Below are 71,636 nucleotides of genomic sequence, written 5' to 3' on the forward strand. Positions count from 1 at the left end.
CCCCTGAAAAGGCTCCGCTTGCCTTTGTGAACTGCAGCCGCGATTGCCCCGCCTCGGTTCCAGCCCACCCGGCCCGCCTCTCCCTTCTCTCCTCCTCCCGCCTGCGGCTCGGGGCCAGTCCCACGAGCTGCGGACTCCGGCCGGCCGGCCGGCCGGCCGGCCTCTAGGCGCCTCCTTCTCGCCTGCAGCTGTTGCTCTCCTGGCAGCCTCTGCGGGCGGAAAGACGGCGCGGATCCCATGAATGGCTGGCCGAGGCTGGCCGGCGTCTCGCCTGCCTTTGGACAGCTCATATCCAGGCGAAGCTAATTTCGCGCTGGAGTTCCCCGGGCTGCCAAGCTTGCAGACCAAAGGCCTCCCCTCCCAGCATCCAGGAGCAAGGGCTGGTTCAAGAGGCTTCATCCTCAACGCATAGGTGTGCAGGCTTGTTGTAAGTGGGTGGAGGATTGCAACCCTAGCACGGCTTACTCGGGAGTAAATCCCACTGGTAACCATGCACCGGCTTGCAGTTCCAAGGTTTACTCAGCATTAGGTACCAGAGAATTAAATAGGGCTTATTCTACGATAAGAAAGATCAGGGTCCAAGGTCTAGTTGGTCTTTCAGGTGCTATTGGACCCGGAACAACACGGCCACCCGCCTGAAACTATCTACGATAAGCGTGAAACTTACACCTGAATAAATGTAGAAGAGAGCAAGAGTCCAGTAGCACCTATAAGACTAACAACATCTGTGGTAGAGTGTGAGCTTTCGTGACTCACAGCTCACTTCTCCAGATACCCGAGTAAATGTGTTCAGGATCGCCTGCTCGCCGCTCTTTCTTTCTGGGCCACTGGCAGCACCACTCTTTGCGCTCCAAGGAGGCGGGAGGGGCTAGAGCTGACCTGTTTGGATTTACACCGCAATTTTTCACTAGACGGCGCATGGCACAGCAACCCCGTATCTCCAGTCTAGGCACCTTTTCTCGGAAGTAAGACACCACCAGGTGCAAGGGATTTAGGCTGAGATTCTAAACAAACTTCCTAATATCTGATGGAGGGAGGGAGCTATAACTCTCGACAGCTCCCACTTTAGGAGATCTAGTTGGACTGTACGATGCTACCGGATCCTGATCTTGCTCTTCTTACCAGAGAGCAAGTCCCATTGAACTCAATGGGGTTAGCTTCTGAGAATCCCTGCTTAGGATATGGACTATTAGTTCTTCGGACACTCCCTTGGGACTTACTGCTAAGCAAATAGGCCTAGGATCACCTTGTCACGCTTTCCCCGAGATCCAACCCACGAAATTAACCTGCTCATTTTAAGCCGCGGCAACCCGGCTGCCGCCTTAAAGCTTCCATTGGAAGTAAAAGGCGCTGGAATCAGCGGAGGCTTTGATGCCACATCAGTTGAGCTATGATCGAGCTGTCGTCGCTCGCTAAAACGTCACCGTGCCTTTGTCTTTCTGCTAATCTATCTTTTTTGTTGCTGTTATTCTTAATTGTCGTCACCCGCCCGATCTCTTGCAGCACAATACACCGCCCCACCCCCAAGAAGCAACTGGTTTTCCTCTGCCATCCCATTCTGACATCGCCCCCAGTATGTCATATGTATTTCTTTATTATTTATACCACGCTTATTCCCCGTGGAGGACCCAAGGCGGCTTAAAGCACCCCTCTCCGTTCCTCTCTTTTATCTTCATAGCAACAACCCTGTGAGGTAAGCCAGGCTGAGAGGGCGTGACGGCCGAAGGTCCCCCCCGCGAGTTTCCGAGGCAGAGGCAGGATTGGAACTCGGGCCTCGCGGATCCGAACCCGACACTCTGAGCACTACAGAGCCGTTTTCCTTCTCTCCCTCGGTCTCAGGAAGCCCGATGGGATGTCGGTTTCTTTAGGACTCGTTTTGTGTATCTCAGTGCCGCCGCCGCCGCCGCCATTGGGCTTAATGAGTTGTCAGGATTCCCTCGGCGATGGCCAAAGCGCCCAGACGTGCTTTCCTGCTGGAAGGCAGCACCCCCGGCATCCCGGAGGGTAGTTCGGGACAGCAAAGCGGCACCTGGCGCCCCTTCGCAGATGCCCGAGTTTCCGTTCCGGCGGGCGCTTTCTTGGCGCGAGCCCACGAAAGGGGCGGAAAGAACCGGCGAGCCTTCGAAAGGGCCGCCAGACGGCTGGCTGCTCCGAGCGCTGCTGCGTCTCCCTTTCCCGGCCGAGCCCCTCCGGCCTCTCTCTCCCTCCGCTTGCCACGTCCCGTGGGAAGGAGCCAATGGGCGGGCGCGGCCAGGTGTGCCTTACCTGCCCCACGTGGGAGGGCGGGGTGGGCAGGTAGAGCCACTCCCCGAAGGGGCGCGCCGGCCAGAGGTGGAGCCCGCTCGCCCGGGCTCGGCGTTGCAATTAGACTCCCGACCAAAAAGGGCCCCACAAAAGGCCCGACGGGGCATGCGCAGGGCCCGGGGAGCCAGGGCGCGCTTGGGTGGCTGGCGGAGGTGCGGGGCTGGGGCGCGGGGAGGTCTCTGCACGCGAGAGGGCTTGGGGGTGGGTGGCCGCCCGGTGCCTCTGGGCCGAGATCGGTAAAGGTGCTGCCTCCTGCCTCGCCATGACGGCGTCTCCCGACTACCTGGTGATCCTCTTCGGGGCCACGGCGGGGGCCAACGGGGCTAGGCTGGGGTCCGACGAGAGGGAGTTGGTCCAGCTGCTGTGGAAGGTGGTGGATCTGGCTCAGAAGAAGGTACTGGCCCGCTTGGGGAGTCGGGGAGGGGGGGCTCTGGGGACAGGGAGACCCGCGCTTCTGGCATCTCCCCGGCCCCGAAAAGCGCAAAGCGGGGTGAGTTGGCGTGACTTGTAAGGAGCCGCCGCCTAGAGTTCTTCTAAGCGAAACTGGGCGGAGGCGGAGTGGAGTGCGTGTTGGGGCTGCACGTCTGAAGGCCATGGATGGTGGAACCCGGGTGGAACACAGAGCTTGTTGCCTCCCTGTGGTTGCTGTTTCTCCACGGGGCTGAGAAATTTGAATGTTGCAAGGTGCCCCCTGTGGTACCGAAGACTACAGTCCTCTGTATATTTATCTGGGAGTAAGGCCCATTGAAGGTTGTGGGGCTTCCTTCTGAGTAACCAAGCATAGGCCTACACCATAAATAAGGAGAAAGTGCATCTTAAAGTCTCTTGAGTCTACAGGCTGGGTCAAGGGTTCCGCCAGCCTGGTTTGTCTGAATTCAGTTTCTAATCTGTGCTCTTGAGGCGAGTCTGCAGAAGAGAATGTAAAAAAGCCGATCTCTTCTCATTTCCCCCCCTCTGCCCTTATTCTGGAGGTGGGAAACCTTTACGAAGTACTGATCAAACCTGATCTTTTGGAGCTGACGGAGGAATGCCAAGAAGAAACCCAAAACACGTTGGACAGCCTGACCCTGGCCGTGCAGCTGGAGCAAGCTCTGAGACAGGTGAATGCCCCCTCCCCAGTTTGCCATCTCCTTGAGAAATGGCTCTCTTGCCTCTTTTTTTCTGGGCTGGATCTATACAAGCAGACATGAGACCTGAGGTGTTAAGGCACTCCCATTTCTCTTCAGGGATGGGTTGGGTTTACTGTGGGAGAGCGAGTTGACTCACACAGCCAGTTATATGGGAGGAGACAACCTGTTCCTTTTCCAAGGCCCACGTGTGCTTAACTTGGGGAGGTCTCTAAGCCTCCTTTCTCATGAAGCACGTGAACTGCATTACGTTTGCATTATGATTCTTGTTGCTGACCCTAGCGATATGCAGGCCCAGGCTGTGCTTGGTTTACAGGGAAGTATGTCTTGGTGAGCACATGGGATGGACTTCCTGTTAAGCACAGATACACTGAAAAAGTGGAGTGTATGTTTGTCCCAAAGGCTCTCAGTCTTCCCCAATTCAAAATCAAGTGCTCTCCTTGTTTTTTATCTCAGTTCTGCCAGTTCTCAATGTATCTTTAAAGAAAAAAAGGCTTAAAGGCTGATGGAATGTTTATAGGACCCTACACATCCTTTTTTGTTACAGCAGACTAATATGAGCGGCTGACTGAAAAAAGTTAAATTGTAGCAAAAGCAAATTAATAGGGCATCACGTCGAATAACTGCCTTTTTCTATAGGAGAGATTTCTGTTGTTCTATAGAAAATTATGGAAGTATAGATTAAGACAGATATAACGTAAAAGAAATAAGTAGTCACACAACCAAGATCTTAGTCGGCTACATTAGGAGCATCTTGTGTTTATCTCACAGGTGTTTTAGAGACAGCCAGTGTGGTGTAGTGGTTAGAGGGTTGGACTGGCATCTGGGAGACCTGAGTTCAAATCCCTACTCTGCCATGAAATCTTGCTGGGTGACCTTGGGCCAGTTACATACTCTCAGCCTAACCTACCTAACAGGGTTGTTGTGAGGGGAGAATGATGTAAGTCACTTTGAATCTCCTTTGGAGGAAAAAAATAGGATATAAATAAAATAAGGTGCTGTATGAAGCCCACCTAAAGTGTGCTTCTGCTGAAATCTGTAAAGATATTTTGAGAGCTGATTGCGTTCATTTATAGGATCTGGTCCTCCAGAAAGTTTCCTGCCTCTTTCAATGACAGTCTTAATAGTTTTTTAATAATAACTTCCATATGCTGCAAAGTGCTTAAAATAAAGTATCCAAATCTTGCCACAGCTCTCTAAAGCAGGCCAGAATGAACCACATTTGCTAAATATAGGGAGCCCAGACTTTGGCTGTACTGAAAGCATGGAGCCATGGACCTAAGCTTGCTGAAGTACAAGTATTCTTATTTAGGCAAGGAGAGCATTTCACTTGAAAGAATAACAACATTAATAACATTTGATTTATATACTGCCCTTCAGGACAACTTAACACCCACTCAGAGCAGTTTACAAAGTATGTCATTTTTTATCCCCACAACAATAATCACCCTGTGAGGTGGGTGGGGCTGAGAGAGTTCCTAGATGCTGTGACTGACCCAAGGCCACCCAGCTGGCTTCAAGTGGGGGAGCAGGGAATCAAACCCAGTTCTCCAGATAAGAGCCCTTTCCTGTTAACCACTACTCCAAATAATAATGTATCTAGTATTAGAAAATGTGTATTTATGCTGTAAGTAGATTTTTTTGGTCTTGTCTCTTTTAGTTTAACCAGTCTGTGAGCAATGAACTAAATATTGGTGTTGGTACTTCATTCTGTCTCTGCACTGATGGGCAGCTTCATATCAGGCAGGTTCTGCACCCTGAAGCTTCCAAAAAGGTAAGGGGACTGTAATTCCTTGAGTTCTACCGAAGCCCTCTTGGAGAATGGGTTATCTCTGCCTTTACCTTAAGGATACACCTTTTTGCTCAGAAGCTAAAGTATTCATGGTCCTATTGCCTCTTGTCCAGATCTTGGGATCACTTGGATGCGTGAAAGAGTGTATCTTCTAAGCAGCAATAGGTTTTTATTTATTTGCATTCTATCCGACCTCTTGCCCTTGCCTATCACTTTTATTTAACACAACAATGCCTTGCCTACGAATTCTATATATCGATCATAGGAAGTCTCATATTTTCTAGTATTGCCCCTACATTCTAAACTGGTCACTTTGCAAGGTACTCTCCAACGTGGTAGGCAACTCAAGAAGGCAGAATTCTAAATTCTATGGCCCAGTGTGAGGTTTGCTTGTTTAGATGTTAGCTTGGCTTGAAAATTCTGTAAAATTTACGATTCATTAGGAATACTTCCTAAACGATGCTTTCTTCCATATCATTGCTGTAAAAAAACCTTAGATGTGTAGTATCACATTTGCACTTGCCTTGCATGGTTGTAAAGACATTGTCTAAATGCAAGTTTCCAGCACACAGTGGCAGGGAATGGTTACATATGAAGCAGGTTTTTCTTTGGCTCTAGCTGACCAAGCTTGTGATGCATTTAACTATATTTATCATTCATTGTTTCTCTAAGAGCTTTGAACAATATCCCCCACCTTTCAAATCATGATGATAATAGTTGGTGAATGGTATTGTTCCTCACAAGTTCCTCAGTACCGGGAATGTTGAAATCCCTGTTGGTACTGAGTTGTATTTTACTGGTTTTATTTGTTGTAATTTATCTATGATTGTAACCCACCACCCTGCACCTGCTTGTGGGGAGGGCGGGCTAGAAATTCAGTCAATCAATCAAATTTGTCTCTTGCAGCAAATGCAACAGTCCAAGAATGCAATGGTGCATTTTGAATCTGGTTGGGACTTGAGTATATATCGCTTTATAAAATAGTTTATGCAAGGCAAAACATCTCTATGATCTCTAGTTTGGATGGCTTTCTTTCCCTTCATAGGAAGAAAGAATTTGTTCCCTAATGGCTTTATGTACCATTTCTCACAAAGCTGCCGAAGCGGATAATAAAGTACAATGAATTTGTCCTTGTCCATTTCTGAACCGCTCCTTCCTTGTGTGTGCCATTGAACAAAATGTGCACACATTGTTGGAAAATTGGAACCTGAAGCCAAACTTGTCTGGTCAGAGTAGACATTTTATTCCTCAGCACAGAACTCCAGGTTTTTACACATTTCCTACACATTTCCTTTTCAGGAGCAGCCTTCCCTGGTTCTCATGCATTGACCCTCATTATGTTAGCATTTCTTCTTTTGTAGTCAAGATATGATCAAATCCTACTGTCCATCCTAAGAAACATCAGTCTACATTCTAGTTTTGCAGAGGTTCAGCAACAGTACCTAGTCTGGTATTCCAACTATATGCATTGGCTATGGGTAAATTGATCATCCTTGTGTGCTTCTTCAAAGGGCACTTATTTCCAACTATAGTTCATACTAACCTGCTACTAAGTATGCATGGTGATGCTTTCAGCACTGTACTTCATTCTTCGGGCAAGATTAAATACATCATCTACTGTGATGTTATCCATATGATTACGTTTGTCATGTCAACCCTGGCTACATTTTGCCCACAACAGATCAATCTCTTCCAGAAATGCATACATTCCAAACTTCTAAAATAGCTGGAAGCAGATGCTTGTCAGAGGACAGCAAAGCAGAAATCAATCTGCCACAAAAATATGTCTCAGTTATTGCTGCTTCTCCCCTTTCCTGCTCTATCTCCCCCTCCCCCAAATTCATAGTACTTGCCTAAGGTGCACTGTGTTATAGGGGATTGAATGCTACTAGTAATGCACAGAAAGTTTTCTTAAGACAATTGAGGGAGGACATTTCTGAACCATGCCAGTCAGTGTATTCTTTTTCAGAAGTTCACACAGTTCATTTGGTTAGTTGGAAGCGTGGCATTTTAAAGTAAAATTAAGTCTTGAGGCTTTAACATTGTATAGAGTCACAGAGCAAAAAGGAGTTCGCTGGCATTCATTTGGGATGAGCTGCATAACTTGCTTAGTTTCTATGAGTAATTTGGGCAGTTCCATCATTGCATCACTTGATGTTTGAATCTCTTCATCGTTCTGTACCTATTAAGAAATATTTGTTTTATTTTGTCTGGGAACGCACCACTAAAATGGGCTTTACATTTGGCTTTAACCCTTTGTCACAGAGGGGGCTCGAGTTAGAAGTTTGTTATGTATAAGGTATATACAGTGTAGTCCTTAAGCAGAGTTATACTCCAAGTCCATTGATATAAATTGGCTTAGAAGGGTGTAATTTTGATCAGAACTACACTTTTGGAAATGCTTTTCATACTAAAGATGCATACTAGAAAAAGGGAATAGGCTGGTTACTGTATTGGTGAAAAGAGGCGTGTGTCGCTCTTCAAGCACCTATTGAAAATAATCAAAGTTGCATTTCTGGATATCAGAACTAACTTTATTGGATATTCTGTGTTTGTTTCTGAAAAAAGTCTTCTACAAAATCTATGCCTCTTCTGTTGTTCTTTGCCTCTTGTGACATGGGTAGTTAAAATTAGTATGTAGGAGTAATGAGTATTCCCATTGTGATGTAACTGCTAGTTGTGGTTTTATAATCTACAACAGCATGTACTTTCATCTTGAAGTATTCACAAGGGAGAGACTTAACAATGCTTAAGTGGCCAATGAGTGGCTTGCAAAAGGACTTGTAATGTTAGCTGAGCAGGCTTTCAGACTAACTGTTCAGGCTATAAGTGTGAAAACAGAGGACGGGGACGGGGTGGGGGGAGAGATGAATGCTATTGTGGCTTATCAGAAGTAACTTGGTTTCTTGCAGAATATCTTGTTGCCTGAATGTTTCTACTCATTTTTTGATCTCCGAAAAGAATTCAAGAAATGTTGCCCAGGCTCACCTGAAATTGACAAGCTGGATGCTAAAACCATGGCAGAGCGTATCCTTTAAAAACAAAATGAAGGGTTAAGAAATGGTACATCTTTAGAACGAGCTATAGTTGCCTGCCCCCTTGCAGAAATAGAAAATAGAAATACACTTTAGTTCAAAATGTTCCATATGTTTGTATCCTGCTTGGCGCTCTTTATGCTTTGATATATTGAGTAGATGCCTATGCAAACATTTGGATGGATATGTTCATTTGGCGCCCCCTTAAAATCCTCAGTTCATACAAGACATAGCCTTGTGGGGGACAGTAACATGGAACTAGGGGAGAGTTCCTCCCTTCACATTTGGTGGGGCAACTCTTAGCACCTGTTGAGTTAATGGGGGTCGTTAGCCAGCCCAATTCCCTCACTTTTCTGTGGGGGAGGAAGTCATGTGTCCAACCGAACCAAGGTGTCCTATGTTTGTGTGGTGCCCTCAAGTCATAGCTGACTTATGGCAAACCCCCCCCCCCTTTGCGGGGTTTTCATGGCAAGAGACTATCAGAGGTGGTTTGCCATTGCCTGCCTCTGCAACCCTGGTCTTTGCTGGAGGTCTCCCATGCAATTACTAACCAAGGCCATCCTTGCTATTCCTCCTTTTATTTTGGTATTCTGGTGGTAGCATCTTCCTGGCTGTTTGGAGAGGTGTTGATGCAAAGTCCTCCATCACCAAAATCTCCACATGTGCTCCCTGTTCAATAGACTTGGGATGGGCAATGGTGAAACCCCATATCATATATATGATCAGTGTGCCTTTACTGGGGCCTGCATACTCCAGTGGCAGTGTGCCTTGATTAGGTGCAGGGTACATTATCCTCCTGTGTGGCTGGAAGGAATGGGCAGCTGGCTGGGATTCTTCATTGACTTCAATGAGTGTGTTTTTATTTATGCTGTTTCTTCTATGGGCATAAATTTATGGTTCTGTCAGGAGCAATAGCTGCAAGACCAGTATTTCCAATTCTGATCATTTAGAGACGAAGCTATAATTTTCTTCTGTATGGCTACTGTTTATCCATGTTGGTCACCTGGGACATTTTTAAGGTTTTTGTGTATCATATAAAAACATCTTTCATCAAATAAGCAGAATTTATGGATAAATTCTAGAAGATTAACCATGTTCATTGTAGTAAAAATTGACTCTTGTGATAACTTTTAATGTTCAGCAGTTCTTTTGTGGTACAATGATTTGTGGGTGTCTACTTACTCAGAAGATTATTAAGGAAAACCACATCTATTTACTGTACACATTTCTTGATGGGCATCTGTGCAGATCTAGATGCTACCATTTATTCCTTTAAAATATTTATGGATCACCTTTCAAGAGAGACCTGTTAACAAGGTGTGAAAGTAATCCATACAAAACAAAACAATACATATGCAAATAAACTAATGAAACTGTTTTAAAACTGCAAAAAAGGTTCCATAATCCATAATCAAACATGTATTCCTGGTTAGTGGAAATTCCCTCTCCCCTGCCTCAGTCTTTGGACTGTTGAGTGTGAAAATGTGACACACCTATCATTTTTCTCATTTCTTTACATTTGTGTTTTACCCTGTGTGGTTCTGCCAGTTTTTCTTTCAGTCCTGAACACAACAAAATGTAAAGGAGAAAGTCCCACACCAGAGCCAAGACACATGTTGTGTGGCAGATGTATGTAAAAAAAAAACCTCCCAAGTTGAGTTTTTAAATGACCATTAGCTGAAATTAACAACAGAGAGGGGAGGGCTGGCTAGATCCTTTCCCCTTCCGGCTGTTTCCCACTTAGAATTCCCATGATCTGCTTTTCCACCTTCTGGGAAGAGGTGCTGTGATGGGAAAGCAGCAGGGGTGATGGGAAAATGGAAAAAGGCTAACCAGCTCCTCTGCCTGCCATTCCTCTACTCCTGTTTTTAATTTTTAGGGTGGAGGGAGGGAAGGAGATGGCTACATCTAATTTAGTTCCTAGATGTGTGTTTTGGTTTGTCATCTAGTGAGAGCAGGTTGCTGTCATAAGGCAGACTTCATCCCCTGCCTTGGGCAACAGGCATAAAGTGACTCATTTTCAGACGTTTGTAGTAATGGTGCTTTGGACTTCATTTGTACCAACTTTTGGGTTGGACCTGGCCAGCTCTTTCAATTAATTTAATCCCCCTTCTTACTACAGATCCTGCCTCCTCCACCCAGGTCTCATGATCCTCACCATAGCCTTTTTGGTGGACATAGGGGACTCCCTTTGTTCACCAGCAGAAAAGCTAGTTGGACCCAGCCCTTCAGCTTTATCCGTTGTAGATAGTGTTACATATAATTGAATATAGCTCTCTGAAACACTTTGCTGTAACTTCTAAAGCTTTGTCATGCATCTGTATGGTGTACAGGTGGGCTGATGGAGTCACTGACATGTTGAAGCAGGGCTGGGAAGAGTTGGCTTTGCAGCCTCAATGAGGGTCACTTAGTGACCTTGGGGCCAGCCATTCTTTCAACCTAATCTGTTTCACAGGATTGTGATAGATGAGGGGCACCCCAGTGAGTTCCTTGGAGGGTGGGTAGAGTTTTTTAAAAGATACAATCGATGATAGTTGGGTATTCTCTGAAACACTCCCCCCCCCCAGGTTTTGGCATGTAGAACTGAATTCAGCCCTCCAAGTGAAGGTTTACCAGTGTTAATATAATATTCCTAATGCTTGGTCGGAGCGCTCTTATTAACTTGTTTCTTTAGACTATGTCTGTCTAGCTTGAAGTGGCTAGCATCAAGAATAAAAGGATAATCTAATTAAATTAGAAATGAAGTAGTTTGAAAGAAATTCCAGACACGAAACTGGTCAGTAATAAAATCAGCAGCATAAGAAATTTACAAGCAAGGGGTAGGCTGAAAAGAATGAGGTTGAAATACAAAAAATAGAAACCCTGAGTAAAGAGATTTGTTTTCACTCAGTGACTAATAGAGGAAAGAAGCATTCCACAACAGGGGGAACCACTATTGAGAATGGCCTGTCCCTTCTGTGGGTGAGGTCGCTAGCAGCAGGGCTTGCAATAATAATCTCAGTGGGCAGCACAGTATTTGTGGTGGGGGAAGCCATTTCTCAATGATTGGGGGGGGTGTCTCAGTCCATTCAGGGCTCTACTGTGAGCACCTGCACCCTGAATTGCACCCAGTAACAGATGCAGATTATAATCCTATTAGTTTAATAGAAAAATGATGATTAAGTACCTATCAGTAGGGCAGTGCAAAGGGGCTGCTCACAGACAAGGAAAGGGTTTTCTGCAGACATGGGGGGGCTCTCCATGCTTGCAGAAAGTATTGCTTTTATGGCTCCATGGAAACTGAGAATGCCTATTGATCTTAGCTGGTGATGGCAATTGAAAAGGGGGGGGATAGAGTACCCTGGAAGGGGAAAATTTGCATGTGGCTAGGGGGATTTTCCTCATTGTATGTCTCCTCATTCTACAATCCTTCACATGCCCCAACTTTTACAAACTCTTGTACTGCTTCACTGTGCTGCTAGCTTGATCCACTGGAATGCTTCCTTCAATATTTGAAGTATTGCTGTCTCTCATGATGGTGTACTTTTCTGTTTACATTTTATGTATATCCTTGTTGACTTTTTAAAAATTATCTGCACAGCTTTTCAGTTTCAGATCATGTTGATTTTAGTTGGCCCTCTCAAGTTAACATAGGGTTGCCAGCCTCCAGGTAGTGGCTGGAGATCTCCCAGAATTACAACTGGTCTCCAGGCCTCAGAGGTCAGTTCACCTGGAGAAAATGGTGAACTCTATGGAATTATGCCATGCCAAAGTCCTTTGCCTCCCCAAACCCCACTTTCTCCAGGTTTCACCCTCCAGATCTCCAGGAACTTCCCAAGTTGGAGCTGGCAACCCTAAGTTAACATGCCATTTGTTATCAAATGAATTGGAGAATTGGGAATTTGTTCACCTCAACTAAGCTGTAAATACATGTATATTTTAGGGTCTGCCTGCATTCTCTGTACGACATAATTTGCTGCAGTTCTCCACTTGCAAAGCTTGCTCAGCCAGTTCACTGTTCCAAATGCCCCAGGGTGGAGCCAATCAAGCTTGCAGTCATAAATCAAGGGCCTTCAGAGGACACATTCCCCTTCCCCCAGAGATCAAACAAACAGAAGCTACTGCATAGCCAGACCATGAGCAGACTTGGAGTTAGAATAGTTTCTTGACATATTCAGGTTAATGTATTGATCCCCATATTTATATAAATACATTCTGGGGCCCCATTCAGAAGTTCAGTTAAACACTGGAAATGTGTGGTGCTGATCTTTTTTAAAAATTTACACGAGCAACTCTCAAAATGCTATGCCTCTGCCTGCCTCCATTCAACGAGGAGATATCAACGAATAAGGAAGCTGCTGCTTCTCTGTGGTGCAAAGAACCTTCCGATGAAGGGGTGAGATGGAATACAGGTCACACCATGGCCGTTTGAGTTGTGACATTCTAGAATCTACTAGCCTTGGAGGCTTGATCTTGGAGGCCATGTATAAGACAATATAAAACACTTTACTTCACCTTATCATTAAAATGTAGCTAATATGGTTCTCATTGTATTGGTCTGAGGATGGAGTCATCTCTCCATTACCTCCCACAAGCTTGGCAGCCCCCTTTCAAAGTGCAAGATTAGAGGACTTGTGGGGGGGGGAACAAATCTTAAAATATGAGGGTTTCCACATTGATGAAGACCTGAGAACAGCTGAATTAACACTAATGCTGCAGGTGATGCTGTTAATTATTTTAAGGAACTGTGGGGCAAAAGGAAGAGCAAGATGACGGCAGTCTATTTGCAAGTAGAAATCTGGTTATGGGGGTCCTATGGAAAGGAAAAATAAAATACGGAATGCAACGATGATGTGTGAACTAAAGCCCCTTACTAAAATACAGCAGGTTGATGACAGCTATGACTGACAGCCATGACTAACAAGTTGTCTTTTATGGCCTCAAATAATATTTGGGAAGATACTGCTACCAATGATATAAAGGAAAAAAAGGGTTGTCTTGTATTCGTCTGTACATTTTCATAACATGTTGCAATGAATGTGTGGGGACTTTGTTTGAATTTATTTTGTTCTGACATATAGCCGTAAGATTGTATTCCAAAGTTCATCTTATATTTAATAGAATGAAAGCATGGCTCAGATCATCACAGGATCCATGTTGACAGCAGAGATTTCTGTCAGTGGGTGGGACTTTCTTGCTTCCCCCACTCACTGCAGCTCAGGGAGGGGGGATGGAGACCCCCCAGGAACAGCATGAGGGGAATTGGAAGTCTGCTGCAGATGGAGAGAATTGGCGAAAATCGTCCTCCTTCCATCAGTGGACACTTACCCTGAATCCAACACCATGTCTGACTTCATCAAGCTGGCAAATATTCCCCTTGTCAGTTCCTTTTCATAGGGGCATGCTTTCTTGCTCAGGGGGCAAAGATGGGCACTGCACAGCTTTAGCATTAATACTACTGTGAATCAAGAGTAACTTTTGCTTATTAATCCTGAAATGTAATACTTGTATTCAATCTACTGAAATATTGCTTTAAGACTCTTCCCTTAACACCAGTGTCTAGATCTTAATCTTGACGGGAACAATCCAGTGCAGCGTTTTGGTATATCTCAAGTGGAAGATATGGCAAATGTCATCTTAACTCTAATTTCTGAACCATACAGTAAGAAAAATGGAGGCATTCCAAGTGGGACTTGGGGTGGTTACCTCACTGTTCGTGATGTTTCTTTTCTGATTCCTGCCTCCAGTAAATCCCATGTTGCTTTTTGAAAGACTAGTCAAGGGAATGTGTTTACGATTTATTCTGATTTGTATGTCACCTTTCCAGAGACTTGAGGCAGCTAACAATGTAAAAGTAAAAATAAATTGAAAATTGGTAACACCAGCCCCACCAGCAATAAGACTATGCCAGTCTAGCAGCCATAAAATCACCTGCCAATTAAAACAGCATAAAACAATCCTACCAATGAGACAGATATCAAACAAATGGGATATACAAAAGAAAAAGAGCTAAAAAACTAGGATAGAACTTTAATTAAAGTTTGAGTAAAGAGAAATATTTTAGCCTGGCACCTAAGTGCCCGTAGGATAGATGCCAGGTGATCTTGAAGTGATAGAGCATTCCAGAGATGAGGAACCATCACAGAGAGAGTCTTGTTTCTATTTTCCATCCTCCTCAATCCATGGTAGGGGATGCAGAGAGCAGGGCTTAATTCCTGAGGTGGACGGTGCAGGAGGAGGCATTCCTTCTAGGCCACAAGTTGTGAAAGTCTTTAACAGTAAGCACTAGCACTTTTAAGTTTTGCCTTCTAACAAATAGGGTGCCAGTGCAGCTTTTTTAGTACCAGGGTGGTACAATCCCAATAGCCAGTCCTTTACAGCAGCCTAGGCCACAGAACAGTTTTCAGAGGCAGCCCCACCTAATGTGCATTACAGTAATTTAACTGGATGTGATCAGAGCATGGCTCAAGTGGCCAAAGAAAGTTGTACATAAATGTACATGCGCTTCCTGTTCATCCTCACCCATAACTCTCTTATTTAGGTAGTAAATATTGATGAGCCAGTTTCATTGTGTGAGTAAATATTTGTAAAGCTTTGAACATTTTTTTAGAACCTAGAAGGTCAAAAGGGAGCTGTTAAAGTCTGTTTACTAACAGCACACTTGCTGGAATAAAACAGGCAGTTGCAGAATTACTGGATTCAGCATATGGCTGGCCGTCTTCCAGAATGGAAAAAAGCAAGACTTGAGCTGAATGAAATTGTTGTAACATTTTCAGAACTATAGTTCATTTTTGCGATATGTAAAATTCGTTCTCAGTCAGCAGAATATATACATGACAGAGGGAGAGAAACACACTTCTGAACAATTGGGTTGAAAGGCCATGAAATACAGGAGGAATTTCTTCCTCAAAGAGTAATGAGTGAGGGAGAGGCACTGCTGTTTCCATGGGGGTGAGAATAGAGTGTTATGAGTATACCTTGTTTTTCTTCTCTGAAATATTGGAAGGAATGTTATCCTATTTTCAAAAAAAGTTACTTAAAAAGAAATATCTTTTAAATTTTTTTTAGATCACAGATTTTCAGATCCAGAAAGAGTAAACTACAAATTTGAAAGTGGAACCTGGTAAGTATTTGCATTTAAGCATTTCCAAGGTTCGGGGTTTCTCACCTACTGTTAAAATAAATGCTGCTGTGGATTATACTTTCAAGGCTTGTTCAGTCTTAGTCCTGGCTTCCATATTTCCTTGGAATATCACAATACTTGTATAATAATCAAAGGATGTTCCCTGTTCTTCTTTGTCCAGATATTATTTTGTGTGACTCCCTTGCTGTTAAAATACCAAGACACCCATTATTAGCCATACAACATTCTAGCTTTAGTCACAAAAGGTTGTGATGGCCCAGAAGTTTCTTTTGAGGGGAAGCTTCTACCAAACAAAATACAACATCATTCGATTTATATACCGCCCTTCCGGACAACTTAACATCCCCTCAGAGCAGTTCACAAAGTAGGTTATTATCCCCACAGCAATCACCCTGTGAGGTGGGTGGGGCTGAGAGAGCTCCGAGAGCTGTGACTGACCGAAGGGCACCCAGCTGGCTACAAATGGAAGAGTGGGGAATCAAACCCGGGTCTCCAGATTAGAGTCCCACCGCTCTTAACCACTCCACCAAAATCCATGTTTAGATTTTTTTTAAGATCCTTTTTATCTTTTATGTTTTAAGAGCTGATCCTAGAACCTATTTCAAGGCTCTCTTGCTGTAGAGTCCTTTTTGATGATAAAACACTTTCTTGGTAATTACACTATATATCCTTTTATGGAAGCAGAGAATGTTTGCTTCAGTTGTGATCAATGTGTAACCACAGGTTTTATGGGCTGGTGGAAGAACAGTAGATCTCCAGCCCAGGTGAAGATAGTGGTTAGCTGTTAGTACACATCTTACTCCCCTCCCCCCCCCCCCCACAATCTTCTGCTCTCTCCAAAGCTGTTGTTTTCTTTGTGACAGTTCTTGATAATTTGTGTTGAACCTTTCTCAGGAATCAAAATGCTTCCTGCTTCATTTGGTTACCAATGATGAGCTCATAGTGGCTGGGTTGCATCAAAACAAGCCACATGCTCAAGAGAGGGGGACAACTCCTCCTCCTATGGCAGCCCTCCAGATGCTCCCTCATATTACTCTTGAGAAACCCCATCCTCCAGGAGCAACATTTCAGGGGGCATCTGGGGCTGCTTCAGGAGTGGGGAGATGGGAAAGCTGTAGTAGTAGTTAAGAGCGGCAGGACTCTAATCTGGAGAACCGGGTTTGATTCCCCACTCCTCTGCTTGAAGCCAGCTTGGTGACTTTGGGTCAGTCATAGCTCTTTCAGAACTCTCTCAGCCCCACCCACTTCACAGGGTGATTGTTGTGAAGATAATAACAACTCACTTTGTAAACTGCTCAGAGTGAGCATTAAGTTGTCCTGAAGAGCGGTATCTAAATCGAATGTTGTTGTTATATACAGAATTTAGACAAAATCCAACCCAGTGTTTCCAGCACAGCACATGGAACATTACTCTATGGGACTTGCCTCCAGAGGAAATAGTGCTTGTGGTAGTCTCTCAAAAATCTTTTTTAATAAAAAAAAATTAGAAAGCTCCATGGTGGCTATTAGTGGCTTCTAAGCAACAGTACAGAAAAATTACCTCTGACTACCAGATCCTAGGGGTAGATATTGCTGTCCTTCTGCCTTTGAACTGCCTGGCCATGATTAATACACAGAAATTGAATGATTGTTCTAAACCACATGACCCTTCTTGCATTCCTACAGATATTTATCCTACACCAAATATCTGCAGTATACATTTACAGAACTGAAACAGTATTTCTGCAGATGTGCAAACATATGAAACTGCCTTAGAGTTAAACTATGGTCTTTCCGTATTGTCTGTTCCAGGGCTTTTTTTCTGGGAAAAGAGGTGGTGGAACTCAGTGGGTTGCCTTTGGAGAAAATGGTCACATGGCTGGTGGCCCTGCCCCCTGATCTCCAGACAGAGGGGAGTTTAGATTGCCCTCTGCGCTGCTCGGTGGCACGGAGGGCGATCTAAACTCCTCTCTGTCTGGAGATCAGGGGGCGGTGCCACCACCCATATGACCATTTTCAAGAGGTTCCGGAACTCCGTTCCACCACGTTCCAGCTGGAAAAAAGCCCTGGTCTGTTCTGATTGGCAATGACACTCTAGGGTCTCAGGCAGAAAAAGGTCTTTTCTAAAACCTGCCATCTATGTTCCTTTTTAAACTGATGATACTTTTAAATGGGTGATACTCAGATCTGGATCAGGGAGCTTCTGCTAACAAAGCAGGTGCTGTACCATTGGGCCACAGCTCCTCCTCACTGATGCAACTGACTGTAGGAACAGCAAATAAATGAGGCAGAAAAGATTACATGGGAAATAATGGGTGTGTGTGTGTGAAAGTAACCATCTAGGCAAAAAAAGTTAATATCAGTTTAATCAAAAAAGAAATGCACCAAGATGTAGAAAAGGGAGGATTACATCAGAACTAGGATTTGAATGACTAAAATGAGTTGGAATGATGTTCATGGTGGTGTTGGAAAATGCCAGTGAGTCATAGCTAACTTATGGCGACCCCTGCTGGGGTTTTCAAGGGAAGAGACTAAGTTTGCCATTGCCTGCCTCTGCATAGCAACCCTGCTCTTCCAAGGCTGACCCTGCTTAGCTTCCGAGATCTGACGAGATTGGGTTTGCTTGGGCTATCCAGGTTAAGACATGATATACATAGAGGTTATAAATTATTGGAGGACAAATCCATATTTGAAAAGCTATTGAAGGTTTTCTCAGCCATCTGCTTAAAAAGCTGGTGTATCAAATATCTTTTTATCCCACCCTTCTTTCAAGGAACTCATAAAGTGGCATACATGACTCCCCTCTCCCCACCCCAATTTTATCCTTACAGCATCCTTTTGTGGTTAGGCTAAGAGAGAAGGACTGACCCAAAGTTATCAAATAAATAAGTTTCATGGTAAGCAGGGATTTGAACCTGGCTGTCCCCCATCCAACTGCAGGAGTGCACTGGCTATTCTCAATAGCAAGTATCAATTTCAGCCCATGCAAAAGGCCTCAGACTTTTGGTTGCGGTGATGGGCATTTTAAATATATGCCTTCATATTCCACAGCAGCAAGATGGAACTTGTAGATGATAATACCATAATCCGAGCAAGAGGTTTACCATGGCAATCATCTGACCAGGATATTGCTAGATTCTTCAAAGGCTTAAACATTGCCAAGTAAGTACACACCGTAAACCTTATTCTTAAGCTATAATTTTTGATAAAATTCTTAATAGTTTTTAAATCATTTTCTGTTCTTCCTACAAGGGTGGTTAATGGCAAGGAGGAAGGCTGAAAAACACAACTATTGGCTATATTTCTAGGAAGCAATTCTGTGGCTACTGTTTCCAATATTAATTTTATTATGAGCAGTGTAAGAATTATGGGGAAATTTACAATAGAGAACCATCGTGTATAGTGCCATTGAGAATTTGCTTCTTCAGAAGGGGAGAGGAAAGGTTCATATTCTCCACCAAAGTAATTCGGATTTTTCACCGGGTCTAGTGAGTTCTGCCATCTTCAATACTTTTTGCAGAGCCTTGCTAATTTTGCTGTTGTATTTTACTTTCCTTCAATGGGACAAAGAAGCTGCGTTGAACAGCTGGACTCAATGCAGTTTATAGGGTAACTGATATTATTGTTTTAGTATCTTAAAAAAAATAGCAATGCATGTAAAGAAATAGCTTATTGCCAGATGGAATCCCTTTTTAGTTGGATCCAACCATTTTTCCCACTGGTGAAATAGGGAAGAGAGGGTCCACTTTTCTGAGGATCATGGACAAAAGCTCTTTGGGACAAGGAGAATTAGTTGAGATTGAGTGAAAATGCTGGCTGGATCCAAGCCACTGATTATGCTTAGTACTTCATAAAAACATACACGAGGGTTGCTGCATTTCTTCAGTCACCGTCATATCAATTAATCTCCTTTCTCCCCCCACCTCCTTCATCACCCTTAAAAAGCCTTGTTAATATTTTTCCTTTATTATTGTTTGTAACTTTTAAAAATCAACCAGTTATTGATAGTGTTTAAAGCAAAATCTAGTCCATTGGCCCTGATGGAGATATACCGTATTCCTTTCCTGCCTTTTCAGCTTGCCTTAAAAACAGTCCCCAAACTGTAGCCGTTAAACTGTTCGATAAGAATGAATCCAGTTTTTCATATTCCAGTATTCTGATAAATGAATAACACAGAACAGAAAAGTGCTGGGTATTCTTAGTTTTGTTAAAATTATTTTTTAAAAAAATTAAATACAATGAAGTAACTTCAAAGGTGTTCAGCTACTTGTATTTAGGTTGTGGCTGTGCTTCATTGGTTTTCTCATTCCTCCCCTCTTGCATAATGTTAGGCTTTCTTACCACAACATTCCCAGTTATGGACCTGATCCTGAAGCTCTGGCTACAGGAGATCCATCTGAGCCCTTCTCTGTCTCCAGAAATCACATGGCCACCATGCTTCCGAGTTTTGAACCTTGCAGCTGTAAGGATTTCAACATGCTTTGGAAAAGAACTAAAGCTGAAGTTCAGGCTGCTGAACTCTGTTCCCAAGATGGCATTCAGCATTTGCATGGAAGAGAAAGCAATAGATTATTTCTCATTGAAGTGGTCATATGAGCATTTCAGAATTCCACTGGTGTGTGCACACTCACCTTTAAAAAACAAAACCACAAAAGTACAAAATGGAGTTTGCTTTTTTTCTTAGCTTTGAGAATGCTAGCCTGTGTGGCTCACTGCTGCCTCTCTCTCTCTCTCTCTCTCTCTCTCTCTCTCTCTAGAGGAGGGGCTGCACTTTGCCTTAATGCCCAAGGCAGACGCAATGGGGAAGCTCTTGTCAGGTTTGTGAGTGAAGAACACAGAGATCTCGCCCTGCAAAGACACAAGCATCACATGGGGAACCGGTACATTGAGGTATGCTGCTCAATCTCCAAACGCTGCATTTGAGAGAGAAGGTGGCAGGTGTGTCCATCTGTAAGCATTTCTTCCTTCTTCTTTCCTAGGTGTACAAAGCAACAGGTGAAGACTTTCTCAAAATTGCAGGAGGTAATTTTTTTCTCCTACTATAATTTTGGTTAAAATTGAAAATACTTTTTATTTAATGACGATTTTTTAAGTTGATACCATTGAATTTAAATAAAACCGCCTTATTGTAGGTCAGAGTTTTTGATTCAGTGAGCCATTGTGGAGTGGTAGGACAGTGTTGGATTTTCAACTTGTGGTCTTGGGTTCTGCCTTCACTTGCTAACCTCCCTGGAGAACCTGCTGCCAGTTATTCTGTCTTGGCCTACTCTTTCTGTTGTGATAAAAGGTAGGGGGGTCAAGTCTCCCACTATAGCAGCTTCAGCAGGAGGAATTGTGGGGGGAGTGCCATTGCAGCAGTGCCGCAACATCACTTCTGGTTGTGTAACCTGGGTCGAATCCACATTCACCCATTACCCGCATGTTTATCGGATATCTTCCGTTTGCCTCCAATCCGTGATTTTTTCCTCTTCGTTCACATCCCTGCTTCCAATCCGTCTTTCTTGCGCGTCCCTCCGGTCACATGGCCGCTCAAAAACCGCTTTTTTGGGCGGGACCTTTTTTTCCCCGCCCATTTTTTTTAAAAAAAATTTAGCACACTTTTCCGTTATTTCGATCTTACCTTATAAAGAAACATCATTGAAGATAATGATGCCTCTCTTTCCCCCACTGACAGCACTGATGGCTCTCTCACATTTCTTTTTTGGAAATTTGGAAGCATGTGGGAAGCTTTTGTGGGCATTTCCTATGCAGGACAGTTCAGTGCCTGAAGTTTACTGAAGTTACACTTCCTTGGAGTGTCATTATTTCGATATTTCATAATTTCGATATTACAGTAATATAAAATAAAAAAATAAAAAACAGTTAAAAAGGAAGTTTCACGAGTCCGTTCTGAGAATGGATTCACCCCAAAATGATTTTTCAAACTACCAGATTTGATTCAGAAACAGCATAATCAATAAATCCAATGCTATGAAGTCAAAAACAGTCTTTTGCAGACTACGGAGCACTTGCAAGTTGAATCAGCCAATAGGAACTCTCAGAACGGCCGGAGAGACAGGAAGTGGGGGGGGTTTTAAAAAAACGCATAAATTGCGCATTGGCCCGTTCACGGCCACCGTGAAACTCCCGTTGAAAACCTGTGACCACATATTCGGGAGAAATGCGAATGAAATGCGTCTGTTTAATGAGGTAATGTGACCGGCACTCGGGATTGCGTGGGGAATGCGGGGAACATGCGACTTAGAATGAGTAATGTGGATTCGACCCAGAAGTAACTTCACACATTACCTTGCTGCTCTAGATATCTCCCAGATTTCTATTGCTATGAACACATCTTTATTGCGAGAGCATGATAGCAAGGTTTGACATCCCTTCCAGTTATGCAACTGAGAACTATATTACGCTGCTGCTCGATGCTTAGCTCTGCCCCCCAAAGATGCCTGGGATAGTAGGAGATTTGCGTCTGCTACCCTGAAATCGTTGGAAGGAGGACAAGATTTAAAATGTATAACAGTATCATCCAAAGCAGGTCTACTCAATAGAACATATTCCCAAGAAGGGGTCCTTAGAACTGTGCTGCTGGTATCCTAATATTGTTGTCTTTGACTAGTACATAAACACTGAAGCTGCCTTATACTGAATTAGACCATTAATCCATCAAGGTCAGTGTTGTCTCCTCTGGAAATAGCTCTCCAGGGTCTCAGATAGAAGTCTTTTGTATCCCCTACCTAATAGTTCAACTGGAGGTGCTAGGGACTGAACATGCTTTGGTTCTCAGAAGTCTCCAGGAGACACTATGCAAGAGCTTTTAAATGGAATCCTGATCTTGAGGGCAGGCCTGAACTGCAGCTGATATTCACGACAAACCAAGAACCTTAATTGTCATGCCATTCATGAGGGTAAAGGGAAAGATTGTAGGAGTCTGAGGGGCTCCCTCTCCTGTGGTTGCTTCTCATGAGAAACCATGTTTTGTTATGTCTGAATCTCTCTTCAAGATGGTTAGCTGTGTTAGTCTGTCTGTAGTGGGGCAGCTGAGCGGGCAGCCTCCCGTTCAGTTGCTTTGCAGGCCAGGTGCAGCCAGCTGCCAGGGCGGCTAGCTGCGCCTGGCCCGCAGAGCAACTGAACAGGAGGGCTGGAAGGCCCCCCTGTGCACGCACCAGCCTCTGTGTGATGACATCACATGCAGTGACATCATCACGCAGTCTGGTGTGCCCATGCACGCGTGCGCCTCAGGTGCTGGCGACGCAGGAGCCGGCCCTGCCTATAAGACTAACAAAATTTGGGGTAGGGTGTGAGCTTTTGTGAATCTAAAGAAGTGAGCTGTGACTCACGAAAGCTCATATCCTACCACAAATTTTGTTAGTCTTGTAGGTGCTACTACTGTAGACTCTTGCTCTTTTCCACTGAATCTCACTTATCTATGAACAACCAAAACCTCTCAAAGCAGGAGACATGTTGTTAGCGTTTTTGTTTTCCCATAAATCAAAATAGGGACTAAATATAGAGCATACCTGAAGTCATTCTTCCAGCACCCCCTTTTTTTCTTCTGTTGTAAGATTCGGTCTTATTCAGGAACCTAATCTCTCGAAGTACTGTCTGAGAGTAGGCTGTGAACCTGACGAAGCCTACACACTGCCCCAGGAGAGGGTGGACCTCTCCCAAGAACTAGAGGAACTGCATTATTTCACTTGTAAGGGTGTGGTTCACCCTGGTAGTATTTCTGGCTCCTTCACAGAAGCTGAGAAACTTCAGTTCTCTGGGTGTCTGTCTGCTGAAAGGTGTCTGAGTGTCTGCCAAAAGGAATAAAGGCCACAAAGGGAAATAGTTGTGTACTCTTTCCTCAATAACTCTCTGTGAATAGTGATCTCAGCATCTTTATATTTCTGTTGATTCTTTATCTTCTTTTAAATTACATTTTGCAAAAATATAGCACACAACAAGTTGTAAGACAGGAAAAGATAACAATGAGAATAATTTTTTTTAAATCCTGTAACATGTCATTTCTGGTGGCTCTTCTCTAAGGCACATCCAATGAAGTAGCTCAGTTCTTGTCAAAAGAGAACCAAGTGATTGTTCGGATGCGGGGTCTCCCCTTCAACGTAACAACAGAAGAAGTGTTAGCGTTTTTTGGTCAGCATTGTCCTGTGACAGGTGGAAAGGAAGGAGTCCTCTTTGTGACGTACCCTGATAATCGGCCAACGGGGGATGCATTCGTGTTGTTTGCCTGTGAAGAATACGCACAGAATGCATTAAAAAAACACAAGGACTTACTGGGTAAAAGGTACATAGAACTTTTCCGGAGCACAGCAGCTGAGGTTCAACAGGTGAGTGTCACATTGTGAGGTACTTGTCTGAAGACTAATCCTTGGCTCACACATGCAGGGAATGAGATGGAAGACTGGATTTCATCACCTCAGACTGCAGGTGGAGGAACACACTTTGGAATACTTCTTATGTCTGGAACTTCTTGCAAATAGAAAACCAGCACATCAGGTAGCCTTTCTGTGCTGTGTCTTTGCAAGGAGTTTTTATGTGAACAGAAATGGATTCCACCACTCCTGCAGTCAGAATGGACTGCATCATTGCCATCACCTCATGGTTCTGCCACCGAATTCTCTTGCATGTGTGAAACAAGGGAAAGATGGATGTGAGGTTTTTCAGCGGCTCATTTCTGGATCTGTCATGACAAAGATCAGAGCAAAGGCTGAGCATGATTTGTGCTCAGAACTGTACAAGCTGGACTTCAATAATCATACAATTGTCTTTGTCAAGTTACTGCCCTTTCCTAGTTCAGGTACTTTGTACATTGGTAAATGGTAAATGAGAAGGGATATGCGTGTTCTGTGATCATGTTTAGCTATAAAATTGGGATATAGAATTTCACTTGACGAAAATTCTTGCTTTCTTCTTTGAAGTCAGTTGCTGGTCCACGTGGGCTTAAAAAAATGAGGCACTTCCAAGCAATGTCTTAGAAGATGAAAACTGAGCAAGATGACCAAGGAACAGTTTTTGTTCCTTCCCTGTGACTTGTAGTAGAATAAAATATGCAGAAAAACTAATATTTTAAAAATACCTACACGTGCTTCATTTGGTAAGGGTTGCAGGACTCAACTGTATTTTGACTACCTTGATGGAGGCTGTTAATTTTATAGTACAGAATATGCACAGCAGCATGTATCTCTGCTGTGTGACTTTAAGCGTAATGTCTCTTCTGTTGCTTCGGCACCTTGGCTTTCTCCTGTTTTTATAGGCATAATCCCTGTTTTCAGTCTAGATGACCTGTGCATAGCAACAGGCTGTACTCAAGCACCTTCTGCACCTATGTACCAATCACATGGGCTGTGTTTTCTACTTCAGTACTCCCCCCCCCCAAAAAAAAACAATCCTACCAACAGGTTACTGGTGATCTTACAGTATCAGTCATCTGATGAGAACAGTGTCCTTCGGTGGATTAGGGCACATTTGTGCTGCCTGCTGGTGTCTATTTATCTTGCATCTAATAGTGTAGTTTTCCTACCAACCTATTTCTCCAGCAATCTGCTGCAGTGCAGCAAATGAAAACAGATAATGGTAACAATGAAGATTATGCATATATTTTCCATGTATCCCATTTTGAAAATGTATGGTTTCCCCTGCCTGATCAGGTTACTTATGTCATATCTGGTCCTCCTCATAAATGAGGTTTTATGCCCTGATTTAGATATGTAAAAAGTCGAGCTCTTGGAGTATTTGCTTGGTATTTCCAGGGCACAGGGGAAGATCTACTATCCATCCTGCTTACCGGAGCCTCTTTACTTTGTCCTGTGAGAGAACATAAGTAGCAACAGACAAGGGTACATAGCTGAGGGGTGCCAACTGCTCCTCTCCCCATTAAAAAATACAGCTTCCATCCAGTTAGAGGGAAGGAAATAGAAATGGGTGGGATTTACCTGTTTGGTTTGTTTTTCTGGCTAAATGGGAAACCTGTTGTGTTTGATGTGGATTATACTCCCAACATATATGAAACCTCTTGGCTGTTTTTTTTTTTTTGCAGGTGTTGAACAGGTATTCTTCTGCACCTCTGATTCCTCTTCCAACTCCCCCTATCCTTCCTGTACTACCTCAGCAATATGTACCTCCCACCAATGTAAGGGACTGCATACGACTACGCGGTCTTCCCTATGCTGCCACAATAGAGGATATTCTGGGATTTCTGGGGGAGTTTTCTGCTGATATCAGAACTCATGGGGTTCACATGGTATTAAATCACCAGGTAAGTGAAGGCGGGAACAGTCAGTCTTGCTTATTTTCACTTACGTTCTCTTAGCCTTTTCCTGTATGACATTAGAGTATTCCAGTTATTTCATGTGCATCATTGGGATTCTGTACAATCATCCATGTAGCCTTCACACCTGTATTATGAATGGCTTGCACTCTTCAGAATAAACTAGATGTTACAAAGGAGTTCTGTAATCAGGTTTTCTGGCGTATCTTTCAATGTTTTTTTAAAAAGTGAAGATGCTTTGATCTTTGGGTAGGAGCCATGGAATGTGGGGAGGGGTAGAAATTGTCCCATCCCCAACAGCTGTTGGCTCAGTGGGGAGAGACAGACGCGTTCCTAGGTTTGTGCTTCCATCTTGCCACAAAGTGCATTGCAAGACACAGCCTCTGGTTGAATTGCCGTGCTGCTTCGCCCTGGCTACCTGGCCTCTTTATAAAGTGAGTTGTGAGGATGCCCTTTCTCAGGTGCATATAGCAAAGGTTAGGGATGCTTCCTATTTGACTTCATGACATAATTTGAAACTCTAAATACTACTACGAATGCTGTAAGAGAAGTATTGCATTGTTGTAAAACAAAGCTGAGAATCCCCACTTGGTTTTGTGAAGTTCAGTGGATGGCTGCATGTAAGTCTTTGTCTCGCAGACCAGCCTTCCCCGTGAGAGTGCTGTAAAACTAAATGAGAGGTGCCAGGAAGGTGGGAAACATCTCAAGTAGTTTGAGGAGGTTTTCAAAGCTTCTGCTATGATCATACTTGCCTTCCAAAGTATTACTTAGATTTTTGAATATTTTTCTACAGAAAGGGATGCGTGCATAAGTGTGAGGAAAAAAATCAAAGTATTTGTCTTCTAACAAGTGTGCGGTTGCTTGAAAATTGGAGGATAAAAAAAAAATCTTTTCTGAATCTTTCTTGGTTTCTGATACTCTAAATTCTAAGCAAGGTATATTTCCAGGATTTTACAATAGTGGTGTTAATCTGAAGGGTTGTTCTGTTATAATGAAACCTGACAGGCAAGAACACAAAGTCCTATAACTATAGCCTTTAAGTAGCATTGTTGAATGGCTCTCTTTATAACTTTATCACAAGCGAAAGGACAAAATGTCTGTAAAATGTAGAGGGAGCAACATTTGGCCACTGTGGTGTTGTGTCTATTAAAATTGCTGATGAAGGCATGAGTCTCTGAAATGACTACATAACTTGATGTTAGTAATGTTGAATGCTAAAAATGTGCAGTGAAAGAATCATCCACATCTGTGCATCATCTGCTGGGTGTACAACCACAAATTAATTGAAAAAAAGGCAATTCTTATAGTTCTGCTACACCACGGCTACAGGCATAAATGCACTTATTAGGATATAAGCTCTATTAACTTTAAGGAGGCTTATTTCTGAGTTAACACACTTAAAATTGCACTGCAAGATTAATGTAGGCATGCTCCTATATTCAACCAGCTACCAGTCGGAGGATCTCTCGCCCAAGGCTCTCAGGGACTAGTAACTGGGTCTTCCTTGGCGGGTTCCACAGCTAGTTAGACCAGGTCTCCTTTATAGATGAACTGGGATCTCTGCGCAGTAGGCTCAGGGGGGTTAGCTGCCTATTCTGTGTCTCCCTCAAGGACGCGTCTTTGGCTTGAGCCTGCATAAAACCCTCCAGCCAGGGAGGGGTAGCCTCTGTGAAGGCAACCCCTTTTGCTGGCTCATTCAGCAAGAGAAATAAGCAAGACAGGGCCTCCCAGCTGGCTCAGTCCTCCTGCCCCAGGACCACAGCACATTGTCAGTATGGAATGATGGCTACCTGCATCCTTCTGGTGCGGCCGTCTATTTGCACACGGTAGCCTTCGACTCCTGGCCGGAGTCCCAGCTGCAGCAATGGCTCTGGCTTTCAGGTCTTGCCTTTTGTTAGTAGGCCACCCCACAGCAGTCTTGTCCTTTCTCTCTTTCAGTGTCCTCCAGTTTGGGCTGGACATGCAGGCGGGGTTCCTTTGGCTGAGTTATGCATGTGCCCCATGAAGAGAGCTGCAAATTGTTCAAACATCACCAGTTTGATACAGACTGCTTGCTTCAGCCACCTCAGGGCGTTGGCCTTCACCTTCTGTCCAAGGACATGAGGGTGTCACTGGGAAGTCTTTTCCAGTATATTAAGCATGCTGAGAATGATGGATATTTCCTTGGTGTAACTGGCTGCTTTGCTGAGTGTCAGGATATCCAGCAAGTCTTACAAGGGCTCTGAGAGCCAAGCTGTGAAGATGACCAACAGCTGGGCCTGGTCACATCCCACCACAGCTCCTGCTCTCTCAAAATTGTTCAAATACCCCTCAGGATCATCATCTGACCACATTTGAGTGATGTGGGGGTAGGATATGGCCTATCTCCTCCTGTCCTGGCTCCACTTCTGCCAGGCTGTGCCCCTCCCAGCTCTGCCCACTGGGGGTATTCACATCTGGTCAGTCTGTTCCTGTCACAGTTGCTTTGCTTTATGTTGGGCCATCAGGAGCTGCTCAATCTGTGTTTTGTTTTGTCTTTTGTACTAGTTTGCTATTGTATTGCAATTTTATTTTATTTTTTTGCTAATAACCTGCAGCTTGAATCCCACTGAAAAAAATCTGTTCTTGGAAGAATTTCTGTCAGCGAAGCACAACTTTCTTGCTGCCTCCCTCCAAAATGTCAAATAAAATGGTGTTTGTGAGGGATGGGGGGGGAGTATGAGGGAGGATTGGAGGTCTGAAGCAAGGTGTGTGTGTGTGGGGGGGGAATTGGCAGGAATCTTCCATGGGATCCAACCACAGAAAACTAGCATTGTCTGGTATATTTTTTTTTCATATAGCTTCAGAATCTCTGAATGTGGCATCCTACTACCTGAACTGTTTTGGCTCAAGAAGTGTTGTTTTTCATTGGGCTTTTGTCTGCCAGGATTTGATGTGTCCAGCACGGCCACTACTTGCCTTATACATAGACAATGACTGAAGGAAGCCCCCATCTACAGAGGCCGCAAATCTCTGAATTCCAGTACTGGAAGGCAGCAACAGGGGAAGGCCTCGATATCCATTCCTTGTTTGCTTGGCCCTCCAGGGCAACTGGTTGCTGCTGTGTGAAACAATAGACCGCTGGCCTGATCCAGCAGGGCTCTTCTTATGTTCTTATATTAAAGCAGGGCCTATGTCTCCCTTCAAGTACCTAAAACTGGGAAGGAAGCATTTTTCCAATTCAGACTTAGCACTGCTGATAAACCTCTCCTCATCTTAGGCTTTCCAGTGGGCAAATGTTTCTGTAGCAATGGTACAACTCATCCTCTTTTCTTTCATCTTTAGGGACGTCCATCGGGAGATGCTTTCATCCAAATGAAATCTTCAGACCGAGCTCTTATGGCTGCGCAGAAGTGCCATAAGAAAACCATGAAGGACAGATATGTTGAAGTCTTTCAGTGTTCTGCCGAGGAGATGAACTTTGTGTTAATGGGGGGCACTTTAAATCGAAATGGCTTATCCCCGCCACCATGTAAGTTACCATGTAAGTTTTGCTTGGCTCTTGGTGCTGCTCTACGCTGGTAGGTGTTGGAGCTTCCTTTCTGAACTCTCATGCCCCTCTCTTGGAAAAGTTCAGTGTTTGGGGTCTGGGATGCAAAACTTTCCCACCTGAAATCAGTAGTAGTCTCTGAATTGTTCTTCTTTTGGGTGTGGACTATTGTGATTTTGGAGAGGAAGTGGCTTACTTATTCTTGCTTCTCTGCTGACACACTTTTTTTTTCTTGGAGCCTAATTTGCACTGGGCAGGCATTGATTTTTTTTTAAAAAAATGGCTACTTGGCAACCTAGCTCCTTACGAGCATCATAATCGGCTCTCTGTTGCATGGTTGGCCTCTAAAATGATTAGTTGAGTTCGAATAGAATTATGGATGCCTGGGTACGCAGAGGGGAACATGAGAGTGTTTTAATAGACTGTAGATTGGAGGACCACTAAAATCCTTCAGCCCAGGTAAGTGGTATCTAGGTAGCTTGGATGGTCTCTCAAAGAATATGCTATATGTGTCTGGATTTAAGAGAATACCGTGTGTAGAAGCTATAAATCTCTGTAGGAGATTGGTTAGAATTGCTAGGTCTCTTAATGTCTGCAGGTGATAAAGGGCAACTGATTGTAGTTAACGTGGACTGAAATACTGTCTCCCTCCAACTGCTGTCCCTCTGAACTTTTGCATTTGGTTCTGAACTGTTGATCTTGGACATACTTCTCTGTGTACTCTACGCAGAGCGTACTCTGTGTACTCTAAAACCCCAAGTTCTTTGCCAGGTAAATATGTAATTACAATTAATCAAGCAGTGTTGCTTATATTTGCTTGTTTGGCTTGATTTCACATGCTTGCTCTCTACAGAACTAGCATACATTTCTATCGCATTGTTTCAAAGTCTTTAGAATGACTTGATGGGTTTGGGAGTGATAAATAGGTGGGCTTGAAGTCAAAGAAGATAGAAGGCAAGAGAAAGTATTTAAGACTGTACTTTTATTTGTGTGTTAAAACTTTCATCTGCCTTTTCTCCCGAAGCATTTTACAAAAAAGCTAAAACTAGATCGTGACATGCTATGCAGATTGGCAAGCTTATAAACAAGCCATTTGCTAGCAGAGCAAAGTACTGCGCGCACACACAACAAAGATTAGCCACCTAATTTGGTGGTCATAGGAAGTTCTGTTCAGCTTCCTTTCAATTTTTGAAATTCCATCAGGCATTCAGGGGCCAGTATTGAGGGCTGGGCATTTCTGGGCAATTGCTGGAGCTCTAAGAGCTCCAACCCCAACCCCAAGGTGAGAAGGAGAAGGGATGGCAGCTGCTATTCCTAGCTGCTGCTTCTATTCACCCTCCTTTTTTCACTCTCACTTTTTTCGTGGGCAGCAATGGTGCCCAGGAGGAGCTGTCACTGACTTGTTTGTCTGTTTCCTTCTGAGTGCCAATAAGAAGGGTGTAGAGTGCAATTCCTTTCTGTTCCTTTTAAACCTTTTTGACAGAAGGGCAGAAAGAGCGAACACAGATGACAGTGAGATCAGAATAGTAAATAGTCCAGTAGCTCCTTTAAGACTAACCAACTTTATTGTAGCATAAGCTTTCGAGAGCCACAGCTTTCTTCGTCAGATGCATCTGACAAAGAGAGCTGTGGCTCTCAAAAGCTTATGATACAATAAAGTTGGTTAGTCTTGCAGCTGCTACTGGATTCTTTACTATTTTGCTACTAGAGACTAACACGGCTAACTCCTGTGGATCTATGACTGAGATCAGAGGAGGTTCTGGGAGAATCTCCCACCTCTGTTGGAGAGATTGCTTGGGGAAGCAGTGGAGTACTGCACTTTCACGCTCCTCTTAGCCCCACCAGTGTTAACAGGCCTTAAAGGACCATGAAGGCATCTGGTCTATTTCCTCTCGAGGGGGGTGGGAGTATGGAAGAACACGTAATGCAACTTTTGTATGCAACTGAGAGGATGAGGTGGGAGAGCCACTGGCAGTGGCCTTGCCCAGGCAGGGTCTCCTAAAAATCTAGAGCTGGTTCTGTAGCCATTATCCATGCCAGGGTTGGCAGCCTCCCCTACCTTGAAACCAGGAGTGGAGCGGGGGGGGGACTCTTGGCCAGGGTGGGTGGCTTGTCTTCTTTCACACACGCACACACACACACTCCCATTGTCATGTCTGGTTTAAACTGGAAGCAACAGGGTCTCTTTGGGGCCTAATTCTTTAGTAATCGGCCCCAAGTCAACACTGCGACCTTGTAGTTTCTGCTTTAAACTGGAAGTGATGTCATTGGGAGCCTGTGGAGTGTGTGTGTGTGTGTGTGTGTGTGTGTGTGTGTGTGCCGTTTTGCTGCATGCTGTGGCCAGCTTCCCACCCCCTACACACACACCCTGCCAGCCAGATGAGTGGTGGCAGCTGGGGGTAGAGGGGCTGGCATCCGTAGTCCACACATTTTAAATCTTTTTGTCCTCACATCTGTAAAGAAATTTGGTTCTTGGTATGCCTGATGCCACGTCTGATTTGTGCCTGTTCAGACTGGATTTTAGAGGTCAACTACCATTTAATTTCAGTCAGCATGACACACCCTAAACCTATTTCAGTGGTTCATCGCTGGTGCTCATGAAATGGTGTCTGCTGGGAATGCCTTCTTAAGCCCATTTTGTGCATCCCTTTTGTCTGTCAGTATTTTCAACCAGGCCTCGCATATCCGTAGGAAGTATTCTGTCCCCAAGGGCTGTCATGGCCCAACATATTTAATAGTTTGTAGCACAGAATTTTTCAAATGATTTCTTATGCAATTTTAAAGGAGTCTGCCTCTGAACAGGGCATGCAAATTTGAGTTAATACATGCAGCAGGCATGAGATGATAGAATGTTGTGGTGGCAGAATGTGGTGTGGTGTGATCATGTGTTTACATCTTGGTACACAAATCCCTTATGTGACTGGAACAGGAGTGAGAGTCTAGTCTAGCCCAGCCCAGCCCCATTCCCTAGTGTGACAGCCTTTTTGAAAATTTGCGGAGAGTCTGCGCCAGCTCCTGCAGCCAACACAAAGCAGGTGCAAATGCTGCCGCTTGCACTCAGCGGCAACTAGGAGCGGCCAATGCCCTAAAGGAAAACGAGCAAGTCGCTGTGGCTGCTCCTTCTCCCCTTTCCAAGATCCACACAGCAGTGAGTAGTGTCAGTCAGACACCGCATGTTCGCTTCCCCTTTAGGGCACCCCTGCCAGTGATCGCTGATAGCTGGGGCATGCAAGCCGCTGAGCATGTAAGAAACAAGGCAAAGGGCAGCGATTCTGGCTGTGCATCAGTGGCTTGGCCACTGCTTGCTGATGCCAGTCTCTGATACTGGCCTTGCTGGGCTTTTTTTTTAAAGGCATACCCTCTGCACTTGCTGAAATACAGGCACAGCATTTTATTGTGAGGCCTCCAGATATGAAAATGCTAGTTGGTCCCCCTCCCGTTTTGTATGATAAGCAGGACAAATAAATAAAGTTTGAGTGTGAAATGTCTTCTAGAAGATGTACTTGTAAGTTTCTGTTCTGGGTGATGGTTAGGAGGAGCGAATGAACTGGGCTGCCCGTTACAGAAGCACACTACAGTTCTTCTGTTTGCATATCTATAATCCTCAATGGCTCATCAGCCACACGCTTTACGCTCTTTAGCGGCTAAGGAGTAAAGTGTGAATCTCAAATTGCTATTCATTAAAAAGCCACCATGGATCATAGTTTGACTCAGTCTATTTATATGCCCTGAAAATACTGTTGAGGGAAATGCATTTTGGAGCATGTGTGCATGAGGGAGGGAATAAAGGGAGGTTTTAATGTTCTCGTCTTCTGTTGCTGTCGCCGCATGCAAAATTTTATAAACATTCTGTCATGGTTCCTCCTCTCCTTAAACCCTGTTATTTTAGGATGAAAAGACAACTGAAGGGAAACATGAGCAGTTTTATATAGTTATGTAAGGTATGAAGGAAGTAGAACATTCTGTTTCTCCTCTGCATAGTAGGAAGTGGGAGCATCCAATGAAACTGAGTGGCAATAGTTTTGGGACACAGAAAATAATTGATATGTTGTGTAAAGAGGCTGATTATGGAATTTGTACCTGTCCACTCAAAATACTGATAATCAAAGTCTACATGTGGGTGGTACCTGCTCCAGTATTTATGTAGGAAATGCACCACTCCACAGTAACACCTGCTTGTTTCCTAGGGGCTATCTTTTATTTTTTTTGCATTAAGCTTGAAACAGAATGTGGAAAAATTCAGTGTGGGTATCCACAGCTGGCCTGCCCTCTTTGCAAGAGGGGGCCACTTTAAAAAGAAGAACTGGCTAGATGTGTAGTCACTCGGTGAGCACCAGGGCGGAATAGGGATTTGAACCCAGGTCTATCACTACACCTCACTGGATTCAGTGAGTGACTGCTTATTTAAAAGTAGCAAGCGGCCAGTCCTGGGTGAGTCATGAACTCATGTGGTATTAAGTCTCCCAGTAATTACTGCCAGCCTAGCCCCAATGAGTCATCCCTCAAAGGCCCAAATAGCCCTGGAAAGGGTCCTGCCCCCCTCTACCTGTCTTTTAATGACAGAAACCAAGGCTTGAAGGCTGGCATTATTGCTGTGGTAGCGTAGCAACAGACACAGAGGGCATTTGTTTCTAAAAGAAACAGGTGCTGCTTTTATTATTTGGGGTATTTCTAACCCTCACCCCCCAGTGTTTTGTTTTTTAGATTTAGGGGTTTTTTTTGCAACTTTGGGGCTTTTCTCAGTTTTGTAGAAAGATCTGTTTTGTCCATTCACTGTTTCTGTCTGTTGTTTTAAGTAGCCACAGATTTGGCCTTATTAAGGGTAGGCAATATTGATTCCAGAGGGACTTATCTTCATAGTTCTTCAGTGAACTTTTCATTTTTTCAAAGAAAAAATGGGAAGTATTACATTTTTAGAAAATGATGTGGGTATGTGTGGTGAGAATATTGATCAGAGTTGTCTCCTTAAAAAAACCAGTATTTTTCAGATTCAGATTTTGGGAAGAGCCTCTGTATTGTAATTTGAATGTATTCAACCTCACCCCCAATACCATTTCAGGATTCATGTTCAGGGTTATTTGAGGAGGAGGGGGAGATTTCAGAATTATTTAGGTTCCATTATTCCCTCCATATTCCCTATGGAGGGTGTTTTCAGCAGATCTGAAGTGAATGTTTGTCGACCAAATGGCACCAAAATTTCAAGATATCTAGTGACCCCTGTCCACTAAAGAACTGCCAAGTTTCACATAAATTGGACTAAGGGGGTCAATTCCTTGGGCTCCTTAACAAGGTGCCCCCCAGCCATCTTACTTGTCTCTATAGTTTCTTATGTTGGGGAAATTAAGATAGTCAATAATTGTTTGTTTGTTTGTTTGGTTTAAAAAAATAAAATTAAAAAAAAAAGATAGTCAATAACCAAACACACAGAGAAACCACTGGCCAAAAGCCTTCACATGCAAACAGAATCAACAATCAACCCCCAAAACTACTGGCATTGATTGTGTGGGCCTAGCGTTGGACGCCGGGGAGAGGTTGGCAATAGGCATGGTGTACCGACCGCCTACTGCACCTGCATCTTCCCTGTCTGGTCTGTTGGAGGCGGTGACCAGCTGGACCTTGGAATTCCCAAAACTTTTGGTTCTTGGGGATTTCAATGTCCGTGCTGACGACGATGCCTCCACACAGGCCATTGACTTGGTGTCCTCCATGGCGGCCCTAGGACTCTCCCAGTTTGTTTTGGTTCCCACACATCAAGCAGGTCACACACTGGATTTGATTTGGGGGGCAGGGATGATGGTGGTCCTGGATGCCTATGATGCAGTGCCATGGTCAGATCACTTTGTTCTGAAGGCTCGTCTGAGCATGCCGCTCCTTTCTTGGGTGGGCGGTGAGTGGATTTACACTCGCCCGCAGAGACTTATAGATCCAATTGGTTTCCAGGTGGCTCTGCGGGATCCGATGCCCCCTGGCAATATGTTAGATGAGCTGGGGGATGATTGGCATGGCCGACTTTCCGAAGCCATCAACGTTATTGCCCCCTGCCGTCCTCTCCGAGCCCGCAAACGGGTAGCTCCTTGGCTCACTGAGGAGCTTCACCAGATGAAGCTGTCTCTGAGACGATTAGAGTGAATGTGGAGGCAGGGGCGCAAAGAAAAGGCAAGAACATCTTATAGGACGTTTATGAAAGCCTATGAGGTGGCAGCGAAAGCAGCAAAGAGAGATTTCTTTGCTACTTCCATTGCGTCCGCTAGCTCACGCCCAGCTCAATTATTTCGAACAGTTCAGTCCTTGGTCTCTCTCTCTCAGGGAGACCACCAAATTCTTAATTCAATTATTGGCTGCGAGGCTTTTGTAAGCTATTTTGCGGGCAAAATCCTGTCCCTTCGCCGTGGCCTGCCGCCCACTGTTGATAAGTAAGGGAACTGGAGACCCCTTGACCGTCTTCTGGGTCCATATAAGATCATTTCAGGCTGCTCTCCCGGGATGATGTTGACAGGATCCTACAGGGGATGAGGCCAACCACCTGTCCTCTGGACCCCTGCCCATCCTCGCTGGTGAAGGCCAGCTCGGAGGGGCTATGGGACCATTTGGAGGCCATTGTTAACATCTCCTTGAGCTCTGGGGTTTTTCCAGGCACGTTAAAGGAAGCGGTAGTGCGGCCCCTCCTGAAAAAACCATCTTTGGACCCCACCGACCCATCCAGTTACTGCCCAGTGTCGAACCTCCCGTTCCTGGGCAAAGTGATTGAGTGGGCGGTGGCGGTACAACTGCAGGAATTCCTGAATGATGCTGTAGTCCTGGACCCATTCCAGTCTGGCTTCCATCCTGGCCATGGGACGGAGACGGCCTTGGTTGCCCTCACAGATGACCTTCGCAGGCATCTGGATCGAGGCGGGTCAGCGCTGCTTGTGTTACTCGATCTCACAGCAACGTTTGACACGGTTGACTATGATTTGTTGGACAGCCGCCTTGCCAATGTGGGGATTAGGGGGACAGCCTCACAGCGGCTGGTCTCCTTTCTCCAGGGTCGGGGACAGAGGTTGGCGCTTGGGGGAGATCTATCACCCCGTCACCCTTTGGTGTGCGGGGTTCCCCAAGGGGCGATACTCTCCCCGATGTTATTTAACATCTACATGTGCCCCCTCACCCAGTTGGTGTGGAGGTTTGGGCTGGGCTGTCATCAATACGCGAATGACACCCAGCTTTTTCTGTTGATGGACGGCCAGCCAGACACGGCCACAGACAATCTGGCGAGAGCTCTGGAGGCTGTGACGGCATGGTTGAAACAGAGCAGGCTGAAATTGAACCCAGTGAAGACGGAGGTCCTGCAGCTGGGACGGGGGCTGCCAGATGTTGGGATCCAGGTTCCTGCCCTGGATGGGACACCACTGGCAACTTTGCCAGTGGTGAAGAGTCTGGGTGTGCTCCTGGATGCCTCCTTGTCGATGGAGGCCCAGGGCATGGTGGTTGCCAAGTCTGCATTTTTCCATCTTCGTCAGATCAGGCAACTTGCTCCCTAACTGACGCTCCAGGACCTGGCTACAGTGATCCATGCAACGGTCACCTCCAGGCTAGACTACTGTAACTCACTCTATGCTAGGCTACCCCTGGGCCTGATCCAGAAACTACAATTGGTCCAGAATGTGACAGCGCGGGTCCTGGCTGGTATATCTTACCAGTCACATATCACACCTGTCCTGTGCCAGCTGCACTGGCTTCCGGTTGAATTCCAAATCAGGTTCAAGGTGTTGGTTCTTACCTTTAAAGCCCTGAGCGGGTTGGGACCAGCATATCTTCGGGACCGCCTCTCCCTGTATGTTCCCCGGAGATCGCTTCGATCAGCGGATAAATGTTTACTGGTGGTCCCTGGCCCTAAGGAAGCCTGCCTCGCTTCAACCAGGGCCAGGGCCTTTTCAGTCCTGGCCCCAGCCTGGTGGATTGCTCTGGCAATGGAGACCTGGGCCCAGCAGGACATATTATCGTTCCGCCGGGCCTGTAAGACAGAGCTGTTCCGCCAGACGTTTGGTGGTTGAAGGGGGCGGTGCCATGTCAGCCTCCCACCTTTGGGGTGGGGGAGGGTTCTCCCCACCATTGCACTTGGTTAATTTATTTCATTATTGTTTTGTATATTGATTTTAGTATTGTTATTTGTTGTTTTTTATCGATTTTAAACTGTTCGCCGCCCAGAGCCCCTGGGATGGGCAGTATATAAATTGAAATATAAATAAATAAAACAAGCCCAACAGAACCAAAAGCAAACCAGAAAATAGCAGCACATCCATGGGCCAATGTGACAAGCCCAATACAACTAATGTCGGACCAGAGAATCCCAGCAGAGCCCAGGGGGCTGCTGTGGCAAGCTCAACAGAACCTACAGCCCGTCATCACTGGCGCTCCTGTTCCATCTCACCCCTGTAAAGAAGAAGCTCAGCAGCAGCACACCATGCGTGAGCTTCGTTTGTGGGATCTGCTTGTGCTTGTTTTAAACGGAGACACTTATTTTCGTAACATATCTTGTTCCAGTGATGTTTATGGTCTTATTTTATTTGAGAGTGGAAACAACATTTTTGTTGACACTGTATGTATTTATTTTCTGCACAGAAGTGCACTGATCCCATTGCCTGGGAGAGCAGCCTCCCCCCTTCTCTTCCACTGCCTGGAAAACTTGTGAAATGTAATTAAAATAAAATGCCAGGCCATGATATTTTTGGCTACTCCCAAATATTTCTGGAATTTTTCAGGAATAGATATTTGGTATTCCTGAGAACCCTGAATATCACCTGAATACCTGAAAAAAATGGACTTTTTTCAGATATATATTTTCAAACCAGAAATATCCAAATGTACATTCCTAGTACTGATGTTTGTCACTAACTATTGCAAAAAATATCCAGTAGGCACCTGTGAAACTTGAATAGTCATAATAGTTATGAGTGTTCTACTTGAGTTGTAGAGAGTGTTACATTTCCCTCAGTATACAGTATTGTACGCTGGTTGCATTTCCAAACACTACAACCAGAACCAACCTGTACATAATGCAATCACTGGCAAATTGCTTTTTGGGGACGAGAAAAGTCATCTTGCAGAAAAAAAGATATGAAGTAGAGCTATTAGCTGAGGAAAGGAGACCCTTTTGTGCTGGGGTTGAAGCAGCCTTCAGACAGCCTTGTGGCAATATCTGTGAGTGAGACTGGGTGTCTGGAAAAGCTTACATATTAGAAGCAGTGTTGCTTTGTCAGCAGACTAGTGAGGGAAAAATCTGATAACTTTATGAATCTGGATGCATGCAAGAGTAACAAGGGAAGATAGGCCCTAGGCAAATATTCAGAGGAAAAGACATTTGTTACCCAAACCCCTCATCCTGTGAGGGCCCCCATAATATATAGTTTTAATCAATAGTGTGGGGCTAGCATAACATTGCCTATAGAAACAGAACTGAAGCTTTCCCCTAGAAGTGAGAGGGCAAAAAGTGCCTGGAATTAGGAATAAATGGGATTAAAAAACGGCTCATTTTATAAACTATGACATTTTGGACCTGAAGTCTTAATCATGTTTGTGCTGATAGAATTTCCTTGCAAACATGTTGAGATTCTTTATCTTTGTGTTCTTCTGCTTGTTTATTAGGTATTTCTCCACCTTCATATACATTTCCAGCTCCCACAGCAGTAATCCCAACAGAAGCTGCCCTGTACCAACCATCTGTGCTTCTCAATCCACGGACACTTCAGCCCTCCACTGCATACTATCCAGCTGGCACTCAGCTCTTCATGAACTACACAGCATACTACCCCAGGTAACAAAAAGGGGCAGAGAAAGGAAAGATGTATTTTGTGAGGCACACTGATTACCTGAGTCTGTTGGAAGAGATTGCAGAGATTGTTGTTGTGTGTTCGCACAGTTGCTTTTATTTTGTCCTTGGCCCACTAGGGATAGCCATAAGTCAACTGTGACTTGAGGGCAGGATTTCATTTCATTTGGCTGGCTTATATGAGGAATCGCTGCATCACATCTTGCTCGCTAGAAGCTGGGTGTTTAAATTAAAGAGACCGGTCCTTTGTGTTCTATGTAGAGTTACCTTTAGAAGTAGTTTTTCAATACTTTTTTCTCTCAGGGACAAAGTTAGTTAATCAGTTGCTCTAGCGCATTGGAGAAGTGCTGGTTTCTCCCAGACTGTGTGCTACAGGAAGTCATCATCTGGAAAACATGTACTGGTGGTCCCTGGTCCCAAGGAGGTCCATCTTGCCTTGACCAGGGCCCGGGCCTTTTCAGCCCTGGCCCCAACCTGGTGGAACTCTGTCTGAAACAACTTGGGCACAGTGGGATATATTATCATTCCGCCAGGCCTGTAAGATGGAGGTGTTTCGCCAGGCCTTTGGTGGTTGAGGCAAACGGGCCCCCTCCCCAGCCTCCTATGGGAGGGGGAGTGTTCCCCCCTCCCCCTTTAGCTTCTTTATTTGTTGTTTGCCATTGGCCACCATGGGCCCAAATGATTACATGCGGGATTGTGCATTATGTGCTGCTGTGAGGGGTTGTAAAATTGGCAACTACTCTTTTTATGCTACCAGTTTTAATGGTTTATTTCTGTATTTTTAAATTGATGTGATCTGCTCTGAGCCTGCTTGCAGGGAGAGCGGACTACAAATTGAATTAACAACAACAACAACAATAGTGGAGCCCTATAAGAGAGATTTACTGGATAAAGTATATCCATAGTATATTTATCTATGATCTGCAGTTTGATCCTCCATAAAGAAGCAAGCCTCTGAATACCAGTGCTTGAGGCAGCATCAGGGAAGGCCTCGGTCCTGTTTGCTTGGCCCTCGATCAGCCATTGTGTGAAACAGGATACTAGATCGGATGGCCTACTGGTCTGATTTAGTAGGCTCTATGTTCTTACGATGCCTGACAGTCTCCAACCCAGTTTTTCTCCTACTACACCGCCATCATAGTCATTACATCATAAATATTTGTCAGATTTTTTTTCCTATTGGAAGGCAGCAGACCCCTGCCTTCACATATTCCACCATTCAGTGATCCCAAAATGGATCCCTTGCAATGGCAACAGTCTTCTGTACAGACACAGCAACTTGTTAAACGGAGGGCTTCATAATTCTCTCTGAACTGAATACTAGTTTAACTTGCTTTTTGTGGGAACCTGTATAATACATGCCTAACACATTCCCACCTGCCAGTCAGTAGTTTGGCTGTGACCAAAGGTGACATCACGCTGGATGAAATAACTCCCAACACCACCAGCATGGGTGAATAAGTCCCAGGAAACCCCGAACCGGATGAGGAAATGGGAAACGTGGGTTTTCTGGGCTTACAAGGACAAAAGTCGGTGGCCTGATATTTGGGAGTGGGGAAAGAGATAGCAAAACTAACAGGAGGATCCCACCTCCAGAAGCTCAGCCAGCAGCTTACAGCACTTCAGCTCTGAAAGGAGCCAGTCCTTGAACTGGGGGGGGGGGGAGACCTGGGCAGACAGTGCGAGGCAAGGGTGAAGTCAGAGGAGGGGGACTGCAGTCTAAGGGCTGAGATATAAGTTGTATAAAGCCCTCCTAGGAAAGTGTGCCATTGCCCAGTTGAGGTGGGACTTTGATCCTTGCAATAAATCAAGGTGACTTCTGTGGCCAAATATATTGTAGCTCAGAAAAAAGATTGATCATGGTGGTTCTTGTCATACTCCAAGGTGCAAGGAAGCTCTGGCTCTCAAAAGCTCCGGACCTGGAATCTGTTTGGTCTTTAAGGCACTACTGGACCCAAATCTTGCTCTTCTGATACAGACCAACCCAGCTAGCTACCTGAAACAAAACGTTGATCTGATTCATAAGATTACATCTGAGAATATTGTTATTTAAATTTTGACTGTTTTTGCATGGAAAGAACTATTGAGCCTTGGGATTTCTATGCCTGCCCATAAAATGCACAAAAAAACCAAACTACCAAGCACTGCAAAGGAATTGCCATTTTATGGTTGGTGAAAAGTGTCTCTTGAATCTAGCTTGTCCTTTAACATAAATGTTCTGCAGAATCTTACTTAATGTCAATTGGTGTCAATTGGGAATGTTATGCAAAGGACATACGTATCTTTCAAAAGCCTTTCCTAACCTTTGTGGACTGAGCTAGAAATTATTTGAAAAGCAGTAATTGCTGTTAATTCCCTCTCCTTTTGTGACCTTACATTTAATTGTCCTTGTAGTATGCAGCAACGAATGGATCTGTACACACAGATGAGTCGGCCAGGTCAGTGCCCAAAGAATGGATATGTCTTTAAAGGTCCAAGCAGTTAGATTGTCTTAACAAAGGTAAGGATTGACATGGTCTTCTCCAAACCACAAGAATCAGTTACAATGGCTGTTCAGGAAGAGGGAGCTTAACTCCCTCTTTCTCAGGTTGCCCAGGAAGGGCTGCTAAGAGCCATCGTAGTGCCTCCTGCCCATACGTCTGCTCCTCCAGACCCAGCCTAAACATTATATGAAAGTAAATTGCCTGACCTGCCAGGCTTCATGATCTCCCAGAGCAACCAAGGCTACCTAGTAGTGCTCTGCAGCCTGACATTTTTCATTGCCGCTACTTCAGATTCCTATATCCAGTCCTTTAAAGCCAGGATTGGTAGATGAGTTAGCCCCAAGCTGCCATTTCTAAGGGCCAAGCTAGAAGTGACGAGTTACACTTGAATGGCAAGTGAACAGACTCACATGTATTCCTCCCTGTTCCCTTGCACTCCACGTGATTGCATGGAGCACAAGTGAACAGGGAGGAATACATGTGAGTCTGTTCACTTGCCATTCAAGTGTAACTCGTCACTTCTAGCTTGGCCCTAAGTGGTGAGACAAGGTGCGGTGTTAATTACTGTATGTGCATGCACACATGCTCTCTCCCCCTCTTGCTTGCCTCCTTGTGTAAAGAAGCAGCTGTTTGGGTCTGTCTTCTGTATAATTATCCTCACATAGCTGTGTGAGTGCAGGTACAGTTCCCAACAATAACTAGACAAATGTATATGGGATATTTACAAGGAAGTAATCCTCCACAGTTTGTTCATGCATCTGGCGTTCAGCTGTAGTATACCTTCATAGAAGGTTCCATTCAGCTTCCATGGCTAATAGTGTGGGGTAAGCTTATCCACCGAGCTTAGGAATCACTTTATTTAGCCCAGTTTACATGAAGTGGCATGTCAAGATGCCCTCCCCTCATCCTAAGGCAAGGGATGAGGGGGAAAGCTGGAGTGAGAAATGCTAATCTTTTCCCCTGATATGCTAGCCTTGTATTTGCAGATTTATTATATGAGATAGCATTAATGGCTCTGCTTGCCTGCAGTCTAAAATGAATTGGCCCATTCTGCCACCTCTCATTATTTACTGTGTCTAGGCAGGCCTCAGTGAGATTCTCTCCTGGGTGCATCTGGCAACTCGTATTGCATGCATGTAGCCTGTGCCAGGACATTGACTTGCTGAGTTGCACCCAGGAAGGAGCGAATCATAAAGTCCTGTCTCTAAGCAGCCAGAGAAGAGAGGAAATAAACCTGCTTCTCTCTATTTTCTCCACCACTTTTATTCAATACGCCCCTTTGCTTGCCATCTGCTTGCCTGTGGCTGGAAAGGTTGGCTCATACCTGTTGCCTCCACTATACATTACCACAATTGATTCACCTTAACTTATGAATTAGAAGACTGGAAAGTAGTTAGTCAAACAATATGCACAGGCTGAATATTAACGTTGGTTTACTAGATAGTAAAATTCCATTCATATTTCTTGTAGATTCTCCCTGACATCCTGAACAATGTCAACCAGCAAAAATGGAGTTCCACGTCAACTAAAACAGTCTGCTGCAAGAAAAGTTGCCACTGTTGTGGATACCTGCCTGTGTCTTTTTTAAAAAGTAGCAAATGCATGCACACTTGATGCACTCCACTTATGCAAGCTTGCCATTAAAGTTGTTTAAACTATTACCACGTAGGAGCACAATTGCCAAATGCACAAGAAAGAGCTGGGTATCCCCCCCCCCCCGCACTGCCAATATTCAAGATGTTAAAATATTCTCCCATCACAAAAAGAGTAATGATTGGAGATCAGGACACTATGAAATTGTTAGAACAGCATACTAAACCAGTGTTTTTTTTTCTTTATTTGCACACATATACATTGATTTTTTTTTTATAAAACAGAAAGGGCTTTAGTGCCCTTTAGCTTTTTATTAAAAAGTTTGCTTGTTTTGTATATATTTATTTGTTTAGAAAAAGGACTCAGATTCAAGACAGGCTTACTTGACAGTGCAGAAATGATTAAGAGTGAAAAATAGAATACTTTGCAGAAAAAAATATTGTAACATTTTGTAAAGAGAAATTATATATATATATGAAAATAATGCGCTGAACTTGTATATTGCACATATGACTACTGTATATTTAAATAACTCATAGCTGAATCTAATGAGGGATTGTCATAGTGCACAAGAAAGATGCACAAAGCCCCCAGTTCTGCTCTTCCACAACACCTGTGATACATATGAAGCTATTGCTTGTAAAAACTACGTTGTATTGAATTCTAGTGGGGAGAAATCACTCACATGCAATATTTGCCTACAGTGGTTTTGCCTGTGGAAGAAGTAATTACAATGAACAGCCTTAGGCTTCGTTTAAGATTACTGGGAATCTATAGGCCAGGGACCCTCATTTGAACTTTTAGTACTTGACTTCTCTGCTGAGATCAAGGCTGAATTGTTAATCAAATGCATAGTGGTTTTCATAGGAAAAAAACTGTTATCACTTCTATAGAACTGAGCTATCCTACATGGATTCTGTACCATCCTGCTATGTGGATGCTCCGCTCCTTGACTTTCCAACTTCTGTTGCATTCACGTCTTCCACAAGTATTAAACTGTTTTAAATCCATTTGGAAACTGTTTGGTTTGAAATCTGTCTTCGTACAAAAATGATGGGCAAAATAAAAGGCTGGCCTTTAAGCAATGGAAGAGACTGAATGGCTTGCACTTCATGATGATGATGATGATGATAATGATAACAACAACAGCAACAACATTCTATTTATATACTGCCCTTCGGGACAACTTAATACCCACGCAGAGTGGTCTACAAAATATGCCATTATTATCCCTACAACAATCACCCTGTGAAGTGGGTGGGCTGAGAGAGCTCTGAGAGAGTTGTGACTGAACCAAGGTCACTCAGCTGGCTTCACATAAAGAAGGGAATCAAACCTCGTTCTCCAGATTATAGTCCTGGCGCTCTTAACCGCTATGCCAAACTGGCTCTCTGGAATCACTCTCAGAAATTGAAGAGTGCTAAAATGGCCTTCTTCTACAAAGTTGGATTAGAACAATGCTTCCCAATGGAGTGCTCATGGACACCATGGCCTGTGCTGATGGGTTGCCTGGTGCCTACTTGCTTCTTCCCTAAAGTACTGAACCACCCTGGCTTTCCTGTGGCTCTTTGGAGCAAAGATGCCAGAAACAACTGATGTCATAGTAGGAGACGATGCTTGGTTTGCAACTTTTAAAAATCTTTTTATGATTGGCCCCAATACCCCATAGCAGCCATTTTTTTTAATGGCAGCCATTCCCTGTTCTCAAATTTCTAAAAGTGCCCACAGGCTCAACAAGATTGGAGGCCCCTGGTGTAGCTCTGCACATGAAGCTTCCTTATGCTCCGACTGTTTATCGGTCAGTATTATCTACTCTGATTTGCAGCGTCTCCCCAGTAGAGATGGGCACGAAATGGGAAAAAACAAAATGAGTGTTTCGTCACATTCCATGAATCACAAACTTTCACGAAATTGTCCCATTTTGCGAAATGATTAGTTAGTTTTGCGATTCGTCAAAACCCAGGGCACTTCAGTGGCCCCTTTCATACCCAGAGATGCCAACTTCACAGGGAGACTTCAGCAGGCTCTCTTCAACCCACCCTTACCCAACAAGCCAGCAAAAACAAATGCTCTAAAGAAGAATATAAGCAAAGAAAATTAAAGAAAGAAAGGTAGGCCTTAGTCAAGCTAGGCCTCAGAGCCAGGCAATGCCCTGAGACTGGGGTTGGATGGGGTGGAGGAAAGAAGGCACCCTCACCCAACGACATTTCCAACAAGGCCAAGTGCTAAAAATAAGAAAGAGGCTTTTCAGTCTCTTTTAAAGCAGCAGCAAATCCAGCCAAAAGCTCCCAGTTCTACTCTCTCACTCCAAATCCCAGCAACAGGTTCTCCCTCTCCTGTCTACTGGAACTGAAAAGCATGAGGCAGAAAGCTGTGCCTTATATAAGAAATGCTCACATAGAGCAGAACAGGTCGTCTCTGGTTGGCAGACAGACCTGCCTAACAGGGTTTGGAGGGATGAGATTGGTGTTCACATGGCTACAGAAGGCCCATCTCCTCAGTTGCCTAGGGGATTAACCCCCCTGCTTCTTGCTGTATAGGACAGAATGGAAGCTCTCCAGTTGGCAGGGAGAGCTGCCTATCAAGGTTATGTGGGCTAAGATTGGGGTTTCCAATGGCAACAAAAGGCCTGCAGACATTCTAGGCCAATGTTGCCTAGGGAATCAATGGATTGGCACCAGCCTGTCTGGCATCACGAATCGAACGAATCAGCCCCAAAAGTCATGAATTTCGTAAAAGCCGCAGTCTCATGAATCACATTTTGCAAAACTTGAATCGGCCCGATTCATCATGAAATTTGATTCGTATTTCGATTTGTGCCAATGTCTACACTCCAGGGTGTCAGACATAGGTCTTTTCAATTGCCTGCCACCAGATTCTTTTAACTAGAGATGCCGAGGACCAACCTTATTTATTTATTTTTAGACTTTTACAAGTTGGTGGGGGCTGTATGAACCAGGACCCCCAACTCCTATTTCTGGGCACTGATAACAGACCCCATAGGCAGAAGGAAGGCACTTGTCCATTTTATTTTGTGTGACTTTTCAGCCTCCAAGTTCTCTGAGGTTGTACCCACATGCAACTTACGAATCCAGATCCAGTCTTAAATTAAATATCTTCAGTTTATTAAGTACAGAGTGTTGCTGAGCCTAAAGCACTGGAATTCAGGCAATAGATATGAAAACAGACCTTTCTATTGCTAGGTTAACATCTGCCTGCCTAAAACCACATGAAGCTTGCTACCTATGCTTCTCTGGTTAACTTTGTTCAGTAAAGTAGCCCATTTCCATGCCATGCAGCATGAGGCCTCCTGAGATGATGGGGAGGCATGGAACCAGTCGCTTCTCTTTCATGTGATGGTAGAATAATGATGGTTAAAGGAGGACAGAGCAAGCTGGGAAGCTATCTTTTCAGGACTCCTGACATCACCCTATTACATCCGTGAGCCAGTCACTGTTCCCTGGTGATTCAGCCTTGGGATGCTGGCTCTCACAGCTGTTATCTTCACTCCCCAGTTTCATAGGGCTAGCAATGCTAATTGAGTAAGTAATTGGCAATTACTTGGTAGGTTCCCAGATGCTCTCCGGAGGTGGGCAAACTTCTGGGAATCTGCCCCCTAGCCTGCCAATCCACCAGTGATTGGTGAGAGGTGGTGAGCCCCCAGAGATCACCCGCCACCAGCAGGCACCCCGAGAACATGCATAGCATGCGCACACTCCCAGAGGGCATGGCCACTTTTGAAAGTGATGTCATCACATGGGCCAATTTCATCAGAGATTTTTTAGTCTTCCTCAAAATGTCCCATTTTTCCCAATTTCTTATTAGAAAAATTGAAAGTCCTCAGGCTTTTTCATGCTCTACATTCAGAAGGATTGTTTTATAAGACAAGGTTTTTGTTACTCAAAAAGAGAGAATGTTCATAGGAGCTTTTTTCACTTCCTAACTTTTTCCATTGGGGAAAAAATGGGAGGGGGAGTTCTCAAGGGAAAAGGGGGAACCCTGTTTTTATGGCCTTCACAATTCTATCTGCTCTCTTTCTACGGGAAGATTAACCAAGCCAACTCCGAGCCTCCAAAGTTTATTCGTTCTTCTAAACTGGACTCTCCTACAAAACTACTCATAATTCACAGTATCTGCTTGAAATTTCTCTCTAGGCTTTCCAATTTTTGAATCAAAATCAAGTCGTCCCCCTTGAGGTGCTAGTTGACTGGGCCAAAGTAGGAGCAAAACTTAATATGCAGATCTGCAATATGGGGTCTGCATAATGTCTGGCAAGAGAGCTCTGAAGTGAACTGACAGGCACAGCTTCTCTTATAATGCAGTTCTGCTTGTCAGAATAGTAAAAAAATGTCCTGTGTCTTCCTCAACAAAACAGAGGATTCCTTTCCACTCCATTTGACTAATTTAGTTTGTGCTCATAGTGGGATGCTTTTGTTTCAAAATACACAAGAGTAGGTTTCGCTTGTGGTGCATACATTGTGCTTTGTATAGCAAGAATAGGGATAGTATTTCACCCTACCCTGCCCTGAGCACTGCTTCTGATGAAATATGCTGCTCTAAGCAAAGACAGGCCCAAGGCTGCCACTCCTAACTTTTGTCTCTTCCTTTAAGAGTAAAACGTGTCTTTGTGGGTATCTTACAAAGGTTGACTAGCATTTTCTTCTCTACACCCTTCTCCTGATTCAAAGATAGTAACCCAACCATAAACTTGATGGAGTAGCTACAGGCACAGCATCAACAGTGCTGAAGAGAAAGTGAGATCACTCCTAAACAAAGCCCCCCAAGTGCAGCGGATGATGACTTGATCCATAAACTTGGTGTTCTAATGGTGACCTATTGGGGATTGCAGAGGGGAGGGTCAATCTGCCTGTTTCATCACTTTTTAAAACCAACGTGGAAAATAGTCTGTGCTAACCAGGAGAAAGATTCATTGCATTCCTCTTTTGGGGCATTGGTTTATCTCTAGCCAGGTGAGAATTACAACCTTTGCACTTGACACTCTGCAGAAGCATCACTCTGCGGGTTTGAGCTTGCTGCAGCCAACCCAAGCTGTGGAACAGGTTATATCGCTTTGCTGTCAATACCACTGTTGTAAATTGTACTCCTGAACTTATTCTAACATCTCATATGTTTTGTATCAGCTATTTTTATATGCCTCTTATGCACTGACATCAAAAGATTGGAAGAAGAAAGACTGCCACCTGCAGTTAACAGAAGTATTAATACAAGGGAGGGGAAAGTGTAGTGAATGCTGAGGGAGGAGGCCGAAAACACAAAGAATGAATGAGCCACCTCACAGAAGACTAGTTCTTAGTTTGGCTGATTGTCCTTGTATAAGTTATTATTATTTTATTTAGACACACACACACACAATATATATACACACACATATATTTTCCCTTGCCAATGAGACCTCAGAGCAGCTTAGACCTCCAACCTCCAGGTAGTAGCTAGAAATCTCCCAGCAACAGAGACTAGTTCCCCTGGAGAAAAAGGATGTTTTGGGAGGTGGAGTCTACGGCATTATACTCCACTGAGGTCTCTCACCTCTCCAAACTCAATTCTCCTCTCAAATCTCCAGGAATTTCCCAACCTAGAGTGGGTAACTCTACTTTATCTCTCTTGCCTTCATTTTGCTTTGTAGTGTGTCAAGAAATATAGAATACGTGCTCTAGTTACATGGCGTAATCTTAATTTTAAAGATAACTTTGCCAAGTACACTGCGGGGAAAAGGATGGCGCTAGAGAACTGAAGCACTCAAATGGGGTCAGCTCTGGAGGTCACTTCAGTGAACTCCGTTTTCTTCACTGTATTTGCCAAAAGTCTGAGAACAATATAAAATGGGCTGTCCAGAAGAGGTAGCATTTTAAAAAGCACTTTTCATCGGATCACTTAGTGTAGGTCTGCTACACATTGCCCAAGCCAAAAGTTTCTAACAACCTGGCTGCAGCATGGCAGGTTTTGTTTATGCTGCTGCTTGAGTAATAAATATCTTATGAATCATCTGCCAGCAAGTGACACTTGTTTAAGATCATTATTTCCAGATAAATGCCATTCGTTGTATCTTGGGTGTGGGGCAGGGTTTCTGGTGCTATATAGGTGTAAATAATTGCTCTGTATGATTGGAAGGCAGTGAATAACTCTCTGGCTGCCAAGAAAGGAACAAAACCCTACTCATGGCTGGTAAGACTGAAATGATACATTCATTACAAAGTGCAGCAAGGTTGAAATATGATTCTAAATCATCCTTTCTGTATGGCCACCAGTTCTTTCAGAAGCCCGGTACATTTAGAGCACATTTAGAAGTAACTGCCTTTCCCCCCTGACACGTAGGAAAACAGCAGGAGAAAAGCAGAAAGGGGCTTTCAAGTGGCATGTGTGAATTTGGTCCTGGTTTCCTTTTGTTCTGCAGAACCACCAAGGTGTATAAACAGAACATACCTGACACAGTACCTTTTATTGCTGCCAAGTATAACTGACCCAAAGGTAAAGGGCGGTACCATTTCAGCTTGTGGCTATTCATCTCAACAGCAATGATGCAAAGAGAAAATAGAGATCAGACTATTACGTTCCCGTGAACGTGGAGAGGGACAGAGTCTCTTCGCTATGGCCAACAGGATTAGTGCGTCAGGTTGATAACTGCCTGGAGGGGGGAAATGCCCTGTCCCTTTAATAGAGGCGTAATTGGATGTTGTTTATCCTGATAAAGAATTTGAAGAATGGGGATTGGAAAGGAAAGACCGTGTCTGTTACACTGAGCTCCTCTGAAGCAAGGTGGGTGGGATAAAAATACCCTGCGTGGATGTTTGTTTTCTGCCTCTGTTGATACACAGCCTCTTCTAGATTTCCCAATAATTTTGAGCAAGTCACAGCATAATCCTAAGCATGTGTACTCAGAAGTAAGACACAGAGTTCAGTGGGAGTTACTCCCTAGTAAGCGTGCTTATGATTGTAGCCTTAGCTGCCATGGCTTATAAAGAACTAGCAAGTTCCCCCCCATACACAAAACAGGTAGGATAATCAACCACCTCCATTATTTTATAGATCCAGCTAATACAACTGAAATTTGTTTTACCATGGAGCTGATGACCTGCAGAGACAATGCTGGTGGAAAACTCACACTAAATCTGACATGCTGTGCTACAGAGCCCTTTTCAAGACCTATGAAGCTGTGGTGACAGCAACTAAGTAATGTTACTTCTCTGCTACCATTGCATCACCATCTGAATGTAGACAAAATCCTTGCTTCTTTTTTGATCCTGCTGGATTTATCTGCAGCCTTTGATACAGTGGACCATGCCAAATTGCGGAGACATTTGGAGGTAGAAGTAGGTAGGGTTTGTGCTTTGAACTGGTTCAAATCATTCCTCACAGACCAGAGTCAAAGGGTTGCTGTAGGGGAACAGTTATCATCAATGTGGGACCTATCCTAGGGGGACCCACCGGGCACAATCCTATTCCTCCATGCTTTTCAATCTCTATGTTAAGCCCTTAGGACAAATCGTTCATAGTTTTCAGGTTGGCTGTCATCAACATGCTGATGACACCCAGCTCTGTATCTCATTATCCAAATCACCTGGTGAGGCAATAGAGGTTCTTGAGTCACTGCCTGGCAGCTGTGGTCAGATGGATACAAACAAATTGAAACGGAATGCAGACAAGTTGGAAGTGATGCTGGTTGGGAAGACAGAGATCTTGCAGGACCTTGTGCTCCCCATGTTCTATGGGGTTCAGTTGACCCTTGTGGACTCGGTTAAGAGCCTAGAGGTTATACGGGATCCAGCATTCCTGCTAGAGAAGCAAATTAATGCAGCTACAAAAAATGCTTTCTTCCAACTCAGTCTAGCCTGAAAGATGGTCCCCTACCTTGACATGGCCTATCTGGCCACTTGGATCCATTGAGACTAGACTACTGTAATGCTCTCAACATAGGTCACCCCACCCTTCAAATTAACATGGAGGCTCCAGTTGGTGCAGAACATCACAGCTCATTAGGAGCTAGGTGGGGTATGCATATTACTCCCATTCTGCAATCAGTCGATTGGCTACCAATCTGTTACAATGCTCAATTCAAGGTATTGGCTATCACGTGCAAAGCCCCTTATAGCTTTGGCCCCTTATATCTGCAGAACACCTGTCTCCAGGTGGCACCCTGATGCAAATGAACAAAATCAACAACTGCCTATAAACCTGCTTTCTCTTTTGTGGTCCCCACCTTAAGGAATGGCCTACCTGATGAGATCAGGGATCCTACTCTCCTGCCATTTCACACTCTATGAAAAACTGAATTTTCAGGAAGGCTTTTTTACCCAGGTAACAGGGCAGTAGTGTAAAGAAATTGTTGAATAAGATGTTTGGTAAAGGAATAGGGACTGTGGACTATACTCCTGTGTACTATCTGTTGCTGTAAGTACACTCTTACTACATAATTTCTGCATCATTTAATGTGTTGTGTTTAAATGTGTATGCTTTGTTTCAGCTCTGTGTAGTGTCTAAACTCTTACACTTTGTTTCAGATTTCTGCTTGGTTTCACATTTGTGCAGTCAAAATCCTATTGTTTATTGGATGTCTCATCCTGACTGTATTGTCTTCCAATGTGTAATCCACTCGGAGTCTCAATGAGAAAGGCAGACAATAAATAATGTACTGTCAAAGGCTTTCACGGCTGGAGAACGATGGTTGTTGTAGATTTTCCGGGCTGTATAGCTGTGGTCTTGGCATTGTAGTTCCTGATGTTTCGCCAGCAGCTGTGGCTGGCATCTTCAGAGGTGTAGCACCAAAAGACAAGAGATCTCTCAGTGTCACAGTGTCACAATAAATAATGTAAATACATTTTAAAAATAAAATTAAAATAAACAAGCAATATGACAGAGAATCACTTTATTGTGGCTTATTAGGGATCCAGGTCCCCTAGTGGGGGCGGGGGATCCCCCATTCCCACCTTCCACTCCCTGCCACCATGTACCTGGCTGGCGGGGGGGGGAGGTGGGGGAACAGGCCTTCCAGGCAAGCTCTTGGGGCTCCCAGGAGTGACATCATTGCGCCACCCTGAGAGTGCTCCTGCATTTCACAGTAGGCCGATTTGAGCCCCAAATGGGCTGGGCCTGTTTGGGGTCCAAATCAGCCTGCTGTGAAGCATGTGCGTGTTCCTGGGCCTGCGCAATGACATCACTCCTGGAGGGATGGGAGTGACGTTATCATGCAGGCCCGGGAGTACACGCACAAGGAACACAGAAAAGGTGAGTGCTGGGTCCCCCCCTCCTGCTAGGAGAGTAAGGGGACCTGGCAACCCTATGGCTTATACCTATTGATGGATCTATCTCCTAGTTAATTTTTGTTCTACTGTTCCTCCAAAAGGCTCAGAGTGGTTTACATGGTTCTCCTTTTTCCCCATTTCATCTTTACAAGAACCTTGTGAGGTTGAGAAAGAATTAGTCTGACACTCTAACCATTATACAACACTGGCTCTAATCCTCTATTGAACATCTTTTTCAACATTAGCAAACATGGGTATGATATCAACCGGTAAGAAATCTCTGTCTCTGTTCTAAATTCCGCATTTTCTCTGTCCTGAGTGCTATATGCTTAACAACTGGTCACTGCACTGCAGTGAGAGCAATTGCATTAAGAATGTGTTGCTATCTATTCATTGCATTATACAGACTATTAAAAGAACTGCAGCCAAAAATCCATTTGATTGATCAGTCACTATGAATGGAGATCAGAGTACAATGACTGGAAATTGCTGTAAGCCAAGTTTCCTATAACAAGATTGCTAAACTAAACATTACACAAGAGATGCATGCAGTAGTTCTCTGATTTCCTAAAAATAGAAAAACAGCAATGGGATGTTATCAGTTTGATCAAACGGATGGGGGTTGGGTGGGATGGAGCTTTTCCTTCCCTTTTGTTTGCTTCTCTGATCAAATGACCCATCCCCAGTTGCTCTGCCAGCTACAAGGGGGGAAAGCACAGCTATACATATTTTCCCACCACATCTAGACAAGGAGCTTATGTTTTGCCATTGTGAGCACTGTGTGAAATGCGGTTGTGCAGGTTCGTATAAGGGTTTCGGGGGGGGGGCCTATTTCATATCCCATGTGATTATTGACAAAATGAGCTTTTGCTGATTCACTCAGGATACAATTCTATGCACACATATGTGGTAGTGAGGTGTCCCAGTGAGCATGCTCGCTTCTGTGTAAACGTGCATAGAACTGGGTGTTTGTGTCTCCTGTTATAAACGATGAACTGGATTTAGTGCTAAGTATGTATAGCAGAGAGTCTTGTTTCTGTTTGTTTTTTTGTGAGAGAACTAGTATCATAGAAAGGCAAGGATGCAAAACTGACCTCCCCCTACCCCAGATAAAATTGTCTTGCCCCTTCTTTGTGCCTAAGCTGGCACAAAGGCCCGTGGCATAGTTCAACTCACAGCTGAGCCTTTGTCAGAGCTGCTGGCTGGAAGTCACTGCTCTGAGTGAATGTGCTAAATGTCTTGTGAGTAAATGGTTCATGGCTTGCTGAAAATGGATCAAGCACCTTCTGGCCCATTCATTCATTCATTCATTCATTGCATTGCATTGCATTGCATTTGTATATTTCCTTTCTACTCAGTCTCCATTTCTAGCCAAACAAGATTTTTTCCCAAGCGCTACAGAAACATGTTAAGTGATTTGGCAATGAGGCCAAGCCGTCTCCTCATACTCGATCTATTCTGTCTGAAGAGAGAAGCAGTGAGAGAAAGAAGCATGAATTTGAAACAACAGTTTCAGGTGCTGTCACAGTCACAATATCCCAAATGAGATTCCCGGCATTATCTCTCCCCCTTGGCAGCTGTAGTTTAAGATTTCTTCCACTCAGGATGCTGCCCAAGCAGCCACCCTTCTAGCAACTCCAGGGCATCTCAGGATCTCCAAGGTTTGAATATATACGGACTGAAAGGTATATGTGCCTCACCATTATGGCACTTAAAGATGGCAGCCTGTGGAGAATCACTGGAGAGGGAAAGTTAATCTCTAGCCCTTTTCATTGCAGAGAGATGCCTTTGCTCTCATCTCTCTACAATGAAAGGGGCTAGAGACTTACTGCTTTAAAAATGAAAGCTGTGAATTTTGAGAACCTGCCACACATATTGTTATAATGTTATATTGATATAACGATATTCAATTGTCAATTTTTTTAAAAAAACTGAAAAAGCTCCGATGATGCTACTGGGGAACGGGGACAAGGAAAATGCCAGTTTCCCTACAAGGAAGGCCCATGGCTGCTATGCTGTATTGGCAGCTGCAGTAACAATAAGCCAACCACATAAGCCTGTCCCCATGTGTAAAACACAAGAGGGGCCATGACTCCATGTCAGTGGTACCAGGTTCAAATCCCAACATCTCCAGCTAAAACAGTGTAGCATGTGATGCAAAAGAAAGTCACTGGAAGCCAGAATAAACCTTGAAAGAGCTACAAGCTGATTTTGTATAAGCTATGTTTGTGTATTTGATATGCTGTGTCCGGGGTCTGAGCCCCAGCCCCCAGACTTGACAAGAGGGAACAGCAGGGGACAAAAGGGTGGCAGCAACCCCACCCCCCAAGCCGGCAACCAGGGCCAGAATCTACCTACTCCAGGGGGAAGGGGTAAAAGGCCAGAACCTCAGAGGGGTGGAGGGGGCAAGGAGAGACCAGCCAGTCCCACCTTCCAGGGGGAAGAAAGGGGGCTAAGCAGGCCAGAGGGAAAGGGCCACAGCAGGGGGAATGTGGGAGCAGCAGCAGCAGCAGCAGCAACCCAAGCAGAGCCCTTACCTGGCAGGGAGAGGAAGCAGCCTCTACAGCCCAGAGCCACACCATGGCTAGAAGACAGCAGCCTGGCTCAGGAGTTGCTAGAAGCCAAGCCTCTCCAGGGGGGGCTGCCACAGGCATTCTGGGGGAGGAGATGGGTAGCCCCGCCCAGCATTGCTGAGCTGGCAGCGCAGAAGCTGGCTAAGGCAGCACCTCATGAGCAAGGCCAGGCAAGCCCAATAGCACAGAGGCTGGCTGGGGCAGCTCCTCGTGAGCAAGGCCAGGCAAGCTCAATAGCACAGAGGCTGGCTGGGGCAGCTCCTCGTGAGCAAGGCCAAGGAGCCCTCAGCTGGGGATGGCTTGCACTCAACCCCACCCTACCAGCAAAGCAAAGGAGCCCAGGAGGGATTAGTGGTTGGAGGGAAACACCTGGAGGGACGCACAGCTGGGCCCGGTCAGGAGAAGGAACAAGCCTAGAAGGAGGGCGGGGCAGAGAGAGGAAACCCTATAAAGGGTGGCTGGGAAGAGCTCTGGGGTGGTGGGTGTGAGTGAGGAGTGATGATGTGGAGTGAGAGCAGTAGAATGCAAGGGTGGAGGCTTGGAGGAGAGTTCTGGAAGGAGGAGATGAAGGAGGACGCAGAGGGTAAGCAGGCCAGGTTGAGCAGGCCAGCGAGTGGACTGAGAGGGAGTCTGGGTGAGGTATACCGCCCCTCCTTCCACAGAGCAGGGTCCTGCAGAGTCCCTGGCCCCCCTGTGACGTCAGGAGCAGACCGCCCAGTGCCACGCCCAGCGGCAGCCGCGGCAAGCCCTGACAAGTTGGTGGCCCGTACAGGGAAAGTCGTTCCGACGCAGGCGCCAGTCGAAGGGATGTATCCTGACGCCGCAGCCCCAGCAGACCTCAGACTGTGGCTGGAGGAACGCTTGGACAGGATACGGGGGAAGCTGGAGGCGGCCTTCCAAACAGCTCAGGCAGAGCTAATACAAGCCGTAGAGCAGCGGATGCAAGCCTGCGCCCCCACAGCCTCCTCGCCCGTGGTATGTGCGTTGGCTTGGGAAATTAACCCGCCAGCTGGCAAGAGGGTACAGAGTCTGTGCGCCACCGTGAGGATAGGCCGGCAGAGCCTGCAGGCCCTGTTGGACTCAGGGAGTGCAGTCTCGGCGATCCACACCCAACTCGTCCCAGCTGCCACCCCAGTGCACCGCTGGATCCCGGTGACGGATGTGATGGGCCGCACCCTGCCGTATCCTGCGGTCTGGGTGATGGTGGAATGCCTGGGGGCGATCCGTCGCATAGAGGTCGTCAAGGTAGCCCACTTACCCCACCCAATGCTGCTGGGAAGAGATGCCCCGGAGTTCTACAGGCTGCTCAGAGAGGCAGCAGTGGGGTTGGCAGGCCCACGAGTCGCCCCAGTTCTGCAAGTGGAGGAGGCTGCCGACCCAGACGAGGGTCCCTCTGTCAGACCAGGGGCAGAACCACGGGCTGAAGACCCAGCTGGACCCCCGGCAGACCGCCCATTCCGCGATGCCCAAGGGGCAGATGAGTCCTTGCAGCACTTACGAGAGAGAGCAGCTCGGGAGGAGGAGCAGGTGCGGGATGAGCGGAGGGCCCAACGGCTCCCTCGCATCGAGAAGCAAGGAGGGGTTTGGGTTCGCATAGCTCGCGCCCCAAATGGCCAGGGGGAGGTCCGCCAGCTATTGGTGCCAGCAGCCTACCGGGCCGAAGTCCTCCGCACGGCCCATGAGCATGCATGGGCCGGGCATCTGGGGCACCACAAGACCCTGAGGAAGATCCTCGAGCGTTTCTTCTGGCCCTCAGTGAACGCAGACGTGAAGGCACACTGCCGCTCCTGCCCCACCTGCCAGAGGGTGGCAGCGAGACGCCCGCCAAAGGCCCCTCTTTCCCCGCTGCCAGTGATGGGGGTGCCCTTCCAGCGGATAGCGATGGACTTCATCGGCCCACTGCCGCGCACACCCCGGGGATACCGTTTTGCCCTGGTGATCGTGGACTATGCCACACGTTTCCCAGAGGTCATTCCTTTAAAAACTATGCAGACCCTGGGGGTGGTCCGGGCGCTGTCCAAGCTGTTCGCGATGGTGGGGCTGCCCAGCGAAATTTTGACGGACCGGGGAGGGCCCTTCCGAGCAAAGGCCATGCGTCAGCTCTGTCAGAACTTGGGGATCCGGCAGGTGTTCACCTCTGCCTACCACCCCCAAACAGATGGATTGGCAGAGCGCCTGAATCAGACGGTTAAGGAGGCCCTGAAAAAGATGAAGCATGACAAACCTCACCAGTGGGACCTGTATATCGATCCCCTGATGTTTGTCCTCCGAGAGACCCCCCAGGCCTCCACTGGCTTTAGCCCATTTGAACTGCTGTACGGGCGGAAGCCACGGGGAATGCTCTCCCGCCTGGTGGAGCAATGGGGTCCCCAAGCCAGCCCCCCAGCTCCCCCAGTCCAGGAGTATGTGAGCCAACTCCGCGAGCGGGTGCAGCAGTTTCAAGCGGAAGCAGGCCGACAGCTGGCCCACGCCCAGACACAACAGAAGGCTGCGTACGACCGGGGTACGCGACAGAGAACCTTCCAGCTAGGGGAGAAGGTCCTCGTCCACCGCACAGTTTTCCCCAGGGAGGAGGGGGACCCCTGGCGAGGCCCCTATGTGGTGACAAAAGTATTAGGGCCCACAACCTATGAGGTCCAGTGTGGGCCTTGTCGACGTCAGAGGAAGACGCTCCACGTGAACCTGCTGAAGAGGTGGTATGAGCGGGACAGCCAGGAGTGCCGGCTGGCTGAGGACCCCCTGGAGCTTCCTGACAGTGAGCTGCCATGGACTGCCGAGGCCCCAGAGTTCGAGGAACCACAGGTGGACCCTCAGCTCGACCCTGCCCAAAAGGCCCAGCTGCAGGACCTGTGGAAGCGAGTGCCTGGGGTCTTTTCAAGACGCCCCGGGGTTACAAAATTAGTGCACCATGCCATCCCAACCCAGCCGGGGCAGTCTGCCCGGTCGACCTGGCGCCCCATTCCCCGGAAGCAGTGGGAGGCAGTGAACCAGGAGACGGAGGAGATGCTGCGCATGGGGGTCATTGAACCCTCCCAGAGTGAGTGGCGCAGCCCTATAGTGTTGGTGCCGAAGCCGGATGGGATGACCCGCTTCTGCATCGACTACCGGGAACTGAACAAAGTGGCCAAGTTCGATGCCTACCCCATGCCCAGGGCGGACGTCCTGGTCGGGCAGCTGGGGCCAGCCCGGTACCTGTCGGCCCTCGACCTGACGAAGGGGTATTGGCAGGTACCAGTGCGCCCTGAGGATAGGGAGAAAACCGCCTTTGCCACCCCCCGGGGCCTCTTCCAGTTCCGCCGCATGCCCTTTGGCCTCCACGGGGCGGCAGCTACCTTCCAGCGGTTGGTGGACCAAGTCCTGGGGGACTGTCGGGACTTCGCGATGGCCTATATCGATGACATCGTCATCTTCAGCCCTGACTGGCCCACCCACCTACGGCACCTGGAAAGGGTCCTCAAGGCACTACAGAAAGCGGGTCTGAAGGCCAATCCCAAGAAAAGCCACTTGGGGTTCCAGGAACTCAGGTACCTGGGCTTTGTGATAGGGGGAGGGCAGGTCCGGCCACCACCTGAAAAGGTGGCCTCCATCGCAGACGTGCCGCAACCACAAACCAAGCGGCAGCTCAGGCGGTTTCTGGGGCTCATGGGGTATTATGGGCGCTTCATCCCACATTTTGCGGCCCGCTCAGCCCCCCTGACTGACTGTCTGAAGAAGGGCAGCCCCAATCGTCTCAGCTGGACCCCGGAACAGGTGGCTGCCTTCACTGACCTGCGCACCGCCCTGTCCGACACAACAAAGCTGTGGAACCCGGACTTTGAGCGGCCTTTCATATTGGCAACCGATGCGTCGGCCTCAGGCCTTGGGGCAGTCCTAATGCAGGAGCAAGAAGGAATAAAGGTACCCATCCTGTTCATAAGCCGCAAGCTCCAGCCCGCGGAGCAGAAGTATGCCACCGTAGAACGGGAAGCCCTCGCCATCAAATGGGCCATAGGAGCACTACGGTATTACCTAGCCAACAACCCGTTCACGCTAATGACGGATCACGCGCCACTCCAGTGGATGCACAGGATGAAGGAGCACAACCCCCGCATCCTGCGGTGGTACCTTTCCCTTCTGCCATTCCAATTCTCCGTAGTGTACCGCCGGGGGGCCAACCACCTGGATGCGGATTTCATGTCCCGCCTCTTCGAGCCGGGCCCCTCCGAGCCAACGTCCAGGCTAAGAGGGGGTGTGTGTCCGGGGTCTGAGCCCCAGCCCCCAGACTTGACAAGAGGGAACAGCAGGGGACAAAAGGGTGGCAGCAACCCCACCCCCCAAGCCGGCAACCAGGGCCAGAACCTACCTACTCCAGGGGGAAGGGGTAAAAGGCCAGAACCTCAGAGGGGTGGAGGGGGCAAGGAGAGACCAGCCAGTCCCACCTTCCAGGGGGAAGAAAGGGGGCTAAGCAGGCCAGAGGGAAAGGGCCACAGCAGGGGGAATGTGGGACCAGCAGCAGCAGCAGCAGCAACCCAAGCAGAGCCCTTACCTGGCAGGGAGAGGAAGCAGCCTCTACAGCCCAGAGCCACACCATGGCTAGAAGACAGCAGCCTGGCTCAGGAGTTGCTAGAAGCCAAGCCTCTCCAGGGGGGGCTGCCACAGGCATTCTGGGGGAGGAGATGGGTAGCCCCGCCCAGCATTGCTGAGCTGGCAGCGCAGAAGCTGGCTAAGGCAGCACCTCATGAGCAAGGCCAGGCAAGCCCAATAGCACGGAGGCTGGCTGGGGCAGCTCCTCGTGAGCAAGGCCAGGCAAGCTCAATAGCACAGAGGCTGGCTGGGGCAGCTCCTCGTGAGCAAGGCCAAGGAGCCCTCAGCTGGGGATGGCTTGCACTCAACCCCACCCTACCAGCAAAGCAAAGGAGCCCAGGAGGGATTAGTGGTTGGAGGGAAACACCTGGAGGGACGCACAGCTGGGCCCGGTCAGGAGAAGGAACAAGCCTAGAAGGAGGGCGGGGCAGAGAGAGGAAACCCTATAAAGGGTGGCTGGGAAGAGCTCTGGGGTGGTGGGTGTGAGTGAGGAGTGATGATGTGGAGTGAGAGCAGTAGAATGCAAGGGTGGAGGCTTGGAGGAGAGTTCTGGAAGGAGGAGATGAAGGAGGACGCAGAGGGTAAGCAGGCCAGGTTGAGCAGGCCAGCGAGTGGACTGAGAGGGAGTCTGGGTGAGGTATACCGCCCCTCCTTCCACAGAGCAGGGTCCTGCAGAGTCCCTGGCCCCCCTGTGACGTCAGGAGCAGACCGCCCAGTGCCACGCCCAGCGGCAGCCGCGGCAAGCCCTGACAAGCTGTTCCAATCTATGTTGACCTTCTACTTTGTTTCTAAGTTGCTCCACCACCCTGATTTCATCATGTGAATTTGAGTTTGTAATTTACTGATAGAGTGATTCCTCATCGAACATATCTTGGATACAGGCAGATTTCCCCACTACCACCACCACCCTTCCTATGCATGTTTAAGCTTCGTTGTCCTCTTCTGCCTTTTCCTTTTCATTAGCTTTCCCTGTTGTCTTCTCTTGGTCCTCTGTAATCAGACATGACAACCAGTTCACTTTCTTGAGTCACTCAGAGTGTTTTACTGAACCATCTTTTAAGGTACTTCCATGACTCAGAGTCTCTCTACACATGACATGTTACACAGGGATGCTGAAGTGTAGGGAGACGCAATGTTAGCCAGGAAGCATAGTTTTAAAAGACAGAGCCAGCAGAGATCACTCCTCAGAGGGTTTGTTAATTTCATCTTCCTGGAAGACTCTGTCAATTTCACCTCCCCTTTGGGAGGTGAAGATAAAACTAACAAATCCTCTGAGAAGCAATCTCCACTGGCTCTGTCTTTTTAAACAATGCTTCCCGGATAACATTGCGTCTCCTTACACTTAAGTGCCCCCATGTAAGATGTTTTGTGTAGAAAGACTCTCAGTGACAACCTAATATCTGCAATTGTCACCTTTTCTTTTAGGTTGGAACTCCTGCATCTTTAACAGCCACAAAATATGCAGCAATTCAACAGGCAAAGCCTTCCATCTATGTATCTCCATGCTGGGAAAAGCTTCTTTGACTGAATTTCTGTGAAAGGCAAACCTTTCACCTTCACAAAACCTACTACAGGACAGATCCTGACAGATATTTCCCTTGATTGTTTGGGGTGTGGTGGGGTCTTGGAGGGGTTATTTATGTATTTGTAGTCCCGAGAAACTGCAACTAAATCAAGAAAAGAATGGCAGATACATTTCATCCTAAACATTTTCATTTTACATATTTAAATCTTTGTTCCCCCCTCTGACAAGTATACTTAAGATCAGAGCATTAATATGAGGCTTCTGTTTGGGAAGGTTTAATACATGAGAAGGTGTGACTGTACCTTGTCACCCCCACAGTTGTGATTTCTCTGTGCTATAGTTATTATTGAGTACTGCAAGTTCAAGAAAAACTCTTAAAAGTATTTTTGCACAATTTAATCAAGAGTACATTTAAGAGGGATGCCCTCCAAGAGTAAAGAGATCTATTGGCATATGCCACTTATGGCACGAGCAAGCTATTGGGAGCTCAAAAAATGCTATGCCATTTAAGCATGGGGGGCACATCCTTTTTAAAACTAAAGCTAGCAAATAAAAAGTAGTGCCCTCTCTTCTTTCTTTAAAAAATATCGTATTTGGAAAGCTCTGCCTACTCCATTTTCAGATCTGGGGAGTACATCTGCCCCAGTTTTATGAAAGGTGAAAGGAGGACTGTTATGCAGTGCGACCAGCTTTATTCCTTGTCTATAATGTATTGAATGGAATTCATGCTGTTGTTGAGAGAATCCATTTTTTATGTCTGGAAAAATACCCTTACATTTAAATTGTTTAAAATAGGAAACCTCTGCCTTCAAAAACACGAAGGCCTCACAATTTTCCGCCTTGTTACATTCAGCACGGTGACCTAGTAATGCCAAAAAGCCACTTCAAAAGCTCCATCCATATTAGACATTCTTCTGTTTTCTTAAAAGCTTGTGCACTGAAATTATATTTAGAAGTAGTTTTCACTTTCTTCAGGTGGGCCCTTTCATTGTGCCATTTTGTCTCATTAGCAAAAAGGCATGTTTTAAAAGGCCAGCTCAAAAGCTAACAGTTAAATTACAGAGAGGTTTTCAATCCAAGAAAAAGTGTTCTGAGCAAAACAAAATGAAGCAGATTCTGTATGGTGGCAGGCAAGAGAGACTCCAGTCCTCTGTTTGCTCCAAGAATAAAAAGAACCAAAGAAGATCTAATGTCCTGCAGACGATGAGATGGTTTTAGATTTAAAGACTCTCTCTCCTCCCTGCCCCTTTCCATACCCTCCTGCATGATACACATTCAGAACTACTCACCTTATTCAAAACTGCCAAGCAGACTTGCTCTATTTTTCTGAAAAAAATTAAATCAGAAGACAAAACATTCCAGGAAATATACTGCAGATTATTTCAAGTTCACAATGATGTTTGGCTCTGCCGTGGGTTCCTTACAGCAATGCTGTTTTGGAGACCTTCCATATAACATTGTCTTCTCTTCATCCTGCCTCCATGTTTACCTCTACATTGCTGCAATTCATAATGGTCAGAGTCAAAGTGCCTTTAGATGCTGTGAGGATGCAGGTCTCACCCACATTGCCCCAATTTTCCTTGCCTCACCCATTGTGGTTGTCATTCCGAGTGAAGCATTCCCCCGCTACATACACTGAAGGGCTTTGGTGAGAGGGGGACTTTCTTTTAAAATCAGGAATTGCTAGGCCTTTATTGCATTATAATGTTATACTGATCTATTGCCATGATCTACTAGTTCCCAGGTTTCATTTTTTTAAAGTATCCAGCCCTTTTCAATGCAGAGTTATAGGGAAATTGGTGCATCCTGTGCATTTCCCCTTATAACACTACAACAAACAAGATTGGAAAGGTACTTATTACATGAAACCTGGGAACTAGTCAATTGTGGCTACTGATTATAATGCTTTAGAGAGCAAGATTTGGGTCCAATAGCACCTTAAAGACAAACTAGATTTCCAGGTTATGATCTTTTGAGAGTTAGAGCTCCCTTCAATTTCAGTTTTTTTAATTGTTGGGTAGAGGAGTGGGGGAGCTGGAGAAAGGAAAATGTGGGGAAAACTGCAATGTGAATTCAGCCTCCTCCTTCACAGCAGCAACGAATACTGTGTGGAAACCATTTTTAGTCTAGCCAACTCTGCTATTCTTAGCTACTCCAGAAGAGGGAGCTGGAAATTCAAAAGCTAATTTTCTGTCTTCCCATTCATCATAGAGAATCTCCACTACCGCCTGATGATTTCAGCATGTGCTTCTCCCTCATCCTCTTCAGGTCAATAAATGACATCATTTTAGCTACACAGTGTAACAAATCAGTATGTGACTCAATAACAAGAATGCCTCAGATTTAGTATCTTTATCCAAGTTACTAAATTGGGATTGTAAAATACTGTCTTTAAATATTGGAATCGGTGTAGCAGTTCACAACATTTGTGTTAGCAAACTTTCTCCTATATTTTATAGTAGTTGTTGGAAACCAATAAAACTTTATTGGTGATTGCTCTCTTTTTTCTACTCTGTAACATGTTTTGATTTTTTTAAAGGATAAATTGGGAGGGGAAAACTCTTTCTTTGCACTCATGTACAGGGAGCACTAGAGCTAGATAGTAGACCTCGTCTTCCACCATATAGACACAGACTAAGTTCTGTATTGGCATTTCTATTGGTCCTTTAGTGTCATCGTTTCCTACATAGATTTCTGAAATCTTGCAAGTGCAACAGATGACCCCAGGAGTGCTGTGGCCAGAGACAAGCATCTCAAAAGCTTGCATATGGTGGCTTCCATGCTGCCAGTTTGCATTTCCCAACAGATGGTGAAATAGCTCATATGCTATTGGCTAGTTTCTACACACACACACACAAGTTAGGCTGCAAGTGCATGACTGGCCAAAGATCACCCAACAAGCTTCCATGGCAGAATGGGGATTTGAATCTGGATCTCACTGATACTAATCAAACCACTATACCCGCTAGCTCTTGCCAGTGTAGTGGTCAGGAGATCTGGGATCCAACTGTAAATCTCATTGGTGGGCCTTAGGCTAGTCAATGTCTTGCAGCCTAACCGACCTCACAGGTTTGTTAGAAGGATAAAACAGAGAAGGGGAGAACTATATAAGGTGCCCTGGGTTCCTCAGAGGAAGACTGGGATAAAGACAGACAGACAGACAGGTCGATAACTGCCAGGCTGAGCAATGTCCTCTGTCCTGATCTGACACAAACCAGAAACTATCAATCTCAGAGCCAAACTACAAGTGATGCCTGACACAGGTTGGGCACTTGTCAGCTTCCCTCAAGTTTTGATGGGAAATGTAGGCGTCCTGGTCTTGCAGCTTGGCTCTCTGACTGCTGTCCAATGGACTTTTCAACTGTCGCTTGTCCAACATTCCGCCAAGCTGCCTACATTCCCCATCAAAACTTGAGGGAAGCTGACAAGTGTCCAACCTGTGTCAGGCGTCACTTGTAGTTTGGCCCTCAATGTAAACTGGGTACACTACCAGTGTAGTGTTTTGGTTTATCTTGCAAATCAGGCAAAGCCACTTGGGTTTTTTTCTAAAGCTGTTGTTTCAAGGTTGCTATCCACATCCATTTAGCCTCATTCTGGATTTCACTAAATGAGTTTTAAATTACCCACCCTTTTGTTCACTGTCTTGGGTCACTCTGAGGTCACTGTGAGCTTTCTGTAAACTATGAACTAAAGCTGCCTGCCCACTGGTAACACCAATAGAGGCCAACTAATCTAAATGAAAAAGAGAAGGAAGGAAACAGCTGATGATGGCTCTTTATTTCACTGTAAATTCAAACTCTCATTCTCCATCCTCACCATATCATAAGTTTCTTTCTATTTCCAGGCTTGCTGTCCTGAAAAAGACACCGGGGTCTCTTTTCCAGGGGCATAGTTTGCTGAGAAATTATCCTGAATAAGTTCCACAGAAATCAATGGCAGCTACCTCTTAGTAGCGCACACACCCTCTGCTAATAATAGGGAAGGAAGGTGAGGTTTGCATTTGGAGTCTCCATTGCACCTGCAAAATGTCTTCAGCTAATTCTGTTCTCTAAGATTTAGCAAATACTGTTGCAAATAATAGCACCTGTATGTTTTCCTCCATAGGGCAAACTGGGCCAGACCGTGGCCCAAACAACCCAAACAGTTGCTTGGGATGCCGTGATCAGAGCTGGGGGCTCATATTGCATAGGAAAAGTCCCCCCCATCCTTGCTGCCACTGCTCAAGGGTCAAGGAGAGGTCCAGAGGTGCTGACAGCCCCACTAGGGCTTGGTTTGATCCTGGCTGCTAGCAACAGGTGAGAAGGTGCTGGCTATGGTTTTCATGCCTCTGTGACCAGCACCACTCCTGCTCATCTCTGAGCCACGCCTCAGTAGAACCATAAGCACCACTAGAACTCAACTTGGGCCCACAAAAGGCACTAAACCAGCTTGAGGCCACAAAATATCTTGAGCCAGCCATGCAAATGGTAGCATGAGAAGAAGGAAGGTGCTATGGTTGCCATCCTCCAGGCAGAGCCTTGAGATCTCCTAGAATTACAAAAGATCTCCAGACTACAGAGATCAGTTCTTCTCCTGGAGAAAATGGCTGCTTTGGAGGGTGGGATTTATGGCATTATACACTACTGAGGTCCATCCCTGCCCTCCCCAGGGCCCACTGCCAAATCTCCAGGAATTTTCCAACCTGAAGTTGGCAACCCCAGAAGGTACTTTTTTACTCAACAAGTAATTAAATTGTGGGATTCACTGCAAGTGGACATGAGATGGCTGCAAGCACAGTTAGCTTCGGAAAAGGAATAGACAGCTTCATGGAGGAAAGGTCCATCAATGGCTTCTTCTAGCCATAGTGAGTTAATGGAACTCCATATATAGAAGCAGAAATCCTCTAAACACCAGTGCTATGAGGCAGCATCAGGCAAAGGCCTTGGCCTCTATGCTATGTTATGTTGACCTTCCAAGGCAGCTTGTTGGCTACTGTGTGAAGCAGAATGCTGGACTAGACAGACCACTGGACAGATCCAGCAGCGATCGTCTTAAACGTTCTTCTTATGAGACCACTTTGATCAGGAAAACAGCAGAAGGAGAAAGAGTTAAATATTCTCTCTCTCAGTATCATTTCCCTAGTCAAATTAACCCCACCTTGCCCCACAATTGCTTCGATCCATTGGAGGAAATCCTGTTCAAGGATCTCCGGCTTATTTTTGCCCACGAAACATAGGAAGTCACCAAGAAGATAAAGGAGAAATCTGTTCTATGATGGAGATCAGTTTGAATAAAAGTGTGCAATGGCTGTAGCCCAACAAGGTCTGAGTAAAGCATCTTTTGGGAACAAGGATTTGTCAGTCCTCGTAAATGGTGAGTGGTGGCTGTTCCTCTCTCACATTTCAAATGCCATGCAGGGCATGTCAGACGACACATCAAATTGTTAGAATTTAGCATGAAAGCAAGTGAGATGCTCAGGAGCTGGTGTTGTCTGATAAATATTAATGACCGAGAATGGAGAGCACAGAAAAATGAAGTACCCTTAAAATGCTCCGGAGTTGAAAATTGTCAGTACTATTATGGTTTTCTACTTCAAATAATAAATGATTCAACAACTGTATGGTTGCCATGGGGACAGCTTCTCATTGAGCCTAAAATTACCAAGCTGCTGACAAGCCCCTATTTTTAGTATCACCAGATGTGCCTCTTTAAAAACAGTGGAGGAAATCTAGTGCTGTGTGTAATGTGTGCTGCTGTGTGTGTGCAAATAAGAGAGCTGGTTTTGTGAGCTGTATTGTTATGACGAATACAGCACTATCAGCATACACGGCAATTTACAGAGTAACATAAGCAACTGGGGGGAGGATAAATTCCTTCCCTTCAAGGAATTTGTAATCTAAATTTCAACCAAAAGACAGCAGAGAAAGCAGGGTCAGTGGGTAAGGAAAGGAATGCAGAATATGTCTCATCTCTGTGACAAGTGAAAGTGTGAACTTCTTAGGCTCAGGGGCCAGAGATTCCTGTGAAAAACAATTATTTTTAAGCAAATTGGGGTGGTGGTGGTAGTAACAAGAATGAATCTGAGCCAGGGAGAAGTTCACATACTGTTAGAATTAGATGATTTGCTGCCGTAATAACAGAATGCTATTGTCAGTATATTACATCAGCTTCCAGGTTCCCTGCTGCACTTGTAACACCTACTAGTTGGATATAAACCTGATACAAATTCTGATGGAGTCTCTTCCCTTTTCATGTATATCTTGCAATATGGAGGGGCAAGCCTAACAGCTGAAATTACAGATCTTAGGAAATCTTGTTATTGACCCTCACCAACCCTACTTGTATTCAGCAGCAGTCTCCGATGCTATCACCAACAGATATCACCGCACCAGGCAGAGAAACCCAGGCATTCAGTCCTTGGGAAAGTATGATCTTCAGCACCACGTGAGAGTTTTCCTCAGCTGACATATGGGTTTAATTAAATACTTGGAAAAACAGACCCATTTGGCCACATGGAGCTTTAAGAACTTTCTCTTTGGCAGTGCATATAGAACACAGGAGAAACATCCTGGGGATTTCAGCATTAAGGAAATACAGAGCTTGCTCAGTCATTGTACCTTAGTGATTAAGGCCAACCTGTGCATACGTTTAACACATGAATGCCACAAGGACTTGCAGCCATACCTCAGCTGAGTTTCCCATAGGAATTCAAGTCAAAGCACAGCAGGGGCCAGATTCAAAATGAGATTGCAGCATGAGTGGTGGAGGGGTTCCACCATTCCCATGTCATTTTTCTGACCCGAAATGTCCCTGAGGGTATTATTTACCCCATGAGTGGGTTGCAAGAGCAAATAACACACCCTCGGACCAGTTTGGGTGAGAAAAATGGCATGGCCTGGAACTCCTCCTCTACCCACACACAATCCTGATCCAACTCAGGCCCCCAAAGTGCTTTAGGAATGAGTTCCCACAGGAAGCTCACAGCTGACATCATGCTGCCAGTCCCTATTAGCATCATGTGATACATATAATTTGTAGTTTGGGCCTAACATGTGGAACACACATTATTGTTGCCTCATGGATACTACTACTGGCACTTCCTTTAACTGAGTGCATAGTGAGCCAAATTATCACCTTAAGAGCAACCCCCACCTCACCCACCCACCACCCACACAATAAAATAAATATGCACAAACATAAATTTTCATAGTGATGGTCAAGACTGAAGCTCCAGTACTGGTACCAGCGCACCAAGACAGAATGAAGCAAGTTCAAAATAGGCTCACCCTTCCTGCTCCCAGAAAGTCTCATTACGAGCATGACAGGGTCAACAGCACTGCAGCAACACAAACAGGAGGTCATGGTAGAGACAAGTTGGCTAGGGCACTGGTGGCTAGCTACTGATTGGCCAATGTCTGCCATTCATGCCTGCTTTACTGGAGTCCCACCTCTCTAAAATGGAAAAAGGAAGAAGAAAGGAAGGGTCTGCATTAAGTAGTAAGAGGGAAGAGAAAACCTGGTTTCTTTTCTGGGAGGCAGGGGAGGAATTTGCATAGGATAAATTGATTTGGGTGTGTCTGAATGGGATTTAAATGTTTTAAGCCATTAAGTGAAGAAAAATTGACTTTGAAAGTTAAATGTTTTCGGGCTCAGATCCCACTGTTGTTTGGGGTCTTGAGTAAATCATTTGTCTCTCTCTAATCCAGCCTGCTGTTTTTGACAGTGGCCAGCTAGACATGTTTGACTCAAGCATCACGCTGTCTCTAAACATGGAGGCTGCAGTTAGCTATCATGACAGGTTTGCATGGGCAGAGATTGGGTGCAGCAGATAGAAGCAGCTTTGAATGGGTGTGGTAGGAGTGGCTTAGCAAAATGGGAAGGCACTTGTAGCACTACCAGTTTTTGTAGGCCCCAGCCACTGCTGGATGCCATAGAAAACGACCTTCATATGTTAAATCATCTCCATGCCAGCCATAACATCTACATATAGATCAGTTGCTGGTACCATCACTTTGCAAGCCTCTGTACTCTTTCACTCTTTATTACTAGTGCACATGCAGAAGGGCATGGAAAATTAGGAATCAGGAGGACTGATTCTTAATTTTCCTTTTATACTTAATATGGATACTTCAATACAAACTGAAGACACTCTTCTATAGCAGTAAATAATTCCAGAGAGAAGAAAACAGATGCCTAAACATAACTCCCATCCTTACCTTTTAGAAAAAGCATTCAAGACAGAGTATGGGGGTGGGGTGGGGATATAGGGAATCCAGAAAAGACTAAGACCAGGTGAGGATTTCCACTGCCTGTAGAAATTAGCAAAGACTCATCACATGATGTCCCTGTTTATGTGAAGATAATAAAAGTTCTCAGGCAGCATTGCATTCACCTGTGTGGGCTTTATCTAATCAGTTGCTAAATTTCTGTGTAGCCCAGGTTCACACCCTTGTATTACACTAATTGAAGAACTATTCCTCCATTAAACTCTTGTAAGGTGTTTTATCCCTTGAACAGATGTCCTCCTGGCACAACTTAAGACAGCTATTGTTTGTTTTCAGCCCTTGCTGCAATGCTTGCCATGTATGTTCCCCATCTCTATGTCCAAAGGAGGAAAACTTCACTGCAATTTTCTGAATTTCAATATGCTTTGTGTGTGTTTTTTTCCAGCACTAGTAAAAAAAAAAGGCAACATGAAATTTTCTCCAGCATGTGTTCAGCCTAAAATAATGGTGCCTTAAAGTTTTAAGTAGAAGGGTCCACCCACTGCACCCACCAAAAATAACTACAGTGAAATAACAGTAATCTGACTCATTTTTTAAAGATAACAAAAGCTAAGTTTTATATACACTTACAAATGTTGAAACCTTTTAAGCAGTAAAATACCCTTGGCTTTTCACCTATGGATAGTGCCTGCCTACACCTCTGAATACTCCACCAAGCATTCACATTTTCTTCCTTCACTATTTCTTTCATATTGACTAGTAAAAGTCCTAATAAATACAACACATCCAAACACATGTACATTGGCCACACAATTCAACTTAAGCTTATTGGTTTGAAGGGAATTTTCATATTTTCAGCTGTGCATTTTTTACCATTGTTTATAACAGAGGGAGCCATCTGAAAATTTAAGCAACAATTCTTTCTGAGAGCCATTTGATTAATTTCCCTTATATGACTCCTGTTCTCTTCCCACCTCAGACCTCTCTCTTCCCTTCATATAAGCATACACATCTGCAAAAGTGGTGGTGAGAATAGCCATGGCCTGTAGTAAAGGGCTTGCTGAAAGGATTACTGGCACAAATGCATTATATCAAAATATATTATTATTTTATTGCTAATACTTTATTTTATTACGATTATGAGTGCCACAAAAAGTAAGGCACCCAAATGGCAGGGGGGGGGGCAGTTTCTGTTTTATAAATTATTATGAATGTAGATGTAGTCCATAACTCTGTTGTGACAGAACTTAGTCCATATCATCTGTAACCATGTAGTGCCAGTGGCCAAGAAAGAACAGTCCCTATTTACTCATAAAAAACTAATTATTGAGCATCCTAGGACAGTTTCTCAGCCTGAAATGCTTTTTGTAAACACAAGAATAGTAGAAGTCTGCCTCAACAGATTGCTGTGAATGTAATAAGGGAAGATTGAAACCTATTTTACATTTTAGAAGGTATGATTAGTAATGATCAATTAACCCCCCCAAAATTGAGTCACTAGCCCTGTTCATGTGTTACAGTGAACTCATGTACATCCTGCATGTACATGTGTAAATCTATTTGTAAGAAAGATCCAATATATCTTTATTTTACAAATGAAACCAGGTGCCAGCACTAGTATAAATGTTGGGTTTAAATCACACATTCAGTTGTACATGCATTGAATTTGTAGCTTGAATAAAGAAAAATCGTGTACACTTTACACAGATTGTACATGCATTCATTGTAACTTGTGAACAGGGCTACTATATCACAATGTGTGTGTGGGTGGGGTGGGGGCGAGGGAATCTAAGAGCCAGGTCAGGAGAGGGTAGGAATGCCTGAACATACCTCATACTTTCCCCTCTTGGCATCCCAGACAGCAGAGGTTGCAGTATCCAGTTTTAGGGAAGGGCTCTTTCCTTACCCCATGATGCCTCTCCAGAGCAGTGGTTTATTATCTGACTTAAAAAGTGGATTCCTACAACAGAAAATTACAGGCTGAATCAATGAGTCCCAGCAGGTAAGACAATAATGAGGGGTCACCGCTTCCCTGGCTCTACAATTGCTGTGAAGAAGAGAGAGACTCCTTTCCTTTTCTCTTCCCCCCCTCCCCTCTTCCCTTTCAGGCTGTGAGGCAAAATGCCCCGAGGGCTTCATTTCTCCCCCTCAGCCATAGTAATATCTCTCATGCAGACTTAGAGAGGAAGGCTGGTGGTGGAAAACACACACACACATCTGTTGCTCAGACTGGGCTTGTGTAGCCAAGACACACATCATCTTAAAAAAGAGTTCGAAATTGTTATGAAGAGAAGCAGCCTCATGGGTGGAATTTTATTTGGGTTGAACAATGTGACAGGGCTGCTAATTCTGGGGGATTTCTGGAGATCTGAGGGTGGAATGGGGGGGGTAGTGAGATCCCCCTTCCAAAGCAGCCAGTTTTTCAGGGGAACCAATATCTGTAACCTGGAGATCAGTTGTAATTCTGAGAGAGCTCCAGGTGGTAACATCAGGACTTG

At 45.4% G+C, this 71,636-nt stretch overlaps 1 protein-coding gene across 3 annotated transcripts; it reads left to right on the forward strand.

Moving 5' to 3' along the window:
- The first annotated feature begins 2,368 nt into the window (after positions 1–2,368).
- Positions 2,369–44,026, forward strand: ESRP1 (epithelial splicing regulatory protein 1). 3 transcript variants are annotated; one of them, XM_054985600.1, is made up of 15 exons: positions 2,369–2,698; positions 3,276–3,404; positions 5,092–5,205; positions 8,136–8,250; positions 13,801–13,899; positions 15,306–15,360; positions 18,412–18,522; positions 20,118–20,250; positions 20,340–20,382; positions 23,383–23,684; positions 25,394–25,612; positions 28,928–29,126; positions 38,757–38,925; positions 41,335–41,378; positions 42,894–44,026. In XM_054985600.1, exons 1-15 carry the CDS (start codon positions 2,567–2,569, stop codon positions 42,902–42,904), a joined length of 1,875 nt encoding a protein of 624 aa, XP_054841575.1. In that variant the 5' UTR covers positions 2,369–2,566; the 3' UTR covers positions 42,905–44,026. The 3 variants fall into 3 exon arrangements, with proteins under 3 accessions (XP_054841575.1, XP_054841573.1, XP_054841574.1); XM_054985598.1 differs by having other exon boundaries at positions 2,370–2,698; positions 41,335–41,440; XM_054985599.1 differs by having other exon boundaries at positions 2,370–2,698; positions 28,928–29,114; positions 41,335–41,440.
- Positions 44,027–71,636: the final 27,610 nt, after the last annotated feature.

The sequence above is a fragment of the Eublepharis macularius genome, chromosome 7, assembly GCF_028583425.1.
Source record: "Eublepharis macularius isolate TG4126 chromosome 7, MPM_Emac_v1.0, whole genome shotgun sequence".
Taxonomy (NCBI): domain Eukaryota; kingdom Metazoa; phylum Chordata; class Lepidosauria; order Squamata; family Eublepharidae; genus Eublepharis; species Eublepharis macularius.

Excerpts from the sequence above, each read along its gene's own strand:
- ESRP1 (XM_054985598.1), top strand. The coding sequence starts at position 2,567 with ATGACGGCGTCTCCCGACTACCTGGTGATCCTCTTCGGGGCCACGGCG. Across the intron at positions 2,699-3,275 it reads TGGATCTGGCTCAGAAGAAG|GTGGGAAACCTTTACGAAGT; the intron begins GTACTGGCCCGC and ends CTTATTCTGGAG. Across the intron at positions 8,251-13,800 it reads TGCTAAAACCATGGCAGAGC|ATCTTAATCTTGACGGGAAC; the intron begins GTATCCTTTAAA and ends ACCAGTGTCTAG.